The 72,089-nt window shown below is 43.9% G+C and overlaps 2 long non-coding RNA genes across 4 annotated transcripts; one reads left to right on the top strand and one right to left on the bottom strand.

Annotated features, from left to right (window-relative positions):
• Positions 1 to 31,519: 31,519 nt before the first annotated feature.
• LOC136521202 (uncharacterized) lies at positions 31,520 to 36,084 on the bottom strand. 2 transcript variants are annotated; one of them, XR_010775505.1, is made up of 5 exons: positions 35,411 to 36,084; positions 32,751 to 35,164; positions 32,294 to 32,355; positions 31,993 to 32,052; positions 31,520 to 31,717 (listed from the first exon to the last, which is right to left on the bottom strand). It is a non-coding gene; the product is annotated as an uncharacterized lncRNA (long non-coding RNA). The 2 variants fall into 2 exon arrangements; XR_010775506.1 differs by having other exon boundaries at positions 31,521 to 31,717; positions 32,751 to 34,233; positions 35,505 to 36,084.
• A 16,624-nt stretch (positions 36,085 to 52,708) lies between these two features.
• On the top strand, positions 52,709 to 57,324 carry LOC136522699 (uncharacterized). 2 transcript variants are annotated; one of them, XR_010775967.1, is made up of 7 exons: positions 52,709 to 53,126; positions 53,455 to 53,532; positions 53,602 to 53,675; positions 54,207 to 54,294; positions 56,350 to 56,470; positions 56,580 to 56,729; positions 56,860 to 57,324. It is a non-coding gene; the product is annotated as an uncharacterized lncRNA (long non-coding RNA). The 2 variants fall into 2 exon arrangements; XR_010775966.1 differs by lacking the exon at positions 54,207 to 54,294.
• Positions 57,325 to 72,089: the final 14,765 nt, after the last annotated feature.

Genomic DNA, 72,089 nt, shown 5'->3' with positions numbered 1-72,089 from the left:
CTCAAATCTAGTGCGAGGTGGAGAAAGGAAGCCTACATGCACGTGCTCGTCTCGCCTCCGCTTGTCGGGCCAGGCTGGACAAAGGGCACCTGCACGAATGGTCTACTGAAATCTGGCCTTTAAGTCTGCAGATAGAAGTCTTAAACCGCCTCGTCTTGTGGGGGCGCCGTCTCTTTTTGCTGATTTATTTTTTTGATTTCATGGCCTTTAAGTTTGCATATAGAAATCTTAAACGGTTTAGATCACAATCGCAAGACGAGATTTTGTTGGACAGGCCAATATAAACAGCCTATCGACTAATGCCAAAACACATCTAATCGAGCAAGGGTTTTGCCTCTTCTCGCCACTGCGCCGCCGCCGTAGCCTCTCCATCCCGAGCACCTACGTGCACCGACGATCGGGAGAGCAGATCTCTGGAACCCTTGTCCTTCCAATCGTGCACCAGGAAAGGACGAATAAGGTTTTGGGAAGTGCTCTTCGTGCGATTGCTCCCAACCTCCATGACGGGCCGTATTCCATCCAAGTCAGGCGGCGCTACGTCCCGTCGTATTCATCGTTAGCTACTCCGAGTTGTTCCTCCACCGCTCATCGATGGCTTCGTACCACCACCAGCAACAGCATCTCCACAACCAGCACCGCCGTCTCCCTCTGCAGACAAAAGATACACTCCCTGATCCAATCTGTTGTTATATTATGCCTGTTGTCTTGATCATGATGCTGTTCTACGTTGTTGTTCATGTTGTTCAATATAACTAGTATGTTAGGGCAGCTCATACTAATATCTGAGATCGTCATGATTTATGTTCTGACTTTAATGTGGAAATTGCCTAATTACTGAGCACATCATCCAACCGCCAATAACTTATCAAAACAAGATAGAGCAAGGCACATTTCGACTTGTTCTCTCACCACTGCTGCATAGTGCTGAATTATTTACGTAGTACGTCCTGCGCAATGCCTATGTGCGCCTAATGCTAGCTATAGTACCTCTTGCAGAGCTAACTGGCTGTCACCTGCAGCTGCAGGGCTAAATGACCAGTACGGTTCCATGCCAGCTTCCACCACCACCAGCACCCTATCATAGTTCAACATGGCCATAAAAAACTCAAACGCTTGGATTATAAATGCACGTAGGTGCCGGCTGCTCTAGTTCATCCTCTGCACATTCCACTAGCGAGTAGCGACTGCAGAAGATAGCAACACACAGCTCATCAGCCATGAAGCTCGTGCTGTGCTTCTGCATCTGCGTCGTTCTCGTCATCGCCTCATCGCCAGTCCAGCTCTCAGATAGCAGCCCGCCGCTGGGGCGACGCTGGCTGCGAGACGAAGTTATCATTGCCAACGGCCCAGAAGGGAACACGACGACCTCTGCCTCTGTGTGGTCGGAGGAGGCGCCGGGGATACCGTACGACGGGTCGAAGAGGCTCAGCCCCGGTGGTCCCAACCCGCAGCATCACTAATCGTCGTCTGATCTTGTTAACAAGTGCCACTACCGCCATCTTGCTACGGGAATTCTCAGTCCTAATTTCTAACAGTGGCAAAATGCCGGTCCAGAGGTCCATTTCGTGTCTGTGCTATACTTGGGTTGTGATCATATTTTTTTTCTGTCCTTTCTTTATATTCGGATGTCGATTTGTGCTTGGTCAAGGCCGTTTGATCAAGGAGTAACGCACATCAACTTATTGCCGCGGTATTTCTGAATGTTTGCAAGTCATGTGAGTGATAATAAGGAAATGCTGTCATTCAACTAAACTAAAGAGTCATTGCAGCGGTGCAGCCCTTCAAATTATCTTTTAACTTTTATTTTTGATATCAGTGTTTCCTGCTCTGCTAATATATAGTCGCCTTCAATTCTCTCTTAGTTTAAACACTTTCAAATGTATAAGTGATGCTTACGTTTACTTGATGGAGAGATCATGCGAATGTTTGGACTTTGGACCACCGATTCTGCATCCTTTGTTATGGCCTTGGGAGTATCTAATTTTTTTCGAAAGGCGGCAAAAGTTTTGCCGGATTTTTATTAGACGGGATGGGAGTATATCTAATTCTAATGTATGTTGCTGGTAAAGAAAAAAGGGCATATCCAACAGGAACACTTCTGAGAAATAGAATCAAAATGAATTATACTGCAACTGAACCAAAAATACTCCATCTCAGAGCACACAAAAGTGCTTAATTAGCAATTCCTTGGTTCTTCTGCTACAGGCAAGCTAAGCATTGTGAGAAGCAATACTCACAATTATTTGGCTGTAAAATTGGTGCATATCCCTTTCGTTACCTAGGTCTACCGATGCTATAGGATACTTAATAACAATGACTAAAAAGGAATTGAAGAAAGAATTGAAAACTAATTGTCCAGTTGGAAAGGAAAAATGCTTTCTTTAGGAGGGAGACTAGAGCGTTGATTAACTCGGTTCTGTCTAGTTTAACTTTGTTTATGTTGTCTTTTTTTTGAGATGCCTAGAGGTGTTCTCAAGAAAATTGATTACTATAGATCAAGGTTCTTCTGACAGTATGATCAACATAAAAAGAAATATAGGTTGACATAATGGTCTATTATTTTCCAACACAAAGAACAGGGAGGCCTAGGCATACAAAACCTTGATTTACAAACAAGTGTTTATTAAGTAAATGGTAATTTAAACTTTGTAATGAAGATGATTTGTTGCAACATATGCTAAGGAAAAATACTTCAAAGACAAGACTCTAATCTGTCAATGATGGGACGACACAATGCTGGCATGGTTGTGATGGATGCAGTTACCTAAAGACCGTCCAGTTGAATTGTAGTTTTCTTTTCTAGCATGATCTGTGTTGTGCTTGTTCTCGTTTTTCTTAATATAGTTCAGATAAAAGATGCCCTAGGGCATCTTTTTTTGTAGAAAAACATCCCTGTTAGAGATAGAACTCGGAAGATAGCTCATCCGAGCATGCTCTAAATACATTACATCAAAGTTTATGTTGCTATTTTTTATTTTGATAGTTTGTTTAGACTTCATTTAGAATTTCGCTCAAATCTCTAAATCCTCTGGGACGTCACTGGCCTCCATGGAAACTAAATCAGGCACTACATGCAACTATTAATTGCAATCGTTGTGCCGTTCATGTCTGTCGGTTTTTTTCCCTTGGAAACTTGTCACAAACAGTGAAGTATCCTGATGTGCGATCAGCTCATTTCATCAGTTAGTGGTACTTTGCAACGGATTGGAATTATCCAATCAGAAAGGGGCCGGATCAGTCAGGCCTTTCGTATTCATAATTCCTACTCCCTCCGTTCTAAATTATAAGTCGTTTTGACTTTTTAGATATATATCTATTTTGCTATATATCTAGATAAATAATATGTCTAGATACATAACTAAATAGATGAACAAAAAATATCAACGCGACATAATTTGGAACGGAGAGAGTAATAACAAAGCCCATAGAGGCATCTATGTTGATCCACTCAGCCGTGGCAGTGAAACAGAGAGCGTTCTGGCCCGGCGTCTTCAGGCAATGTGGGTAGAACACGGGCCTCAGCCCACCACGGAGACAAAACAAAGGCAACGGGAAGAGACAGGAAAACCAGATAGGAACAGTGGGCCAATATGGATTTGCTGCAGAAAAAAAGTGGCTTTTTCGAAACAGAAATCTGAACAAAATTCAGATTAAGTGATTTTTATGCATAAATCTATATTTTTATGAAAAGCAGTCTACTCATACAGAAAAGTAATATGAAGTAACATGAATGCATCAAACACGTAGATATCCTATGATTGAGTCATCATTTACTTAGAAAACGAAGTTTTCTCGTTTTAGAAAAATATGAAATTATCTAAAGAAGTTTAAGGCATTATAATTAAACTGCAAAAAAAACTGATTTTTAGGGTGTTACGTGTTACCATTTGATGTTACTTTCAAACTTAATTGAATCATAAACAAACATGATCAGAAAATAATGTTTAGAAATTGAACATAAAATGACTACTTCGTGACAATTTAATGGCATTTCTATCACCTTTTGTCACTATGCTATAGTGCTAAGAGCATCTCCAACAGTGATCCTAAACATGATTTCTATTCTATTTTTTGGTGCCAGAGCAAAAAAAAAAAAAACTTTATGCAACAGGGTCCAACTCAACTTCCTACTTTATGGAGGCTTTCAAATCTCCCCTCTCAACTCTATCTCTCAAGGGTGTGCAGGGGCACACCTACTTACTTCTTTCCAAGAAAACATTTTTCCGCACCAACTCACTTCCTCGTGTCTTTTTTGTCCCGACTCTCTCTGACAAACCGTCATCCTATTCCCCTCCCTCGACGTGGCTCCCCGGCTGAAAGACCCTAGTTTAGTTTTGGTAACAATTGAGGGACAACTACTGAAATAATTCCTTACTTGAGTTGATATATAAGCTAGGTTAGTCCACAAGATGGTGTTGAGCAAGGCTAGTGACGGACCAAGATCCTAAGGGTTCCCTATAGGGCTGACTACCAGGCAAGGAGATGGGCTAGTCTGCGGCCTGCCAGGAAGGCGCGGGACAAGGTGGCGTGACTTCCAGAGCATAGCAGACTGACCTAGTCAGACATAGGAAAGTCTATCTTTCTAAAAGGACTAAAACTCTTCTGACTAGGACTAGAATCATGCACCTACCCTTTAGACTATATAAAGAGAGGCAGGGCCACCCCCTTGTAAAAATTCATACAACACAATCCAACGCAAGGCAACACGCCACAAAGGACGTAGGGTATTGCGCTATTCAATGTCCTGAGCATGTCTAAATTGTTGTCTCACGTTAACCATCGAGTTTAGTTTACGCCGAAGCCCAGCCAATCGTTGCTCCAGGTAACCCTGTAGCAAGGTTGTCGGTAATCATACACACCAACAGCTAAGAGCATGGTGGAGATGGTGATGATACAAGATGCAAGTGCTCAACATGGATAAGAGAAGGAGGTTGAGATATATAATGGAAGTGGAGACAAGCTAGAAGGCAAAGGTATAACCTATACGGGTTTGTTTCACCGACCACGATGTAGTAAACAAGTGCATGGCCAGGTTTAGGATAGATAGACATACTATTAAGAGGGGATTTCTTAAGATAATATGTTGTCTAGTGCCACTAGGTGAGGACTAATAGTGCATATGTGTTAGACCAAGTGACATGGTGAGGAAGCAAGTGAAAACCTTTGAAAAATGTGTTGAAAATGTTAACTCAGTGCTAAAGGTGTTACTGTCCCGTGGGACACTCTTTGGAGCTAGCACATTTGAAAAAGGTTTGAGAGGGGGGCTTGGTGAGGTGGTTGAGCATTCATCGAATAAGTCTGGTGGTCACCGAAGAAGGACCATCGGATCTTAGGCGCCTCTGCTGCCACAGTTCGATCATTGCTCTATTTCATTGGCTTGTTGGCCATAAGAAAAGTCTGGTGTTCTAGTGGTTTAGGCACCAGAGCTTAGGCTCCTAGGGTGATAATAGTAGGTTTTACTATTTCATCTCAAGGGAGGACCTATTTTTGTGGTGCCACCGTCGAGAAGGGCATGGGAGAATAGCTAGACACGTGGTGACATTTTGTAGGTTTCAGAAGTGCACGGGAGATTCAAAGGCGTCAGCGAAAACTCCAATGGGATCACCAGGGAATCAGATGGCCTTAAAAAGTTTCTGGACAATATGTTATGCATCAAGAAACTCCAGTACAAGCATCGAGAGTTCACCGGAGGGTGGATCCAGAGAGTGTGTTTTATTTGAAAACTTGGTGCTGAGAGGCACTAGAAAAGGCGGTGTTGCTAGTTGAGTAGCATCAAAGTTTAGGCTATGGCAATGGCTAATTTCTAAGTTTAAAAGTAGCCAATAACTAGCCGTTGAGAAACCTCCGATGATACTCTCCAATGGTCACTGGAGTTTTTTTGGTGGATACGCAGAAGGTGTATTTAAGTGAGAAACAACTAGTTTTGTGTGTGAGGTTATAAATAGGTGGTGTACCTGAGCATTTACCACTCTTTGACCCTATCGACGAAATATGGTCGACAGTCTACCGAGGGATATGCCCACGGTAGTAGATGAATTGGTGGAGGTGTGCGTAATAGGAGCCGGATGGTGACACAAGTGCTGAGACAAGCGATAGATAGGTTCAGGCTGTCTGATCGACATAATAGCCTACATCATGTGCCTTTGGTGGATTGTATTGAATATGAGATGCATTCGAGGGGGTCCCTACCCACCTTATATAGTCTGGAGGGTAGGGTTATAGGTCAGTTTAGGTCTAGATCTATTCGGCTATATGGTAAGTATTTACAAGGAATACGATATCTATCATATCCGAACTGATCTTCCTTTATCGCCAATATGTCTTATGATTGTCGTGCGGTGCACGCCGACCAGAGCCGAGCACCATAGGCCTTGATCTTATGGGCTGGACCTCCCCTGGTGGTACGGCCCATGTCCATTGCCGTGGGTACCTGGGGTTATACCCCCCACAGCTAGTTCCCGAGCGCCTTGTATCCGCTGAGCAACGCCGTGTTGAGCAGGTCCGAGCAGTTTAACTTAGAGTGAGACAGTTAATCTGGCAATCCGACCAGTTTAACTGGTAATCTAATCAACAAAATGAAGTGTCGACTAGTTTGACTGGTAATCCGACCAGTTTAACTGGTAATCTGATCAACAAAATGAAGTGCCGACCAGTTTAACTGGTCAACAGGCCTCGAACATACTCAAGTAAGGCTTGCCAGAAGGATGTAAGAAGCTCAAGTTTAATGTTTAAAAAATTCTCCACCTTAGGTGAAGTGTACACACTTAGGCTTCGTTGGCGAAGTCAGATGATCATCATCCATGACTTAGTCAAAGAGGATGTTAGTATTGATACATGCGCCGCAAGGTGCAATGTATACATTGTAGTCCCCGAGCCTGACAGTAGGTGAAGAATACACTTGGTGTTAGGATCAAAGAAGTGCATCGATCAGTTAATCAGAATAACTGAGTCCTAGCTTAGCCGAGCACACAGCCAGTCCCTAGCTTAGCTAAAGATCAGTAAGAGGAAAAACAGTACACTCACTGCTAGGTGAAGTGTACACACTTAGTCCCCAAGACTGCTGTAAGATAGAGCAGCATCTTATAGCAGGATCAAAGAAACAAGTGAAAAGGATGAAATCCCCGTGCTTAGCACTAGACATTGGAGTAAAATTTGAAGAGTGCTGAGCACTTAAAAATGGAGAAAAATAGAGAGTGCTTAGCACTTTACTGTTGGAGAAAATTGCAGAGTGCTTAGCACTTAAACCATGGAGAAAATAGAGAGTGCTTAGCACTATACCGTAGAGAAATTGGAGAGTGCTTAGCACTTGACCGTGGTGAAATTTGGAGAGTGCTTAGCACTTGACCATGGCGAAATTTGGAGAGTGCTTAGCACTTGACCATAGGTGGTGTCTTCTTCACTTAGTCAAAACAACCAATTCCCTGCTTAGCCGAGCACACAGCTAGTCCCCAGCTTAGCTGAAAAACCAGTAAGAAGAAAAAACAGTACATTCACCGCAAGGTGAAGTGTACACACGTAGTCCCTGAGCCTGCTATAAGATAGAGAAACATCTTGTAGCAGGATAAAAGATTAAGTGTAAAGGACGAAGTCCCCGTACTTAGCAATGGGCATATGAAGTGAAACTTGATAATATCGAGCAGTAAAATGTGGAGAAAATGGAAAGTGCTTAGCACTGGATTGCTGCGATAGATATACTTATCAAAGCCCCTGACGTGCCGCCTAGGATCAGCACCCTAATCAAGTTAAGCCTCCACTCACATTTCATTAGTTGAGATTACATTCGGGGTGAGATAATTGGAGAGTGCATTTTGCATTAAGAGTTTGCATCTAGTGGCACTAATAACTTATTGAGGCTATGGATTTTATGTTACTCTTGGTGGTTGTTGCCACCTACACATCTTGGAGTAGTAGACACCATTGAGCACTACAAGGAGATTGTGCGGGGGCTCTGCTGGTGCAATTGTAACGGGCTCTTGTGCTCATCCCCGGGGGACATCGTGAAGAGAAACTCAGCTCTATTGGAATCAAATCTTATGGAGTGCCTTGTTGCTCAGTTGGCTCATAGGTAAGCGTTCACATCGGAGCCAAGCTTGAGGGTAGTTGCGCTTGAGGAGGAACGATGATCCCTAGGCTCCCCTCAACAGGTAGTAGGTTACTGGCAAGCAACCAAACCTCAGGACAAAAAAAATTGTGCCATCTTGTATCCCTTGTGGTTTGCCCCTACAACACATGCTTATTACATTGTGCATTCCTTTGCTTGTCTAGTCACTAGAGGAATCGAGTAGCTCTTGTACTTAATTCAAGTAGATTGTTTGTTATAGTTATGAATTGTTTCTTACTTTCCTAACTAGAATTGTGTAGGTGTCTTTGAGCTTGGGTTTTTTAGTTGGTCTAGTTGCTTCCTAGTTGTAGTCTTGTGTAGGGCTTGCTAGCTTAGGTGCAAGTAGTGCTTAATAGAGCTCACATTTGCTACTAATACTTGTACCAAGTTTTGCTTAATAGTCTTGTGTAGATTTTTTTAATAGGCAATTCACCCCACTCTAGCCACCAACTGATCATTTCACCGGCGAAGCCCCTCGGCTGATCATGGCTCGGTGGTGAAGCCCCTAGACCCGATGGGGCTCCCCTCCCAACAAAGCACTCTCCCCCGTGCCAGCTCCAGTGCTTGTCCACTCCTCTCCCGTGTCCATATAGGCAATAGCTCAGTCGATTAGAATGATATCTGGACGAATGATGAGTGGGTCATATATGCCAGTGTCTAGTGGAATGGATTTAGAGGTTCAAGTTCTTGTCTTGTTTAGGTCAGTACCAACCATATCCATCTCCGTTGCCATCACCACCAACATATACATCTCCACTACACCTTATTATATGTCTCTGTTGCAATCAATACTATCATATATGTCTTGATTGTACTCTATCCATCCCCACTACTTGAACAACCACGGAAAAATCTGTTTTGGTCACACAAAGAAAAATCCGAGTTACTAGTTCTATTTTTTACCCCATGAAAAAAGAAGTATATATTGTAAGTTGCTTTTCTGAAAACTATGTTGTCAAGCTTCAGCTTTGTGCTAGTTGTGCAAAAGTAAAAAAGAAGAGGACAAAAAACATAGAAAAAAGAAGAGATAAGAAAAACAAGGTGATAGCTGATGTTCTCGTGCCTTTTTCCCGTTGTACCATGACTTCATTTATGTCCAATTTGCATCCTTGGCATGGTCTAGCTTAGGACCAGCATGGTACCACTGTTGAAAAAGATTTCTCTGCTCACTTTTCTTAGTAATATGGTGCTAGTACTTGTGCATTATTTTTAGCTCTCCTACAACTCCACATATCCAACTTGTTTTATAGATTCAATTTTCTAAAAAAACTATTACAATAATACTCAGGAACATAAACGCCTCTAAGAGCAACTCCTTTTGTAAAATTGGATCGCTAAAGCAATGATTTAGCTATTCTCTAAAATAGAAACTCCCTTCCAAAAAATAGATAACACCAAGAGCCTTTCTAAAATAGATAACTCCATGCTATATTTAGCTGGCAGGGGGCCATGCGGCGGTGCTCCACGCACGCGGAAAGAGCCAAGCGCGCGCAGGGAAGCCGATGGCGAGCCGCGATGGCATGCATATTTAGCTAGCGGATCAACACCGGATAGAAGAGCTGATGGAGGACTGTTTTCTCTGAAAATATTGAAATATAGACTACATAGCACATATAGCTTCTCTCTTGAAGATGCTCTAAATTGTTTTTCATGTCTTCCCATGATAGAGGGGCTTTACCAAATCTACAAACATGTTTCCATTATGTTAAAGCACATTTAATAAAAAAAAATAGAAGCAACTCTATCCTTTTGTTTTTTAGATGTATCATACTTTTAAATTCACTGATTGCTCCTATTATTCAATACATGCATAATGATCAAAACGTCAAATAATTTGGAATGGTCGTATATCTCAACAAACAGTGAGGTACGCATTGGAAGTATCCAATCAGATAGAGATCGAATCAATTTGGCCTTTGGTATATTATTCATAAGTCCCACCAGGAGGGCAAAAGGCCATTTATGTTGATCCACACTGCCGCATCGACAGCATCTCGGCCTGGATAGGCTCAAGATAAACTAAACCTTTTCAGAAATCCGTCAAAGCTAAGGTGACGAGACGAGATAGCTCTTTCACGTCGTCTTATCAACATACCACGTAGACTTCGCCTCAGACATCCATGCGACAAAGCACTGCCTACCGGATTAACTCCACTAAAACCGAATCTGACGCGAACATAGATCAATATCTCAACCACACCACCCATGCAATCAATCTATATATTTATACTCCTCTATCCTAAATTATAAGTTATTTTAACATTTTTGAAAAAGTTTGACCAAATTTATATAATAAAATAATGACATTTATGATACCAAATAAGTATCATTAGACTTCATTAATTATATTTTTATAGTATATCTATTTGATGTCATAAATCTTTGTAATTCTCTCTATAATTTTAGTCAAACTTGAGATGTGTTGATTCTCCAATAAAGTTAGAATGACTTATAATTTAGAACGGATGGAGTACATCTATATCTGTACCTAATATTAAATCTATATTTGCACCTGATCTATCAGTATATAATAATAATATTAAACTGGGAAATTTTCTTTCTCCCATCTATTAGTCTATGTTGAAAACTCTAGTTTGGTTTTGGTGAATTGATGAAACCCTAAGTGCTAACCTAGTTTATCAAGTGATCATGACATAGGTAGCACATTCCAAGTGGCGAAGCAAATAAAGATCATGACATGATGATGGTGATGCTATGATGATGATCAAGTGCTTGGACTTGAAAAGAAGAAAGAAAAAAATAAAAGGCTCAAGGCAAATGTATAAATGATATGAGCCATTTTGTTTTGGTGATCAAGACACTTAGTGAGTGTGGTCACATTTAGGATCGATAGCCGTACTATTAAGAGGGGTGAAACTCGTATCGAAATGCGGTTATCAAAGTGCCACTAGATGCTCTAACTCATTGCATATGCATTTAGGATCTAAGTGGAGTGTTAACACCCTTGAAAATGTTTGTGAAAATATGCTAAGACATGTGCACAAGGTGATACACTTGGTGGTTGGCACATTTGAGCAAGGGTAGAAAACTTCACCGGTGGAGTGTCCGCCCGTATAGTGTAAACAGTCCGACGGTGCCACCGGCTCCCTGGACAGAAAAGATGAAGGTCACTGTAAGTGACCGGACGCTGGTTTCGGTAGGTCCGGCGCGTCTGGTCAGGTGAAGCATGAAGACGCTGGCATCGGTGTCTGATAGGACGCTGGGTCACTTAGTGACCGGAGGCTGGAGGGGTGCGTCCGGTCCTGCTAACGTGGCAGTGCACAGGGGAGTCATCGTGTGACCGGATGCTGGGTGTGTTCGGTCGAGCATGACCGGATGCGTCCGGTCGTGAAAAGTCATCTCTGGATGCTTATTGGAAACGACTGGATGCTGAGGCTCAGCGTCCGGTCACTTTGAGCTGCTGCGTCCGGTCGCCACTTGACCGTTGAGATCGGGCGATCAACATTTGAAGAGAGGGGGACACGTGGCACGCATCGCGTGACCGGACGCTGAGGTCCAGCGTCCGGTCAATCTGACCGAAGCGTCCGGTCGGCCCGTGTTCAGTGTAGTGAGGACCCAACGACTCTATTTCGTGGGGGCTTCTATTTAAGCCCCATGGCCGGCTCAAGCTCACTCTCTTGGCCATTTGCATTGACATAGCAACCTTATGAGCTTAGCCAAAGCCCTCCCACTTATCTCCATCATTGATTCATCATTTTTGTGAGATTGGGAGAGAATCCAAGTGCATTGCTTGAGTGTTTGTATCTAGAGGCACTTGGTGTTCGTGTTTTGTTGCGAGATTTGCTTGTTACTCTTGGTGGTTGCTGTCACCTAGACGGCTTGGAGCAGCGAGGATCGTCGAGCGGAGGTTGGTGATTGTCTTCGGCTCCGATCATGGTGATTGTGAGGGGTTCTTGACCTTTTCCCGACGGAGAGCCAAAAGGTACTCTAGTAGATTGCTCGTGGCTTGTGTGATCCTCATCTTGTGTTGGTTGTGCGGCACCCTATTGAGGGTTTGGCATGTGATGCCAATTAGCGTGTGAATCTTCAAGTGAGTGAATCGCCACAACGAGGAGTAGCTTGCCAGCAAGCAAGTGAACCTCGGTAAAAAATCATTGTGTTCATCATTTGATTCCGAGGTGATTGGTCTTCATTGATATTGATTCTTGTGATTGATTGGTTCACTCCTTGACACGGCGGTATAACTATCTTGCTCACTCTCTTTATATTACCATAAACTAGTTGTCAAGCTCTTTAGTATAGCTAGTTGTGAGAGCTTGTTAGTTTGGTTAGTGTGGCTCTTTAGTTAGCCTTTGAGAGCACACTAACTTAGTGTGGTGACATAGCTATTGTGTGAATAGAAACTATATAAACTAAAATTGTGGTAGGTGGCTTGCATTTTTAGTAGGCTAGCGCAACACTTGCTTCACCTCATAATTGTCTAACCAGTTTGTTAAGTATTGTTCTAGAAATTTTTAATAGGCTATTCACCCCTCCCCTCTAGCCATTAGGACCTTTCAAGTGGTATCAGAGCCGAGGTCACCGTGATTTGAGGCTTAACAACCTTTGGTGTAAAAATAGCTCAAATCAACAACACCAAGAAGCCACCCCAATTTGATGGCACAAATTATCCTTATTGGAAGTCAAAGATGACCACACATATCAAGTCAATTAATAGAAAGGTGTGGAAGGTGGTAGAAACCAAAATTAAGATTGAAGATCTGGAGAATCCCACCACGGACAAAGAAGTGCTTCTCCAAAACAATGACATTGCTCTAAATGCCATTCATGATGCAATTGATGAGAGAACATTTGAGCAAATCAAGAATATTGAGATGGCTCATGAGGATTGGAAGAAGTTGGAAGAATCATTTGAGGGCACTCAAGCCGTGAAGGGTGCAAAGGCATACATTCTCAAAGAGAAGTTTGCAAGCTTTAAGATGAAGGAGGATGAGAGTGTACCGGAGATGTTCCATAGGCTTCAAGTGCTTGTCAATGATCTCAAAGCACTTGGAGAAGAGGTGAAAGATAAGGACTTCTCCCATAAGTTCTTGAGATGTTTACCTTCAAGATTTGGCACATTGGTCACTATTCTAGTGAGGAGTGGTTTGGACACCATGACATCAAACCAAGTGTTGGGAGATATAATGACCGATGATACATATAGAGATGATAATGAGAAGGAAGAAAAGAAGGAGAAGAAAGATGAGAAGAAGAAGAGTGTGGCATTCAAGGCCACATCATCCAAGGGCAAGGCTAAGCAAGAAACATCAAGTGAAGATGATGGCTCATGGGATGATGATGATGATGATGATGATGATGATGAGAAGATGGCTCTCTTTATCAAGAAGTTTGGCAAGTTCATGATGAAGAAAGAGTACCATGATAGAAGAAAGAAGTCTTTATCCAAGAACAAAGAAGAGTCAAGAAGGTGCTTCAAGTGTGGAAGCAAAGATCATCTTGTTGATCAATGTCCATATAATAGCGACAATGATGATGACAACAAGAAGAGCAAGAAGAAGGACAAGAAGGAAAAGAAAGAGAAGAAGGACAAGATGACCTTCAAGAAGAAGAAGGGTGGTTCATATGTGGTCACTTGGGATAGTGATGCTTCCTCAAGTGATGATGATGATAGTGATGATGACAAGACCACCAAGAAGAAGGCACTTGCAAGCATTGCTATCAATGAGAAGCCTTCTCTCTTCGACACTCCATCATGCTTCATGGCTAAGGCCACTAAGGTACTAATTTGTGATGATGGAAGTGATGAGGAACATGATAATGAAAATGAAAATGAAAATGAAAGTGATAGTGATGATGATGAACCTACTAAGGATGAACTATTTGACATGCTAGAAGATGCTAAAGAACACTTTGATATCAAGAGAAGGGAATGCAAAAGCTTGCGTAAGGAACTAAAAGCCCTTAAGCAAGCCTTTGATGAGCTCAATGCATCTCATGAGAGGCTAGAGGAAGCCCATGAGAAGCTTGACAAGGCTCACAAAAAGCTTGAAAAGGCTCATTCCTCTTTGCTTGATGAGCAAAATAAAAAGAAGCATGTTGAAACTTGCAATGTAGGCTTACCTTGTGATATAATTGATGAATCATTATCTATGCCTATCATTGTTGCTCCCACTAACCCTTCTTGTAGTACTTCTACTTCCACCTCATCTAGTAGTGATGGTTTCACTTGTGATGCCTCACTAATGGTTGAAAATGAGAACCTCAAGAAGGAGGTCAATAAGCTCACTCACACCTTGGCTAAGGCCTATGGTGGTGATGACCGCTTGCTTATGTGCTTGGGTAGCCAAAGAGCTTCTCTCTACAAAGAGGGATTAGGCTATACCTCCAAGAAAGGCAAGGCGGCCTTTGCTCCTCACAAGACTAGTTTTGTGAAGAACAATGGTCGATTTTGCACTAGTTGCAAGCAAGTTGGTCATAAATAGCATGAATGCAAGAACCAAAGCAAAAATGCTAATGTATCCTCCATTAAGCTTGATTCTTTCTATATGCTCACCAAGGGTGCAAATGGTGTAAAGGCTAAGTTCATTGGTAAACCATGGATGGGCTCAAAGAAGAAAGCCATTTGAGTGCCAAAGAGCTTGGTCACTAACCTTCAAGAACCCAAGCAAGTTTGGGTACCTAAAAAGAATTGATCTTCTTTTGTAGGTAAATTACAAAGTTGGAGGAAGGCATTGGGTTCTTGATAGTGGGTGTACTCAACACATGATCGGTGATGCAAGAATGTTCAACTCAATCAACACCAATGGCAATGATGGTTATGATAGTATCATATTTGGTGACAATGGCAAAGGCAAGGTCAAAGGACTTGGTAAGATTGCAATATCCAATGACATGAGCATATATAATGTATTGCTAGTAGAGAGCTTGAACTTTAATTTGCTATCTGTGGCTCAATTGTGTGATCTTGGATTCAAATGCATATTTAGAGTAGATGATGAAGAGATCATAAGTGTAGATGGCTCTTATTTGATCTTCAAAGGCTTTAGATATGAGAATCTATACTTGGTTGATTTCAATGCTAGTGAAGCTAAATTATCTACATGCTTGTTCACTAAGTCAAGCATGTGTTGGTTATGGCATAGAAGGCTTGGTCATGTTGGAATAAAACAATTGAATAGATTGGTTAAGCATAACTTGGTTAGAGGCTTGAAAGATGTTGTGTTTGAGAAGAATAAGCTTTGTAGCTCTTGTCAAGCTAGCAAACAAGTTGGAAACACCCATCCTAAGAAAAGCATGATGAGCACTAGTAAAGCATTTGAGTTATTGCACATGGATTTGTTTGGGCCAACACAATACACTAGCATTGGTGGTAACAAATATGACTTTGTAATAGTGGATGATTACACTAGATACACATGGGTATTCTTTCTAGTGGACAAAAGTGATGTGTTTGCAACATTCAAATCATTTGTCAAAGGCATTCATAATGAGTTTGAAACAACCATCAAGAGAGTTAGAAGTGACAATGGTAGTGAGTTCAAGAACACTAGAATTGATGAGTTATGTGATGAATTTGGAATTAGACATCAATTCTCGGCCAAGTACACTCCACAATCAAATGGCCTTGTTGAGAGGAAGAATAGAACACTCATTGATATGGCAAGGTCTATGCTTAGTGAGTACAATGTGAGTCAATCTTTTTGGGCCAAAGCTATCAACATGGCTTGCTATTGTAGCAACCGTCTCTATTGTCACCCATTGAAAGAGAAGACACCATATGAGCTCTTGAATGGTAGAAAGCCCAACATTGCGTATTTTTGGGTCTTTGGTTGCAAATGCTATATCTTGAAGAAAGGCACTAGATTGGGTAAGTTTGACAAGAAATGTGATGAAGGATTCCTACTTGGTTATTCCACTACAAGCAAAACATATAGAGTTTGGAATTTGGATAGTGGTACTCTTGAGGAAGTTCATGATGTTGAATTTGATGAAACCAATGGTTCACAAGTAGAGAATGAGAACTTGGAAGATGTTAGAGGCATTCAACTTTCAAATGCCATGAAGAACATAGATATTGGTGAATTGAGGCCTAGGCAAGTAAATGATGATGAAGATGATCAAGTGCAAGTGCTCTCTAACTCAAATGTGCAAGATGATACTACTCAAGTTAGTACAAGTGGCTCTCATGATAATGAACAAGATCAAGTGGCTAGTACATCATCTCAACCCAATGATCAAGCAAGTGCAAGCAATCAAGTTCCAATCCTCCAACCAACCAATGTTGCAAGGGATCATCCATTGGACACTATAATTGGTGATATTTTTAGAGGTGTATAAACAAGATCAAGATTGGCATCATTTTGTGAGCATTTCTCATTTGTGTCATTTATTGAACCAAAGAAGATAGATGAAGCATTGAAGGATGTTGATTGGGTGAATGCTATGCATGAAGAATTGAATAACTTCATAAGAAATCAAGTATGGGAATTAGTAGAGAGACCAAAGGGACACAATGTGATTGGAACCAAATGGGTCTTTAGAAACAAGCAAGATCAAGATGGGATAGTAGTAAGGAACAAAACAAGATTGGTAGCACAAGACTATACACAAGTTGAAGGTCTTGACTTTGGAGAAACATATGCTCCGGTTGCTAGATTGGAAGCAATTAGAATCTTGCTAGCCTATGCTAGTGCCCACAACATCAAGCTCTATCAAATGGATGTTAAGAGTGCATTTCTCAATGGTTACATTAATGAAGAAGTATATGTTGAGCAACCTCCTGGTTTTGAAGATGACAAGAAGCCCGACCATATGTACAAGTTGAAGAAGGCATTGTATGGCTTGAAGCAAGCACCTAGAGCATGGTATGAGAGATTGAGGGACTTCCTACTCTATAAAGGGTTCACGATGGGCATGGTTGACACCACTCTTTTCATCAAGAAGATTGGAAAAGATTTGTTTGTATTGCAAATCTATATTGATGACATCATATTTGGATCAACCAATCAAGACTTTTATGATGAGTTTGGAAAGATGATGGCTAATGAATTTGAGATGTCTATGATTGGAGAGTTAAGTTACTTCCTTGGTCTTTAAATCAAGCAATTGAAGCATGGTACATTTATGAGTCAAGGCAAGTACATCAAGGACATGATCAAGAAGTTTGGCATGAGTGATAGCAAAGCCATTAGCACACCAATGGGAATAAATGGCAACTTGGATAGTGATGCAAGTGGAAATATGGTGGATCAAAAATTATATCGGTCTATAATTGGAAGCCTACTCTATGTGATCGCATCAAGGTTGGATGTCATGTTTAGTGTATACATGTGTGCAAGATTTCAAGCCTCACTAAGAAAAAGTTATTTGAAGGCTACAAAGAGAATATTGAGGTACTTGAAGCATACACCAAATATTGGTTTGTGGTATCCCAAATGAGCAAAGTTTGAGCTAGTTGGTTACTCCGACCCGGATTATGCGGGATGCAAGGTTGAAAGAAAGAGCACATCGGGCACATGTCAATTGTTGGGAAGATCACTTGTTTCATGGTCATCAAAGAAGCAAAATAGTGTTGTATTATCAACTGCCGAAGCCAAATACATATCCGTCGGTAGTTGTTGTGCACAAATACTTTGGATGAAGGCCACTTTGAGTGATTTTGGAATCAAGTTCAAGAAAGTGCCATTGCTATATGACAATGAGAGTGCAATCAAGTTAACCAATAATCTGGTTCAACATGCAAGAACAAAGCATATTGATGTCCGTCACCATTTCATAAGAGATCACCAACAAAAAGGGAACATTTACATTGAGAGTGTAGGCACCGAAGATCATCTTGCCGATATATTCACCAAGTCATTGGATGAGAAAAGATTTTGCAAGCTAAGGAATGAGTTGAACATATTGGATTTCTCAAATATGTATTGATGCAACCCCCACTTATATGACATGCCTCTCCTTCAAGCAATCCAAGGTAAAAGTTGATTGGCATGGCATACATCCTTGCTAAGGACATGTTTAGTGCATCTAGACATCTTTCATACTCAATAGGCTCATTCATGAAAATCAAGTGAATTTGATGATTGTATGGTACCACTATTGCTTCTATGCTTATTTTGGTCTAGTGGTAGCATATGATATGTTTGTGGGCTTGTAAACCTAGTGTTTGATCTAGAAAATGAGCTCTAAGTGTTTAACTCAACATGGTACAAGATAACCCTTATTTGGAGGTGTGAAGAAGCTTGTCCTTGGATCAAACCGAGTTAATTATCTTTGGCAAGTATTTTAGATTGAACCAAATTTGGGAAAATAATCCTCACCCCATTGATTGACATTGATAATCTCAACCTATCTACATTTTAAACCTTTGTGGTCATTGATGACAAAGGGGGAGAGAAACAAAGATATTAGTACATAGGGAGAAAAACAAAGATATTAGTGTACTAAGATAGTGAAAAGACAACCGGATGCTGAGGCTCAGCGTCCGGTCACTTTGAGCTACTGCGTCCGGTCGTCACTTTACCGTTGAGATCGGGCGATCAACATTTGAAGAGAGGGGATACGTGGCACGCATCGTGTGACCGGACGTTGAGGTCCAGCGTCCGGTCAATCTGTCCGGAGCGTCCGGTCGGCCCATGTTCAGTGTAGCAAGGACCCAATGGCTCTATTTTGTGGGGGCTTCTATTTAAGCCCCATGGCCAGCTCAAGCTCACTCTCTCGTCCATTTGCATTGATATAGCAACCTTGTGAGCTTAGCCAAAGCCCTCCCACTCATCTCCATCATTGATTCATCATCTTTGTGAGATTGGGAGAGAATCCAACTGCATTGCTTGAGTGTTTGCATCTAGAGGCACTTGGTGTTCGTGTTTCACTGTGGGATTCGCTTGTTACTCTTGGTGGTTGCCGCCACCTAGACGGCTTGGAGCAGCGAGGATCGTCAAGCGGAGGTTGGTGATTGTCTCCGGCTCCGATCGTGGTGATTGTGAGGGGTTCTTGACCTTTCTTCGGCGGAGAGCCAAAAGGTACTCTAGTGGATTGCTCATGGCTTGTGTGATCCCCATCTTGTGTTGGTTGTGCGGCACCCTATTGAGGGTTTGATGTGTGATGCCAATTAGCGCGTGAATCTTCAAGTGAGTGAATCGCCACAACGAGGAGTAGCTTGCCGGCAAGCAAGTGAACCTCGGTAAAAAATCATTGTGTTCATCATTTGATTCCGAGGTGATTGGTCTTCATTGATATTGATTCTTGTGATTGATTGGTTCACTCCTCGACACGGCGGTATAACTATCTTGCTCACTCTCTTTACATTACCATAAACTAGTTGTCAAGCTCTTTAGTGTAGCTAGTTGTGAGAGCTTGTTAGTTTGGTTAGTGTGGCTCTTTAGTTAGCCTTTGAGAGCACACTAACTTAGTGTGGTGACATAGCTATTGTGTGAATAGAAACTATATAAACTAGAATTGTGGTAGGTGGCTTACATTTTTAGTAGGCTAGCGCAACACTTGCTTCGCCTCATAATTGTCTAACCGGTTTGTTAAGTGTTGTTCTAGAAATTTTTAATAGGCTATTCACCCCCCCCCCCTCTAGCCATTAGGACCTTTCATCTGTCCATCCCTCACTCTTACGTCCCTTGCACAACGTTCTCTCTCACCTTTCTTATTTTTAGAGAGTGTTTGATAAGGATCTAGATTCTCGTAGAAACATTCTGTATTCAGATTCACTCAAGAAATGTTTTAAATGATGAATCAAAATCAGTTTGTGAGATCGTTTGGCCACAAGAAAATATATATATTCTTAAAAAATCATATGAATAAAAATGTATTTCAAAAAAATCAAACTTTTCGTGGGATTACAACTGAAGAGAACTGATTCTCTGCAAAACCAGCCTTTTATCATTTCAATCCAGTAGGGTAAAAACCAGAGACGTCTCACTGTTATTCTTGGAGAAGTTTCTCAAACTCCACCGTTTGGAAGTGGTTCTTGTGTTTTAGGCTGGAGACCGAAACGCTCCGGCATACCAAACGCACCCTTAGTTTGGAACTATAAAACCTTTGTTAGTGATGCATCATCACACTTCTTACATCCTTTGGCCCAGTCTCCCTAACCCTCACATTTCTCGCTTTTGGTTTGGAATTGCAAAACCTACATTTGGTACTACATCACTCATGTCATGGCCTCGCCAACTAAGCCCATTCGCGTCGAGATGCATGTAGAGGCTTGTGGATCACAATTGGCGAACACAATAGCCACATATTCAAATTGAGTCAGTTTTCTATCAATTTTACATATGAGACTAATCCTTTATTGCACTAGCATTTATTATGGACATTGAATTTATTTGATTTTAAGCTGGGCCAAGCCCAATTAAATCTAACATAAACAACTTGCTCATTATCATTGGCACGAGCACTATGCAACACGAAGGCATATTTGCTAGTAATAATAATAACAATATTAAAGTACAAAAAATTCTCTCCTCTGTCCCTCGATCTATTGTCCATCACTCCCATTGCTTTTCTTTTGTCACTCACTCCAACCCTTGTTGCTCCTGCCCCCACTAATTTTCTTCCTTCTCTTGGTTCATGATCTACTCAAACATAGTTTGGAGTGCAAAATCTTATTGGCATCACGTGTGGCTAGCCTCCAATTTTTTTAACCTCATAACAGATGTAGAAACAGTCACCTATTTAATAAGATGCGTCAATTTCCGATCAATTACCCACACATGATTAATCCTTTATAGCAACTACCATTTATTACGCCTTATGATTTCGATGAAATCCAACAAGATCCAATAAGATACCTAACTAATTATGAGCTTTAAGACCACATATTACTACATATATATATATATCATATCTGCCAACCTTTACATACTGGCAAACATGTTCATGTGTTGCAAGGAATCCAATACGTTTTAGAATCAGACTGTATGAGCACAGGTCGTGAGCCCAAATCACATATGAGGCACGACGACACGATAGCGTTTCAAAAGGTTAAAAAAAAAGGATGGATCACTCGTTAATATTAGGTAGGTATAAATATAGATAAGTATCGATCAGCCATAAATTAAATGTATTCTCCAATGGCCCTGTAAGCTATATATACATTTTTTAAGCAAAACTGTGGCCGAAACTTATGATTGTAAGTACAGCAAAACCTATAGCAACCACAAGCATATCTGATCTCCAAATAACAAGATCCGGTCTGTGGCATGCGCATGCATGCAGTCAAATGTAGTGTGCAGTGCATTAGTGCACGTACACTATCAGAGTTCAATCTAGGTATTTAGGAGTAGTTTCGTCATACTATATAGTGTGATCGCACCTCCTCTTACAATTACAACCAAAGTTGTCCTCTTGACTTCCATGAGCGAACCAGGATTCGACAGGATAACGAGGGACGCTACACTAGTTACACTAAACTAATGCTTCAGGGTGCCCACGATTAACTGCCAGCCCTGGACGGACTCGTCTGCAAGTGGCCATGCATGCTTATCGTTGCGATTCCGAAGCGACCCCCACTATACCTTTCCGCAATCGGATCTCATCCCTCCAAAAAGGCCATGGCATTTTCGATCCAGCCTGCTGCAGCTTTACTTGAGTAATTTAGGCTAGTTTTAGTGGAAGTATCTTTAGAGTTTTATTTGTAATGATGAATAAGTTGCTGCATAAACGCTTTTAATGTTGTGGTAATATTTTTAAGAGGAGAGAAGAATTGAATTTTATGGAGATAAAACTCACTTGGCACGATTAAGAACTATCAATGAGTCATAAATTAAATGTATATGAGACCATAGAATGAAACTTCCTATTGAAAGTGTGTGTTTCGTACATGTTTCATTTCAATTTACTCCATGTCCCAAATTATAAGTCATTCCAACTTTGTTAGAGAGTCAAAGCATTTTAAGTTTGGCCAAATTTATATAATAAAATAATAACATTTATAATATCGAATAAGTATCATTAGATTCTTCATTAATTATATTTTTATAGTATATATATTTGATGTCATAAATTTTTATATTCTCTCTATAATTTTGATCAAAGCTAAGATGTTTTGATTCTCTAAGAAAGTTAGAATGACTTATAATTTAGAACGAAGGGAATATATGACATGGCAGTTTTGAAATAACGTCATGAAACGCTCATAATTTGGAACGAAGGGAGTATATGACATGGCAGTTTTGGAATAATGTCATGAAACTCTCGAATGAGACTGCCTTGTTAGTACCAATACTAAACTAACCATCGGTTAGTTAAAATGATTCTTCCTTGCTGCTTCCACGCCTGGCTTTGAAGTGGGGTGTGTGTATGTGTATATATATGGGCCTTGGGCTTCATGTGTTTGACCACATCGATCGATCACCATCTGTATGTAGACAACAAATATATATTGTTGTTTCTGCATGCTATAGATCCTTTGTTACTCGATCACTCATATTATATAATATATATAACTTGATCGTCTTAGCTTGCTTGGTGATCGATACGATGGCGTCAAGGATGGCAACGATGGCGATGGCTGCCTTCCTGTTCTGCGCTCTCTTTGCTTCTTGGACGACGACGTCGGAAGCGGCACGCATGGGGCGGCAGACGACGGGTGATGAGGTTGCTGTTGCCGCCGCTGTCAATGGAGGTGGCGGAGGAAGTGGCAATGTGGCCTACTGGGAGAGGCAGCAGCGCGGCCTCGTCGTCGGCCGTCGGCCGAGGCTCGCGTCATTCACGCCGCGTGACGACGGTGCTGGCGGCAACAAGAGAGAGGTACCCTCCGGCCCGGACCCCAAACACCACGGCGATTCGCCGCCCACGTCGGCTGCTCCGACGAGCCCATAGAGGGAAATTAAGACGAGAGAGTAATGACGTGGACATGTGCATGCAGGCGTTGTAGAAGTCGTAGTAATGTACGCGCGCGTACGTACGTGTTTGGTCCTTGTTTGTCGCATTGGGTTGTACTGCGTGTAGTGTGTTAACATATGTATATGCGGATATGCTCTAGAGGGTTGGTTAGGCGTGTTACTTGTCTTGTAATCTAAGTGGATTAGTTTGTCATGGGTGTATCTCTATCTTGTTGTACTTGATTGTTGTACAAGCCACACCAGGGGCTGTTCCTGGTATATAGTGAGGCAACTCGTTATATACCCATTCTCATCTATTCTCGAATGGTAATCAGAGCCAAATTCCTAACAGAAATCACCAATGGCGTCCCCATCGTCCTCCGCTGCGTCTACGTCTCCCTCTCACGGTTTTCCTTGACCGAGAAGCTCGCCCACAACAATCATCAGATGTGGCGTGCCCAAGTCCTTTCGGCGCTGAGGGGATCGGAGCACAGCTCGTCGGCTTCATCAGCGCATCGGCGCAACCCCCGGCGGCATTTCTTCCTCAGCCCAAGGACAGCAAGAACAAGGACGTGGCACCACTACCGAATCCAGAATATGAAACCTGGATCGCCAAGGACCAGCAGGTCCTAAAGTACTTGCTGTCGTCGATGTCGCGAGAGATCCTCTCGCAAATATCTACGGCGGAAACCGCCGCCGCAGCATGGGCCACGATCTAGGGCATGTTTGCCTCTCAGTCCTAAGCGCGTGTGATCAGCTAGCACACGGATGGCGCTCATGACGGCGTCCAAGGGGGTGTCCTCCATGAACGCATATTTCACCAAGATGAAGGCCCTTGCAAATGAGATGGCATCTGTTGGGAATCTTGAAGACGAAGAGCTGGCGGTGTCCTAAATCCTCACGGGACTCGACCTCAAGTTCAATCCGGTGGTGAATGCCGTCGCCGCTCGGGTCGAACTAATTTTGGTCAGTGAGTTGTATACCTAGCTCATTAGTTTTGAACATAGAATGGAGCTCCACAGTGGCGGTCATCAATCCTCCGTCAACATGACGGCCAAGGGCGGTCGCGGTGTGGTGGAGGCAATACGTGCGGTCGTGGTGCAGTCCGTGGTGGTTTTGCACGTGGTGGCCAAAAGGGAGGACGCGGCGATGGGCGCGGCCAGGGTGGCACGCCATCCAGTATCACTTGCCAACTCTGCGGCAAGGACGGGCACACGGTCAATCGTTGCTTCAAGCAGTTCGACGCGTCCTTCACCAGACCACTGCAAAAGAGTGTGGCCTCGGCGACTACATCCTACGAAGTCGACACCAACCGGTACATGGACTCTGACGCCACCGACCATGTTACCGGTGAGCTCAAGATGGTACCGGTACATGGACTCTGGCGCCACCGACCATGTTACCGGTGAGCTCAAGAAGCTGACCATCTGCGACAAGTACACCGGCAATGAACATGTGCACACTGCCAAAGGAGCAGGTATGGAGATCGGTCATGTTGGTCATAGCGTTTTGCATTACCCCACTTTGCTAGCAAAATTCATCTCAACAACATTCTTCATGTTCCATCAGCCAATAAAACTTGATCTTTGTTCATCACCTAACACGTGACAATAATGCCTTTCTTAAATTTCATCCTAATCAACTTTTACATTAAGGAATAGGGGACGAAGGGGACCCTGCTCAGGGGAAGATGTCACTACCCTAGATCTTGACATCACTGTCGGTTCAAAAACCTCCTTCACTTTCAGATTTTGAACTGTCAGTGGTATACCGGTAGTGATGTGGGATTGACATCACTGCCGGTTCTTATGAACCGACAGTGATGTGAACCGGCAGTGATGTGGTTTCTAGGAAAGCCAAAAAATTCATTAAAAAATAGGGAATTTTCTTTAATACCAGGAGAGGCCCCACTAGATAGCTATGCGTCGCAAGTCACAAGTCAAGCGATTTTTCGCCCGAAAAACGCGAGCTCCGTGGCCACCGGCGCTCGATCCCCTGTCATCCTGCTTCGTGTCTTCGGCCCCTAACCACTCCACCTACAAGTTGTTTCTGTCCAAATGAGATTTTTGTCCTAGCCATTTTATGTTCATCTGATTTTAAAATGAATATTTGGGACCCTAAACGAATTCAAATGAAAAAGTTGTTAAGTACAAAGTTTTATAATTTTTCGAGATCTACAACTTTCATTTTGGTAGTTTCTCCATCTGAGGTCGTTTACAAAATTTAAATTTAAAATTTTAGAAATTTAAACGTAATTTTCCTTGACAAGATGATTTCAAATCAAAAAGTTATCAACTATAGAGTTTCATAACTTTTCGAGATCTACAACTTTTATTTTAGTCATTTGATCATTTATTCATCGAACATAGTGGTTGTAACATTGTTCACAAATGTTACATATCCCTCTTATTGTTTATGAAACTATAAGAGAGATATAAATTTTGTGAATAATGTTATTACCACTTTATCGGATGAAGAAATAACCAAAATAAAAGTTGTAGATCTGGATAAGTTCTACAACTTCTATGTTCATGATTTTTTCAGCTGAAAATATTTAGTGTTCCAAAATAACGTTTGAAGTTGTCATTTTTCTAAATTCAAATAGATAAAACACAGTCACATGAAAATATGGATAAAATAATAGCGGTAAGAACACAATAAATTAATAGAGCATGATTTTAGAAATTTTTAGAAAAAAAAAATATCAAATTTGAAGTTGGTATGAGGGAGGAAGACTAGTTACAAGTTTTAGCCAGAGATTAAAAAGAGAAATTAGAGTTCTTCAATAATTTCAAATTTTAATTTCAAATAGCATTTTCAAGTAGTAAATGATCTCAAATAAAAAAGTTTTCAACTATAAATTTGCATAACTTTTCGAGATCTACAACTTTTGTTTTGGGCGTTTCTCCATCAGAGGCCATTTAAAAAATTCAAATTTTAAATTTTAGAAATCAAACGTAATTTTCATTAGATAGATTATTTCAAATGAAAATATTTGGATATCCAAACGATCTCCAATTAAAAAGTTTGAACTATAAAGATGTAGATCTCGTCGAGTACTATAACTTTGATATAAAGTTCGTCTTCATCGGACATCATATGAGAAACTTATGAAGTTTTCTTGCAGCATATCACTATCGGTTCAAGCCACGAACCGATAGTGATAGTATCAGTGTCGGTTCTTGGCTAAAACCGGCAGTGATGACCCAATATCATTGTCGGTTCTTGGCTAAAACCGACAGTGATATGAACCGATAGTAAATACCCGAATATCAGTGTCGGTTGATCCTATCACTGCCGATTTTAGCCAAAAACCGACAGTGATGGTCTATCACTATAGATTTTTTAAAATCCGGCAGTGATGAAGCCGACAGTGATGTCCAATTCTGTAGTAGTGTGTGAAGATGGTCTCTATCCTTTGAGTTGACACCAAATAACACAAGTGCTTAGCGTCACTTCGCCATCTGCGTCCTTGTGGCATTCTAGACTAGGCCTTGCTTCCACTCCCGTACTCTAGCAGGTTCTAAGTCGCAACAAGCTTCCTTTTGTTAAGAGTTCAAATAAAGATGCAATTTGTGATGCATGTCAAAAGGGCAAGAGTCATCAGTTGCCCTATCCTAGGTCTACTAGTCCTTTGGATCTTGTTTTTTCAGTGTATGGGGACCTGCTCCAACTTTGGTTGGGCCCAATAATTATTTTGCCAATTTTATTGATGACCATAGCAAATTTGTTTGCAACTATCTTTTGCGCCATAAATATGAAGTTTTCCATGCTTCCGTGATTTTCATAATCTAGTAGAACATCAATTTGATCGTAAAATTTTGGCTAAGCAAACAGGTTGGGGAGGTGAATACCAATCCTTAAATTCCTTTTTCAAAAGAATAGGAATCAATCATCATGTTTCTTGTCCCCATGCACATCAACAAAACGGGTTAGTAAAACACAAACATAGACACATCATCGAAGTAGGGTATCCTTGCTCGCCCATGCCTCAATGCCTCTCAAATTCTAGGATGAGGCTTTTGTCATGGCAGTCTTCCTTATTAATGGCCTCCCTTCTAGGGTTATTGATAATGAGACACCTCTTGAATGCTTTTCTAGACACAAACCAAATTATACTTTCCTAAGGAACTTTTCGTGCGCTTGCTGGCCTAATCTCTTAGACCTTATAACTCTTGAAAACTTCAATTTCGCTCTCGCATATGTGTTTTTCTTGGGTATAGCAATTCTGATAAAGGGTTCAAGTGTCTAGATCCTACAGAAGGGCGTGTCTATATTTCTCGGGATATGGTGTTCGATGAGCACATTTTTCCTTTCTCACAACTCCATCTGAACTCTAGAGCTCGTTTGAAAGCCGAACTATCTCTTTTCTTGATACTTTGCTCAATCCCTCTTCTAGCTTCAGGGATGCAATTTTGCATGATCATCATGTTCCTAACTCTGTATCTGCTAATGGTATGTCGAGTTCTAGCGCTTGTGGTTTTGCTGCGGAGAAACATAGATCAATTCTAGGGCCGGTGTGTAGCCAAACACCCCGTGATCGCATGTGCTTCCTAGGCGGGAGCAGGATGGGTACGGGATTCGGTGCTGATCCACCTGCCAATACTCGCACCGAGACGGATCCGGCTCAAGATTTTTGCCGTTAGCGCCTTCACGCGGAGAATCCTTGGGGTCTGGATCGTCTGCAGCCGGCTCTCCCTTACCTCCGCCTAACGACCGCATTGTGGCTGCGTAGGGTGATCCAGGAGCGGGGGTACATCTATGCTACCGCCAGCCCCACCTGCTCCTGTCACCTCGCTTGTGTCCCAGGAGGATACGACGCCGGGCATCTCCTCACCCGGATCCTCTGTGTCTGCTGCACCTGTGCACTCCCTGGCGCCCAGTCCTCGTCGCTCGACAACACAGCTTCAACAAGGTATAAGCAAGCCAAAAAAATATACCAATGGTACTATACGCTAGTGTATGACAGCTACTGCTCCTGAGGGACCTGCCATAGTGTCTGAAGTACTACATGATCCAAAGTGAGTGGCGGCCATGGACAATGAATATAAGGCCTTGTTACGCAACAAGACTTGGCACATTGGTTCCTCCTCAGAAGGGCAAGAACACCATTGATATATTGCAAATGGGTCTATAAGGTGAAGAGAAAAGCATGTGGCATAGTTGACAGGTACAAGGCTCTTCTTGTTGCAAAGGGCTATAAACAATGGTATGGAATTGATTATTAGGACACTTTTAGTCCTGTTGTCAAGGTGGCCACTATTCATCTTATCTTATCTATAGCAGTTTCTAAAAGATGGTCACTTCGTCAACTTGATGTTCAGAATGCTTTCTTGCATGGAGTGCTTGAAGAGGAAGTATGTATGTGCCAGCCACCTGGGTATGCTGATATGGCGAAGAAGAACTATGTGTGCAAGCTGGACAAAGCTCTATATGGACTGAAGCAAGCGCCACATGCTTGGTATGCATGGCTCTGTGGTAAATTAGAGGCTCTCAGATTTGTGCCCTCCAAGGCAGACACGTCTCTATTTTATTATAGAAGAGGAAAGCTTGTTATGTTTGTCCTGGTGTATGTTGATGATATCATTGTGGCAATCTCCTCTCATGAAGCAACGAGCGCCTTGCTTGAAGACTTGGAGCAAGAGTTTGCATTGAAAGATCTTGGGGACCTCCACTATTTTTTGGGTATTGAAATGCAAAGATCTAGAGATGGCTTGAAGATATATCTTACAAGGGCGATATGCTGCAGATATATCTTACAGCGAGCTAGCATGAGCAAATGCAGGGCTATTAATACACCTCTGTCCAAAAATGAAAGACTTAGTGCAACCGACGGGGCAAGCTTGGACCAGAGGACTCCACGAAGTATAGAACCATAGTGGGGGCATTGCAATACCTTACAATTACTTGTTCGGATATCTCTTTATCTATGAATAAAGTTTGTCGGTTTCTTCATGAGCTAGCCAACCACAGTTCGTTGGGGGGCTGTTAAGAGAATACTCAGATATGTGCAAGGTTCTCTCACTACTACAGAAAGCTAATCACCGCTGGCTCTAGAACCCCCATTACCGACAGTTTTGGTCCCCGTTGGTGTAAGTCGGCGGTGATCGGCGACCTTTATCTCCGCTGGCTGCGCAACGGCGGTGATGGTATTTTACCACCGTCGGTCCGACGTACCATCCGGTGGTGACGGTATGTTACCACCACCGTCCTAGCATACCATCTGGCAGTGACGATGCGTCCATCGACGCTGGTCCAACGTACCATCCAGCGGTGATGATGCGTCCATCGACGCTGGCCCGACGTACCATCCGGCAGTGATGATTGTTGGCATTTTTTAGCGTCACTACCAAGTTTGGAGGTAGAGTCCATCCCAGGCAACGGCACCAGAAATGCTTGTTGGCATTTCTTAGCGTCACTACCAAGTTTGGAGATAGAGTCCATCCCTGGCAATGGCGCCAAAAATGTCCATTGGCATTTCTTAGCGCCATCACTAAGATTTAGTAAACCTTAGTGACGCCGCCAAGAAACACCAACTACGATAGTTCTTAACGATCACAAAAAATATCTATAAGCGCACGGATCTATCGTTGTGGCATTTCACCTGGAAGTATTCAGGGTATCGTTATTTATAATTTCCCAAAGGAAGGCAAGGTGTAAGAGTCTAGCATGGATATGAACAAGATTACATACTTGCATAGTAAACCAATAGTCTATGACACGGGTAAAAATGGTAATTCAAGGATAGCGGACACACATCAGGGCCATCCTCAAGGATAAAAGAAAAACAAAGAATAAAAGAATGTCCCTAAGTGGAGCAGGCATGTTCTAATATAGTTGTGCCAAGAACAGTTGATAAACATACAAATTACATGGTTAGAACTAGAACTATGTGTAAGATGGACGGGAGATCTCCGGGCACTGGTCTGCCAGCAAGCCAGGGAGACTTTAAGACTCCTACACAATACCCAAACGTGGGGGATTACAAGGGACGGACATGGCTGTCATCACCTGTCGCCTACCCCTCAACCAGGGAGTACCGTCATATCCGAAGGTTCCCATGCACCCAGGCACCACGCCTATGTAGTAAATTAGGAAACTACCCTATACCGCCTCAGCATGCCGCCATGCAACCACCTGCAAAGGATGGGCCCGGAAGGCGGTGGTGGGGGTGCGGGCGCACCCTGGCTGGCCCCGCTGGCCACCGTCTTGCTCCGATGGGCTGCTGGTTGGGCCTGGGTTGCTTCCTCGTGGTGCTCGACCTAGTTTTGACGTGTAGGTGGGCTTTTGCTTGGCCCCTTTATGCTTTTCTGCTTTACGCTTCCTGTGTTGTGCCTTTTTATCATATTCCCATGTATTTCATATGTATGTCCTACAAAACACTAAGTATCCAATACGTGTGGAAATATGTCAATAGTAAAAGCATATGTGTCAAAAGTTTGTTTATTTCTCCTAGTTTGGATATTATTTGGCGGTCGGATATTGTCGTTAAGGACCACCAACAATGATGCATCCATCGACGTTGGCCTGGTGTATCGTCCGGCGATGATGACGCCTCCATCGACGCCGGGACAACGTTCCGTCCGGCGGTGATGATGCAAGCATTGACACCGGGCCGGCGTACCATCCGATGGTGATGTTGCAGCCACCAACGCCGGGCCGGCGTACCATCCGGTGGTGATGACGCAGCCATCGACACCGGGCTGGCATGCCATCCGGCGGTGACGATGTACCTATCATCACCGGGTCAGCGTACCAACCGGTGGCACTACTAAATTTTGATCCTGTCTCAACGCCCAAAAAATGTTGCAATAGGCCCGAAATAGTTGCAATAACAGAAATAGCAACACTTTTTTCGTTGGAAGGCGTTGCAGGCGCTTGCGTGGGTAAAGCTTTGGACAACGCTTTTCTAGGAAGCGTTGCAAAATGCGTTTTGGATTTGCAACACCTAGGCGTTGCAACATAAGGTTTTGCTACGGTTGTAGGCGTGGCAACAACAACTAATGCAATGCCTTAGGCGTTGCTAGACCTTGTAATGGCAACTTGCCCATACCGTAGCAAATGGTGCACTAGCAATGACGAACGTGTGTTGCAAGACAATGTATTGCCACGCTTAACGTGTGTGGCAATAAGGATTATGTCACAACACCAAGAAGTTGTGGCAACATGTGCAATTGCCACGCCCAAGGTTTGGTTGCTATATGGTGTAGTCGCTATTGCTACGCATAACGAGTGTGGCAATTGAGATTATGTCGCAACACCAAGAAGTGGTGGCAACATGTTCAATTGCCACGCCCAAGATTTGGTTGCTTAAGGTGCAGTCGCTATTGCTACGCGAATTGTTCATTGCTATACTCTTTATTGCGACGAAGGTTCTTATTGCTATAGCACGATGGTTGGCATTGCTAAATCACCTATTACAACAGCAAGTTTGGGTGGCTATAGCTTCTATTGCCATGCTCATTGTGTGTTGCTACATAATATATTGCCACAGTAAATATGGTTGCCAATAGTCACTTTTACAACACTTCAAATTTGATAGCATCAAGGAATATTGCCACGCCATTATTGTTGGTCACAACAGGAACCTGTGATTAGGAACTATTGCATCACAAATATTATATCAAAATAGAATATTGCTATACATCTCTGAAATTAAACAATCATTGTTTGCAACAATTTATATATTATTATTATATTTACAAGCATCATGGAATCCCCCTAGCTAAAACTACATTGAATCTTGGTTAAGCATTGTTGAATAGCTTCTATTGACCGTTCCATGACTTGAGCGCTCCAGCCAAAATGTATCTTCCTCCTGAATAAAAGCATTGACATGGGCATATGCATCAACAAACATTCTGACTAACACGTTTATACAAAAATTCACTTCTAGCCAACAATTGTTTCTTGACATGCAACATTCTATTTTCTCTAGTTACTAGGTCCTAGGAGAATCAACATGGAATACGGCCATATATTAGATAGTGTACTAGAAAACCGGTGGATCACCAACCATGCTACAAAGAGAGTAGCAGCTCATGTTTGATCTCTATGGCGATGGTTTGACAAAGGACCACATATATTACCTACCTGATGTGAAGATACTTGATATTTCTCTGAAATTTTCAACTGTGAACTCTTGTTTCAGTACTGCAAGGTGAGAATCAATCAGAATGTTAAGGTTTGATTTGACAAAGATATTTGTTAATGTTATCAATAAAATTTCTAGAGTAGTGCTTGCTATAAATGCTACTTATGTGAGTTCATCATAATAGGTATCCACACTTGTTACTTAAATTAGGCATCTTCACCTATGTATAACAGAACATTAAACAACTCACCACTATAATTAATTTAAAGAGCTGAAGCATTTCATGAAAATCATTCTTACAGGATTCAGTGGCATTGCTCGGTAAACTGGTTCAGGGTTAACCTTGCCCAGGCATACATACCCTATAAAACAAAAATAGATCGTCAATGACTTAAGTTCATAAGTGCTCAATGACTTCAAAATTGAACAGATAGAGGTTCCAAAATACAAACATATATCCTAGATAAAAATCATTTTGCATGGCATATAACATTCAAGAATGTTGCCCTGTGCAAGTACTTAGCCAACGTGTTAATTCAGGATGTTATACAGTTGGTACAATGTATTGCTTTATCAAGGATGTCAGCGACAAAAGCCCAAGTGCAAGTACTTAAGCCAATGTGTTAATTCAGGTGAACGAGAGTGCACATAATAGCTTCTACTCAACATAATTTTATTCAAAAATAACTTAGCAATAATAGACACGTGAATCTGAACAATGCAGAAACCAGAGAGGGGTCAGTCCCCCTGCACAAACCTGCAGGCTTGCCATCGATTTTGATATCCAAAATCATGGTTGTAACCTATAGGGCACCGCAGATCCACGTCAGACATACAGTGAAAAGAGCACCAAAAATAATTTATGCAAAGTTTGACATACAATGAGATCATCTACAATTCAGAATAGAAAATTCATAATCTATAAATGGCAGAGCTAGCAGTTCATCAAGCATCTTGTATAGTGTCATATTTAACCTGAATAGATCAATCTAAACTCACATAAACTATAAATGGCAGAGCAAATTAAATCCAAGGCATGAAGTTGTGCGCTAAGCTCATTATTTATAATCCCCAGCCCCCATGTACTTTGGGTTTGATAACGATGCACTTAGCCAAATTTTAGTAAGCTAGTGGAAATGCAGTAAGAAGACATAAAAGATCTACAGAAAGAACTAGGGATAACTACAATCGTACCCAATCGGTCTGACTACAATCTTACACAACCACTTGAAAATGCAGTAAGCAACAGGTACAAACATCCAGGGAGAGAGATTGCAGTAAACAACAAACTTATTTCTAGGTTGCACTACCAGAGATTCTCCATTAATCAATTACTGCAGTTGTGATAGATGAGAAAGCAAACACTCAGAATTGCAGCAGCTGCTGTCGATGACCAAACAGCCAGGGTTGTCGATGACCAAACAGCCAGGGGACAGAATAGACATTTGATGCTGCTTTGCTGAAAAAATTCACAGGTGAAAATCTGAAAACCAGAGAAGAAAACTTCTAACCAACCAAAGAAAAACAGTCGAGCTGGACAGCCTGCCCCAAGCTGCAGAAATAAACCAACGAGCAGAATTGCTCCTGAAGAAGTGAACAGCAGAACAAAAATAGCTAAGCTGCTCTTAAAGAACTGAAACTCTGAAGAAATAAAGTAGTTGATTTTCTGCTGCTGCCGAGATGACCGGTTTTGTTCACTGAAGCAAACAGAACACAGGAAAGTGAAAGTTACAGCAACAAATCAAAATTTGATTCAATAAAAAACGGCATGGTGTCTGAGGTTTATTTGCAAGCTGCTGAAGCCGAACAGAATCTCTGAAATAATTTAGCTATTTGATTACAACTATTATATTTACCTTTCATTTTTTTCATTAGACAAGTTCAGAGTAAGATACTTCCACTCAGTAAAAAATTTAGTGTACAGACAAGTAACAATTCAGTATACAGATGAATAACAATTTCATTTAGTCATCCTAACTTTAGAATTCTATTGAATATCCAAATAACCACATCGACCAATCACTTAAGTATTGTATTTTATAAGCGTGGATAATTATAGACAGCACATGTAGTATACAGATAATTAATATTAAGTAAGAGGTGTCTGCAAGGGGGAGAGATAAACTACCAATTTGGAAACTGAAAGAGTAGGTTGATAACCTTATGGCTGTCGTGCTTGATCTGGTCAGAGAGCTGAAAGGGGAGCCAAGATCCAAGTATAGATGGCTTGCTCCAGGATCCTACAACAGCCATGGTTTCTTAGGAACAAAATATTTCAACAAACATTTTTTGATATAGAAAAAATAACATTGTGGTCAAAGAAATTCAATGGCAAAATTGATGGGTGGTGGTGTGGGCCTAGCATTATGCTATGCTCTGAGAGTACCTTCCACACTACCAAGGCAAGCCCAAGGATTGACCCATATAGCCAAAGGAAAGTTTCATAACAGGAAAACACATTACAAAATAATATCAACTACAGTATGAAAATTAAGGTCTATTACGTGACACATTCACAGCTATCATCATTGAAGCTATGCCCACCAATCAACAATTGTTAGTACTGTAATTATCCCTAGTCTTTTACAAAGCACCATCAGAACTTAAGCAGTGGAAGAATTTGACATGAAGGGTGTTGGTGCTGCACTGCTGCCTAAAAACAGTAAAAATACATTGTAAAAGCAGCAGGCCGAAATCCACTCTCAGCATACTGAACTTTTGTGCATTTTAAATTCAGACAAAGCTTTACTGAACTAGAGTAAGACAAATTAGTCAAGAAAGTATCTATTAACATCTAAGTAACACCTCCGACTGAAAACCACTGCTGCAATATTCGTACATCTTCATTGACAATTCATACAATAAGGTGATGAAGAAAATCATTTCATGAAACTTCTGCTCTTTGTTGCTGAATTAGAGCAAGGCACTCTAAAATTTCAAAAGGCACTCCAACTCAAATACGTATTCATTTCCCAAAAACACTGATGCAGCCAAAATCATGTATTTACTGAATCTGAGTTTTCAATCATTTTTTAAAGATACTGTAAGGTTCAATCTGAATGATTAAAATGACAAAAATTGTTTGACATTCTGAAATCAGAGTACAATTCTCTGATGATGACATCAAGATTATATCATGTGTCTAGATAAAAACAAAATTCAGGCTATTGACTAAGGGCCAGTTTGGTTGCCAAAAAATTTGGCAAAATGCTATTGTAGCATTTTCGTTGTTATTTAGCAATTAGTGTTCAATCATAGTCTAATTAGGCTTAAAAGATTCGTCTCGTGGATTTCGTCTAAACTGTGTAATTAGTTTTATTTTTTATTTATATTTAATGCTTCGTGCATGCGTCCAAAGATTCGATGTGACGGGGAATCTTGAAAAATTTGGCATTTTGGGAGGGAACTAAACAGGGCCTAATAGGCTAAGAGTGCATATATCCTGAACTTTAAATATTTCACCGAAATTTTAAGAAATGGCTATTGCTAGTTGATAAATGGAACCAATCACCTTGGTGTGCAAGATCAAAGCCTACGATATCATCAGCATCAGGGCAGAAGCAGAAGGGTCTTCCTTCTTCCTTTCGTTGGTTTTCCTGATTTGGATCGAGGCGCTTGAGGACCAAGTCAAGTCGGCGAACTCCTGACGATGCTGGCGTCGGAGCCTCGGAGGAGTGCAGGAGCTCGAGTACGATTCCATCGCCCGCCTGCTCTGATCCATGGCTGCCCCAATCGGATGGAGACCGAACCCAGGGTCACGGCCGGATCTAGCGTGGACCGGGTCCGCTCGTCGACGAGGAGAGGAGTGGAGGATTGGGGGTTAGCGGCACGTGACGTGTCGTACCGCCGGAGGGAGGCAAGGAGGAGGAGTTGGATCCGCAGGATTAGGGAGGCCGCCCCGGCGTGGATTCAGCAGGGTCTCTGGAGGAGCTTGTGTCGGCGATGTCAGCACGGCGGCGCCCGGCGGATGGCCATTGGGGAGGGGCTCTGGACGTGACGTGGATGCCGGAGGTAGACCGTGGCCACTGGGAGGTCTCGGGCTCTCGGGGGTTGGGGTGGGGAGAAGGCGGCGGTGCAGGAGAGGGCCGAGGGGAGCGGTGTGTGTGGAGAATGGAGAGAGAGAAGGCCATGTGTATGTCTTTTGATTTGAATTTTTCGCTGTCAGGGGCGGGAGTCATCCCGCCAGTTTAGTTTTTTAAGTAAATTATATTTCCGCAAAGTAGAGACATATATTAAAATTATATAAAAGTGTAGTATTATTTTACATAATACATAGGCAAACGCGTTTACTCATTTATAGGAGTTTCTCTATGTAAAATGTTTGGTACATATTTACAGACCAAAATCTATGTAAAAAAATCAATGCGACTTATAATTTAAAATGTAGGGGGTATTTGTTTATCATATAGTAATTACAAGAATAAACAAAAATGTGGTAAAATCAATTCTTAATCATAAGGATGTATTTTAGGTTTTTGTTTGAGCATACATGTGGAATCACTAACTAGCCAACTATAGAGTGACTAAGAAATCTAGATGGTAAACCCAGATATTTCAATTATCTCTAGTTTTTTCTTAGGATTTTGAAGATGTACAAATATACTGATATGTAGTAATCTTTATCTACACGACATGTAATTCTTACGAATTACTTTCAGTGGCGGAGCCATGAAGTTGCTTTTTTTAATGTTAGGGGGGCCAAGTGTAACCACTTACATCCAAAACTGCTTATTTGGTCCAGCTCCCACCACCTCGAACGGGCCTACATACGTATAGCACCTCTGGTTAGTGTTTTGAACAAACACCAATTAGTAAATTTATATTGTTGCGCGTTAGGCTCGGATGGTGTACTAAAGGACACAAGGTTTATACTGGTTCGGGTAAAATGTCCCTATGTCCAGTTTGCTGCTACTCGTGTTATTAGTACCAAAAAAGGTTCGTAGTAGGGGGTACAAACGGTCGAGAGAGGGACAGGTCCCAAGTCTCTGATGGAAAGGTCGAAAGGACGCCAAGAGTTCAGTTGTTGATTGGTTTGTGTGTTGTGTGTGGAATTGATCCGTCCCCTTAGTTGGGTGTCCTGCCCTCCCTTTTATAGACCAAGGGGGGCAAGGGTTACAGATGGAAGAAAGAGAAAAAAACCAAATGTAGAGAGGGTCCTTCGAAGGTGCCGGGTCTTCCTTTTTCCTTGAGCCTGCCCTGCTGTCATGGCAGACCACTCTAGGGATAACATATTTCGCTGATCCTGATAGGGCGGGGCTCTAGCTTTGTTCCAGCGAGTGGTCATGTCCCATCCTGCCTCGGCAAACGGTGCGGTGTGTTAGGGCGCCGAGCCATGACTCTGCGGGGAGTAGACGGGAAAATGACTATACGCCTGTACTGTAGATGATATGAGTTCTTCCTTGGATTGTAGTGGTTGTCGTATGCTTGTGTCAGGATCCACACCCGAGGGCTGATGGCGGCGCCTACAACACTGTAGGATAAAAGTCGGCGCCTACAACACTATTCAGGCTCTATTAGGTCGGAAAGGGCTTAAAGCGTCCGTCCTATCGTATCCTGATGGTACCTTCCTGCAGGCGTGCAGGCCATGGTCCTCGGTATTGTGGTTGACTCGAATGTTCTGTCGTACCCTGTGCTCGTCATTATGAAGGAGCAGGGTGCAGTTGTCGGGCGAGGCGGAGCCTGTCCTCAGCCATCGGGCGAGGCGGAGCCCGCCCTCAGACGTTGGGTGAGATGGAGCCAGCCCTCAGCCGTCGGGCGAGGCGGAGCCTATACTCAGCCATCGGGCAAGGCGGGGCCTACCCTCCGATGTCGGGCGAGGCGGAGCCTACCCTCAGACGTCGGGCGAGGTGGAGCCAGCCCTCAGCCGTTCGACGAGGCAGAGCTTGCCCTCAGCCGTCGGGCGAGGCGGGGCCTACCCTCAGACGTCGGACGAGGCGGAGCCAGCCCTCAGCCGTCGGGCGAGGCAGAGCCAGCCCTTAGACGTCGGGCGAGGCGGAGCCAATCTTTAGTCCTCTGGGCAAGAAGTGTAGCTACGTTCTTGTCTGTTCGGGAGTATCAACGTTTGATGGTTATCAGTTCCACCTCATTGGGTACTCTAGTATTAGGTCCTCGACAGTAGGCCCCAAGCCCCCGGGTGATTCGAATAGAATCGCCTGGGGGTGATTTGACTTGGGGTGCGCGCAAGGTGCCGGGGGAGGGGGCGGCTCCGTTATCGTGCCCCACGAGCTGATGGGGGGTAGGCGGATCTGCCGCCATGCGTGAGGTGCCGGTGGAGGGGGGTGGCTCCGCTACCGTGCCCCACGAACTGATGGGGGTGGGTGGATCTACCGCCACGCTCGAGGTGCCGATGGAGGGGGGCGGCTCTGCTACCACGCCCTACAAGCTGATGGGGTGGGCAGATCTGTCGCCGTGCCTGAGGTACCGATAGAGAGGGGTGGCTCCGCCGCCACGCCCTCGGAGACAAGGGAGACGAGCCCATCTACCTGGGAGTAGGGGGTAGGCTCAGAACGGTCTCACCCAGATGAGTTGGAACAGGAATCTAGGGGTTCGTCCCCAAAACATTCCTACCGCCCAACAACGCTAGCGTAAGTCACCGATTCCTCTATTTTTCCTATTTTTCTGCCTTTCTGTTTTTCTGTGTGACCTGTGCCTTTTAACTCTTGCAGAGTCTTGAGATGGGGCCATTCTTTAGCGCTGGCGCCCAAGAAGAGCATTGCTCTTTAGGTGGGATGGGCGTTGTCGCCTGACGTTGCTCCTATTTCAAGCAGGAGCGGAGCTGATGTTGTGGCCTCGTCGGTCGGTCAGGCGCCGCCTGTGGTTTCGCCCATGCCCTTGGTGGATCAATCAGGCACCGGGGCTAAAGAAGCAATCTTGAGGGTCGCCGAGCGCACGGCGGCAGAGGTGATTCCGCCACCTATGTCGGAGCGGACAGAGCCGCCGCTCGCGCTTGTGGCACCTTCCATGGTGGGCGCAGCGCTGGCTGCGCTGCAAGCCGAGGCCCTGGCGTCGCAAGTGGAGGTGGCCACGACCATGACAAGCCAGGCGCTGTCAGACACAACCACGGTGGTGTTCGAAGGAGCGGCGCAATCCGTGCTACCGGTGGCCTAGGCGACGGCGCTCGAGGCGGACCGGATGGAGGGGGATATGGCCGGAGGGTCCCCGAGCATCGTGGCGATGGTGGAGAGGATCGAGGGGGGTCACCCTCGGCCCTAATGTTAGGGGCAACCACTCGCCCGCACGGGGTGAGCCGCTGCTCTAGTGGATGGCTCCTCAAGACCCAATGTTGGCTCTCTTCTCGGTCGACGATGCTATCGCGAGCATAGAGCGAGAGAGTATCGATGTTGGGTTCTCAACTATGATGGATGCCTTGAGCTAGGCCAGGGGCTTCCTGCATGACATCATCGTTTCCACTGGCCGAGTATCCGCTTGATCTTCCCTCTCGCTTTGTTCTTTCTTCATGTATTTTTGTATTTTCGTATTTTTGATACTGGTCTTCTTTTCAGTCCCTCATTGCTTGTAGCCTAGAGAAATCCTGGTTCCTCCGTGAGTAGGTGGAAGGGACTGCCTCACCGAGGAGGCCCAGCTATGCAGAGATGTGAGCACCTAGCTTGTTGTCGCCCAACAGCGAGAAGCTAAGGTGCGTCGGGACGCGGAGGAGATCCATGGGATGTTCTAAGATCTATCAGCGAGGGTGCAGCAGGACGAGGAGGCAGCCACCAGGGTCCAAAAGGAGCGGGATGAGCTGCTCTAGAAGGACGCTGAGGCCAGCCAATGGGCCATCGAGCTCCTGGAAGAGCTAGAGAGGGAGCGGGACCTCAAGCTGGAAGCTGAGGAAAGGTCCACGGCCATGCAGCAGAAGGCGAATCTGGATGTCGAGGTGATCGCCCGGCTGCGTAGGGAGCGAGATGAGCTATGGTAGACTGCAGAAAGACTCCACTCGGAGCATGGCATGGCCCACAAGGAGCGCGACCAAGCTGTCCAAGAGCGCGACCAAGTGCGTCAGGGGTCAGCTCCCTCTGGGTAGATCTTAGAGCCACGGTGGCTCGAAGGCTGGAGGCCAAGAGCATCTCTGCCAGGCTAGGCATGGAGCTTGCCGAGGTGCGGGGGATTCTTTAGGCTGAGAGTGATGAGCATGATCTTCTGTGCACCGCCATCAGGGTGGTCTTCGATGACCTGGGGGTGGCGTGACCGGAAGAAACCGGCTCACTTGCGGCCCATGCCGTGGATATCATGGCACGGATGCGCCAGCTTGAGGAGAACACCTTTCATGTTGGGATCACCCAAGCCTTTGTTGTTGCCCGCTCTCATTATGATCAGGAAGTTAACTTGGAGGCAATGAGCCTTGGCTTCGCGCCTGGCTACGAAAACTCTATGCTGGATGATATTGAGAAGGCGGTGACTCCTATTGCACGGAACCTGGCGAACAAGCTAAAAGACAAAGTTCTCCCTCCGAGGAAGTAGTTAGTCGAATGAGTTTGATAAACATTTATCTGTAATCTGTGGACAAGTTTTGGTACTTTTGTGTTCGAAAATAGTTTTGTAATTTCATTTTGTAATTTTGTTCCGTTTGTTTTATCTTACTTTCTTCCCTTTTGTATTCAAGAAAAAAGGTTTATGTGATCCAACCCTTTCGTTCATTAAGACCATGGGACCCGAGGTGCATAAGGGGGAAATTCCAATTTTGCTGGTGAGCAAATTTACCCTAGCCGTCGGGGCATGGGTTTTTTTGCAGTCTTACCAGGCATGCTCGTTTATCTGTTCCCATAAACCTTGCCATCAACCTTACGCGAGGAAGAGGTCTGATGCAATGACTATTTCAAAAAAGGAGGTATTTATACCTTTATCAGCCCTGAGTGAGATCCGACCCCTTGCGGTCGCTAGGGCTGGATGTTACTAGAGACCGAAACGAGGGTAGCAAACTTACTCTTGTACTCTTGTATCCGACCCCTTACTTAGGATTTTAACGATCGTTCCATGACCATGCGTTTGGTCTCATCGGTGGCCTGGCCTTCCTCGAGCCCCCGCGCATGGTGGGGATTCGGTCAAGGGTTGGCTCATTTTGTGATTGTCGCTCCATCCGTGGTTTCCACAACTAGAGGGATTGAGGTGACGTCACTTGCCTCAACGACTCGAGTGACGTGCTTGATGAGCTCGCTAATGGGGATGTTCGAATGGAATTCGATCCTATTGCTTTGCGATAGGGTCAGCAAAGCCCCCGGGTGGTGTTTCGTTGCTCCTTGACCCACCTTCCAATAGATTCCCCCTCAATGGGGATTCTATGGGCTTGGCTAGAGGCTAGATTGAACTAGAAGGTTGAGATGACCCTATCCGCCTCAATGTGGGTTGGGCAAAGGCCGCTGAGGCTCATCTGTGTTTTCTCCCCTGGCTCTTGTTTGACACGAGGCAGCCTCAGACCCTTTGCAGGCCAACCTTCGAACCTCAGTCTCTCGATCTCGGATCGAGCGGCTCAAGCCCTCGATCCCCTTGGGGTCTGATAGGGGTCGGCCATGTTTCACGCATCACCCCATCCTTGGTTTTCACAATCAGAGGGGTTGAGCTGATGACACTTGCCTTGATAGCTCAAGTGCTGCGCTCAATGAGCTCGCTAACGGGTATGTTCATGTGGAATCTGGGTCCGTCATTAGCTGACGGGGTCGGTAGAGCCCTCATGTGGCATTCCACTACTTCTTAACCTGCCTCCCGATAGATGCCTGAGCCGTTCGATAGGCTCAGGTGGCCCGTTGGCCTCTTCTCAATGGAGATTCTATGGGTTTGGCTTGAGGCTAGAATTGAACGAGAAAGGTCGAGATGTCCCTATCCGCTTCTGAGCGGGGTCGGGCAAGGCCGCTGGGGCTCATCTCAGTTTTTCTCCATTAGCTCTATTTGACACGAGGTGGACTAAAGCCCTTTGCGGGCTAGCCTTCGAACCTTGGTCAGTTTCCTCTCATATCGAATGAGGCGGGTGCCGCTTCGTGGCATGACACGAAGCGTTTGATATGCAACGATTGCACATGCAATGTTTGGATGTATGGGATTAATGTACGATTTAATTGAAACAAAAGCGGGGGTTGGTAATGTTACCTTCATGGTATGAGCGACGAGAAGCTCTTACCAGACATGTTCATGTGGGGTTTGGGTCTAACGTTTGCGATGGGGCCGGTGTGACCTACACGAGCATCACAAAATTTCGTTTCTGTCTCTCGACGGCGATTCGAGCCGTTTGATCAATTTTAGGCGACCTAACAGCTTCTCCTTGAAGGAGATTCTGTAGGAGGACCCCTCCGAACCCTTCCCGAGCTGTCTGATCGACCTAGGAGGCCCGATGGGCTCCCCTAATAGGGGTTTCATCATCGGGTCTTTCTAGGTCCTACCTAGGGAAGCGGAGAGTCGCCTGCATGCGGGTGCGCCCTGATTCTCACGGCTGGCGTGCGGTAGTGGTGGGCCATGCCTAGGCAACGTCCTTTTGACTAGGCAATGTCTTGTTGACCATAGCACATCCTGTTGGTCTAGGCGCATCCCCTCAAATTCTTGTCAGCATCGATTTCCCATCTGCATTGAATAGGGGAAGGGAGAAAGTTTTTCATCCCAACCTTTCACCTTTCCTCAGCTACTACGCCTCTTCCTTAAATAGGGAGGGGGAGGGGAGTTCTCGTCCCATTCCTTTGCCTGTTCCTGAGCTGCTACCTCTCCTCCTTTCTCCTTGTCGCCGAGCGTGTTCATATGTCGCGGTGGTTCCTAAGTGAGAGAGGATAATGTGAAGGAGAGGAGAACTCACAGATCTGTTTGTGAATCAGGAGTGCGATGTTGAGCTAGAGGTCATCCAAAGTAGATGAGATGGTGCTGGCCGCCTTTGTCGAGAAGGGGCCGCTTCTACCGAAGGAGGAGGCGCACTGGAGGGTGCTGAGCGTCGTCGGCTTTGTCATTTTCCGCGAGGCCTTCGTCAGAATAGAGCCGTATGGGGACTTCTTCCGACGAAGCTTCTTCAGGCGAGCCTTGTTGGTGGGGAAGCCACCCAGGACTGCATCGATAGGGGGTTGCACCCTTGCTACTGCTCAGATTGGCCAGTTCATGAAGCTTGATGAGATGTCAGAGACATCCATCAACCATGGCGGCCTTTCTTTGGTGGGGAACGCCCCCCGTCTAGGCGTCGTTGTCAGGGTTACGACTGATCATGATGGCGTAGTCCCTGGATGCCCTGGTAAAGGCACCATAGTCATCGACGTGGTGCTCAATGTTGCAGACGATGGCACCCTTGAGGGTCCCATGGAGCGATAGGACGTCGCCCATGGAGAGCGTGGCGCGACGACCGTAGTAGTACTCATAGTAGAACTGGTCAGAAATTGTAATTGAATAAGTTGTGGGGGAGCCCTCGAGTGAACAGTCTTTTGTATTTATGAATACATCAGTCCTTTTCGTGATGAAATCACTTTGTAAGTGATGAATTTGTGTGAAAAATGAATAAGTTTTCAACTTTTGTTATGGCAAACAGTTTTTTCAGCTCTTCTCCCTCTTTTTGTAAAAGAGGTTTCATGCCTTCTGACCCTTCCCATAGTTAAGGTCACAAAAAAGTCAGAGTGCGAGTGAGCCAATTCTGATCACGCTGGTGAGCAAGGAGGCCATAGCCGCAGATTTTGTTCCCAAAATCCTAGCCCTTAGGATTTGCCATGAGAAAAGAGAGAAAACACATAGAATGTTTGCGAAGATAACACATAGAGTATTTGCAAGATAAATGTACTTATATCAGCCCCCGAGTGAGGTCCGCCCCTCACATTTTGCAGGGGTAGGATGTCCCTAAAGATCGAGGATTTTTATGACAAAAACTGACAAGAGAAGGTATGCGTTTATTTAAGGGTAAAAACGACATAGCTACTCAATGTTCCAGGCATTAGTGAAGACCTCACCGTTGATGGTTTTCAACTTATAGGCACCTGGCTGGAGTACTTCTGTGATGATGTATGGCCCCTCCCAGGGTGGGAAGAGCTTGTGATGGTCCTTGTTGCTTTGCACGAGGTGGAGAACCAGGTCTCCGATGTTGAAGGCTCGGTCCCACACCCATCGGCTATGGTACCGATGCAGTGCTTGCTGGTACTTGGGTGAATAGAGGAGGGCGATGTTGCGGGCTTCGTCTAGCTAGTCCATGGCGTCTTTGTGGGATGCCTCAGCTCCCTGTTCATCGTATGCTCCAATCCTTGGTGCTCCATAGTCGAGGTTGGTTGGGAGGATGGCCTCGAAACCATAGACCATGAAGAAAGGTGTGTAGGCGGTGGCCCGGCTAGGAGTCGTCCTTAGGCTTCAGAGCACCATAGGGAGCTCGGTGACCCAGCGTGCACCAAATTTGTTCAACCGGTTGAAGATCCTAGGCTTGAGGCCTTGTAGGAGCATGTCGTTTGCGTGCTCAACGTGCCCGTTCATTCGGGGGTGCATGACGATAGCTCAATCTACCCGGATGTGTTGTTCATCATAGAATCGAAGGAATTTCTTGCCGGCGAACTGTGTGCCATTGTCCGTGATGATGGAGTCCAATACTCCAAAGCGATGGATGATATCGAGGAAGAACAACATAGCTTGCTCAGACTTGATCACGGAGATCGGCTAAGCTTCGATCCATTTTGTGAATTTGTCTATGGTGACAAGCAAGTGGGTGTAGCCCCCAGACGCCTTCTTGAGAGGTCCAACTAGATCAAGCCCCTAGACTATGAAGGGCCATGTGATGGGCATCATCTAGAGTGCCTGGGTCGAGAGGTGAGTTTGCTGAGCGTAGTACTAGCACCCTTCATAGGTGCGTATGATCTACTCGGCGTCGGCTACTATAGTGGGCCAGTAGAAGCCCTGTCAGAATGCGTTCCCAACCAAGGTTCTAGGCATGGCATGGTGATCACAGACCCTACCATGGATATTGCTCAGCAGAAGCTTCCCCTGTTCAACGAGGATACAGAGCTACAAGATCCCGGTGTGGCTTCGTTTTTAGAGTTCGCCCTCTACAAGAACGAAGGACTTGGCACGACGTGCGAGCCGTCAAGCTTCCGTCTTGTCCGTCGGTAGCGTGTCACGAAGGAGGTAGTCGAGGTAGAGTGTTCTCCAGTCGTCCAGAGGGTCAGGCTCTATCGCTGGATCCTCTTCAAGCTCCTTGACCTCAGAGCCAGACCAAATCGTCGGTTGGTTAGCCCCTGGGGCTAGATTAGATGGACCGTCGTCAGCCCATTTTGACCCTTCATAGTGTACCGAGGGCTTGTGTTGGTCGCTGGTGAAGACACCCGTTGGCATCGATTCTTAGTCGGACGCTGCTTTTGCAAGCGCATTGACCGCCTCATTGAGGTGCCTTGGGATGGCCGCCTCATTGAGGTGCCTTGGGATATGATTGAGTTTGAGGCCATCGAATTTGTCCCCTAGCCATCAGACTTCTTGGCAATACACAACCATCTTGGCATCGTGACAGCTCGACTCCTTCATGACTTGGTTGATGACCAGTTGGGAGTCGCCCCGAATGTCAAGGCGTCAGATGCCCAACTCAATGGCGATGCGTAGGCCATTGACGAGTGCTTCATACTTGGGCACATTATTGGATGAGGGGAAATGGAGATGAACCATGTACCTCATGTGGACCCCGAGGGGTGATACGAAGACTAGCCCCACGTCGGCGCCCTTCTTCATTAGGGATCCATCGAAGTACATAATCCAATACTCTTAATCGACGACCGCTGGTGGTGTTTGGACCTCGGTCCATTCCGCGATGAAGTTAGCCAACACTTGGGATTTGATCGTCATTCGAGAGGCATACGTGATGTGTTGATCCATCAACTCGAGTGCCCACTTTGCGGTTCTTCCTATGGCGTCCTAGCTCTAGACGACCTTGCCGAGGGGGAATGATGTCACGACCATCACGGGGTGTGACTTGAAGTAGTGGCGTAGCTTCCTTTTGGTGATGAGGATGATGCATAGGAGTTTCTAGATTTGGGAGTAGCGGGTCTTAGAGTTGGATAGTACCTCGCTGATGAAGTACACATGGCGCTGCACCTTGAGGGCGTGCCCCTCTTCCTCCCGCTCTACTACCAGGGCGGCGCTGACCACTTGTGTGGTGGCCGCTATGTATAGCAGGAGGGATTCTCCGTCGCTTGGAGGAACTAGGATCAGGGGCCTTGTCAGAAGCAGTTTGACCATGTCAAGTGCCTCCTGGGCCTCGGATGTCCACTCAAAGCGGTCGGCTTTCTTCAAGAGTTAATAAAGGGGGAGACCTCATTCGCCGAGGCACGAGATGAATCAGCTGAGGGCGGCGAGGCACCCTATGATTCGCTGAACCCCCTTTATGTTCTAAATCAAGCCCATCCTTGTGATGGCTGAGATCTTCTCCGGGTTGGCTTTGATGCCACGCTCAGAGATGTTGAAGCCGAGCAGCATGCCCCTCGGGACCCCAAAAATACATTTCTCGGGATTGAGTTTGATGCCATTTGCTCAGATTTTTGCAAAGGTTTGCTTAAGATCAGCAACAAGGTGGTCGACCCATTTGGACCTAACCACGATGTCATCAACATAGGCCTCAACGGTCCACCTGATGAGGTCCCCAAAGCATTTGAGCATACAGCGCTGGTACGTAGTCCCAATGTTCTTTAGTCCGAACAACATTGAGACATAACAGAATGATTCGAAGAGGGTGATGAAGGATGTCGCAAGCTGGTCGGACTCTTTCATCGTGATTTAATGGTAGCCAGAGTACGCATCAAGGAAGTAGAGGGTTTCACACCCCAAGGTAGAGTCGACTATTTGGTCTATGCGTGGCAAAGGGAACGGATCCTTTGGACATGCCTTATTGAGGCCTGTATAGTCAATACACATCCTCCATTTCCCGCTCTTCTTTCGTACAAGAATGGGATTAGCTAACCACTCTAGGTGGTATACTTCCCTGATGAATCCGGCCGCCGAGAGTTTGGCTATCTCTTCGCCTATGGCCCTGTGTTTCTCCTCATCAAAGCAACGCAGGCATTGCTTCACTAGTCTGGAGCCTGGATGGATCTTCAAGGTATGCTCGGCGACCTCCCTCAGAATGCCTGGCATATCTAAGGGTTTCTATGCAAAGATGTCTTTGTTTCCACGAAGGAAGTCGATGAGCGCGCTTTCCTATTCGGAGGAAAGCGTGGTACCAATACGTACCGTTTTACCCTCGGAGCTGCTGGGATCTACGAGGACCCCCTTGGAGCCCTCTGCTAATTTGAACAACCCGGTCGACTTCTTCACGTCGGGCGCTTCTTCGGTGACCTCCTCCTTGAGGGCGGCGAGTTCCCTGGAGGCGACGATTGTCGTGGTGTGGCCACAACACTCGACCTCACACTCGTAGGCGCGCTGGAAGGAGATGTCGACGATGATGACCCTGTGGGGGCCCGACATCTTTAGCTTGAGGTATGTATAGTTGGGGATGGCCATGAACTTCGTGTAGCATGGATGTCCCAGGATGGCGTGGAAGGTTCTAGGGAACCCAACCACCTCAAAGGTGAGGGTCTCAGTCCTGTAATTGAACTAATCCCCAAAGGTAACGGTAGATCGATCCACTCGAGTGGCATGGCCTGCTTCTTGGGCACGATGCCATGGAAAAGTTCTCAGGTTGGGTGGAGGCGTATCTGGTCAGCGCCCATCTCATTAAGCGTCTTGGCGTACATGATGTTGAGGCCGCTGCCCCCGTCCATCTGCACTTTGGTGAGCCGCTTTGGGCCAATGATTGGGTCGACTACAAGCGAATATCTCCCTGGGTGGGGGACGGTATCTGGATGGTCGGTCCGATTGAAGGTTATGGCGGACTCCAACCACTGGAGGAAAGGAGGTGTGGCTGGTTGGGCCATGTAGACTTTGTGGCGCACGACCTTCTGACGGCGTTTGGAGTCATAGGCCGCTGATCCTCTAAAGATCGGCAGCCATTTGGCGTTGGAAAGCCATCGTCCTTCTCCTCGATGTCATCCATAGTGGGGGAGGGTCTTTTCCCTGCTCCCCTTTGTTGGAGCCTCCCGACAAGAACCGCTGCATGAGGCTGCAGTCCTTGAGCAGATGCTGAATAGGAAAGGCGTGGTTTGGGCATGGCCCCTCAAGTAGTTTTTTGAAATGGTTTGGAGTGCCCTCTGTGGGTTTCCACCCACCCTTGCGGTCAGCCATGGCCACGAGCGAGTCCTCGTGCCGTTGCTTCTTATTCTTCCTTTTGGCGGAACGATTGGAGGTGCCTTCGTCGGCACCCTCATCCTGCCTTGCCTTGCCCTCGAGGCAATCGAAGATCTCTCCGACCGCCTTTTCTCTTGAGGCATGGCTGGTGGCGATGTCCAAGAGTTCCTTGGTGGTTCACGGGCCCTTGCATCCTAGCTTATGAAACAGGGACTCACAGGTCATCCCGGACAGGAAGACTCCTATCACGTCGGCATTGGCGACGTTAGGGAGCTCATTGCATTATCGGGAGAAGCACCGAATGTACCTATGGAGGGTCTCTCCAACCTTCTGACGATAGTTCTTGAGGTCCCATGGGTTCCCGAGGCACTTTCATGTGCCCTAGAAGTTTCCCACAAAGATCTCCTTTAGATCCGTCAAACTCTGGATTGCATTGGACGGCAGGTGTTCCAACCACGCTTGTGCCGAATCGGCCAAGAACAGTGGAAGGTTGCGGATAATGAAGTCATAATTATCCGCACCACCAGCTTGACAGGCAAGCCGATAGTCTTCGAGCCAAAGTCTGGGGTTTATCTCCCCAGAGTACTTAGGGATATTGGTAGGTAGTCGGTACCTTGGTGGGAAAGCAGCGTTGAGGATGTGTCGGCTAAAGGCCTAAGGGCCTAGTAGGCCAGGGCTCGGGCTCCGATCCTCACTGCTATCGTAGCGTCTGCCGCGACGAGGATGATAGCCATGGTGGGCTCCTTCTCTCGAGTCGCTGTAGGTGCGTCTGCGGGCGTCAAGAGTGCTGCGTGCGTCGCGGTTGCGTCTGAGACGTTGATGTATCGGGATCGCAACACACTGCTTGCCGCCTTGTGGTGCCTAGTGGATTGATATGTCCTTGGTGGGGTGCACTGAGGGTTTGTGTTGGCTGGTGTTGAGCTCATGTCATTGAGATAACAAGCTCTCTGCCTGCTGTGCCGCCACACGCTCAAGCAGCGTGCGAATTTCACGATGGGCTCGATGATCCTTGGGCGTTGCAGCCTCTGGAAGGCCATGGAGCAAGGCCATTGTAGCGGCGATGTTCTGGCTTGCCCGAGCGAAGTGAGGAAGGGTTTCATCATCGGTGATGATCCTTCGGTTTACGTCATGAGCCACGGCGCGTGCGCGCCCACCGTCTCCATGGCGTTCAATCTCCCTATCAACCTCTGCGTATTCCCACACAAGCTATTGTCCGGTTTCATCGACCTCCCGCTTTCGGGCTCTCAGCTGCTCCACCCCTACGCGAGGTGGGGTCATTGTCTCCCCTTCGGTTTCACCACCGAAGTTGCTTGCCAGGGTAGCCTCCTCCACGAAGACGCTTTCGACATGTCCCTCTGGGGGTACCCACCATGAAACATTCCTGGGAGGGGTGATGGCCCCCCCTGCTGGAGTTAGAGCCAGAGTCTGACCCGGCTCCTCCGCGAGGAGGTCGTGGAGGGATTCTGTGATACTTTCGATCATCCCCATGAACTCGTTGTTCATGGGCAATGGGATCATGCGCTGTGCCACTAGGTGGCTAATGGTCGTCGTGGCATTGCGGAAACCAAATAGAAGCGTCACCAGGGCGCTCCGTGTGGAGTGTTCCGGAGAGAGGGTGAGGCGGCGCGGGTCCTCCCTAGACGGCCAGGGTCTAAGGGAGATGTCGGGCTGGCGCTCAAGCCTCCCGTAGTCGAAGCCGATGGAGGGGAGAGATTAGATGGCGGCGTGGGCCAATGCCAACTCTCCTCCCACCGTGATGATGAAGTCCAAGTCACCGAAACACACGTGTGCGCTCAGAACCCAGCTGATTGCATGGCTAGCCATCCGAGGCCTGATTTGGAACGCGCAAAGGCCCCTATCTGGTGCGCCAACTGTCGGTGTTTCAAACAAACACCAACTAGTAAATTTATATTATTGCGTGTTAGGCTCAGATGGTGTACTAAAGAACACAAGGTTTAGACTGGTTCGGGTGGAATATCCCTACGTCCAGTTTGCTGCTGCTCATATTATTAGTACCGAAAAAAGGTTCGTAGTAGGGGGTACAAACGGTCGAGAGAGGGATATGTCCCAAGTCTCTGATGAAAAGGTCGAAAGGACGCTAAGAGCTCGGTTGCTGCTTGGCTATGTGTTGTGTGTGGAATTGATCCGTCCCCTTAGTGGGGTGCCCTGTCCTCCCTTTTATAGACCAAGGGGGGAGCAGGGGTTATAGATGGGAGAAAGAGGAAAAAACCAAAGATAGAGAAGGTCCTTCGAAGGTGCTAGGTCTTCCTTTTCCCTTGAGCCTGCCCTACTGTCATGGTAGACCACGCCAGGGATAGCATGTTTCGCTGATCTTGATAGGGCCGGGCTCTGGCTTTGTTTTAGCGAGTGGTCATGTCTCATCCTCCCCCGGCGGACGGTGCGGTGTGTCAGGGCACCGAGCCATGACTCTGTGGGGAGTAGACGGAGAAATAACTATACGCTTGTACTGTAGATGATGTGAGTTCTTCCTTGGATTGTAGTGGTTGTCGTATGCTTGTGTCAGGATCCACGCCTGAGGGCTGATGGCGGTGCCTACAACACTGTAGGACAAAAGTCGGCGCCTATAACACTATTCGGGCTTTGTTAGGTCGAAATGGGAATAAAGTGCCTGTCCTGTCGTATCCTGATGGTACCTTCCTGTAGGCGTGTAGGGCATGGTCCTCGGTACTGCGGTTGATTCGAATATCCTGTCGTACCCTGTGCTCATCATTATGAAGGAGCAGGGTGCAGTCATCGGGCGAGACGGAGCCAGCCCTCAGCCATCGGGCGAGGCGAAGCCTGCCCTCAGCCGTCGGGCGAGGCGGGGCCTGCCCTCAAACGTCGGGCGAGGCGGAGCCAGCCCTCAGCCATCGGGCGAGGCAGAGCCTGCCCTCAGACATTGGGCGAGGCAGAGCCAACCCTCAGCTGTCGGACGAGGTGGAGCCAGCCCTCAGCCGCCGGGCAAGGCGGGGCCTGCCCTCAGACGTCGGGCGAGGCGGAGCCAGCCCTCAGCCGTCGAGCGAGGCGGAGCCTGCCCTCAGATGTTGGGCACGGCGGAGCTAGCCCTCAGCCATCGGACGAGGCGAAGCCAATCTTCAGTCCTCTGGGCAAGAAGTGTAGTTGCGTTCTTGTCTGTTCGGGAGTATCAACGTTTGATGGTTATCAGTTCTACCTCATTGGGTACCCCAGTATTAGGTCCCTGACACATCTCTTACACTTTCATCCTCGCTTCATGTAAAAGAGTTAACCCGGAAGTGCTACGTTTAGAACGAAGGATTATAAGCTGGCCCTTACCCTCCTAAACTTTCAGGCGGTACAAAATCCACCAACTACAACCACACGTAAGACACTTGGACCATATGGGCCAACTTCACAACTACTACAGGCTACTAATGGGCTATGGTGTTACATACACCAAGAGTGTTAATTTTTCAAAATTTATTTGAATTTCAAAAAAATAAGTGAAAATTTCACATTCATAGGGGGGTCCTGGATCTAGAATAGGTGCAGGGTGGTTTAGTCTTGTGTAAAGTCTACGAGCATGTATAGATACAGCTCCAGGGGTCCTTGTAAAGAATGATGAATGTTGAAACTAGTTGTCCACTGCCTCGCTTCGGCATTCTCCTTTCGTCATACTTTCGCTACACTCCATATGTGGGCCTTCATTAACTCAACAACCACTCGGTGTTTGAAGGCTTAGGCCGAGAACAACATCCCTCATGGTCTATTTTCCATTATACTTCTCCGTTGGTATTAAAATGCTTGTACACTTCAGTATCTAGTTTTATTTTTTATATTTAATAATCCCCAAAATTTTCATTAATAATGACCAAAATTTCTCATTTACTAATGCTTTGTTTCTTTTTCAAAGGTTCGTCTCTTTAACCTTCCCTTCCCTTCATGGTAGAAATTAATTTAGGTGAATCAAGTGTTAAGACTAGAGAAACTTTGAACTAAATGCCAAAGATCATGAATCATCAGAGGCCAAGTACACAATAATCACATTGATCCTATTTATTGGCATCTATGCCTAAATCTAGTTTTTTTACTCCTAATCTCCCCTCTTACTAGCAAGATTCAAGTTGATTTAACAAGCTAAAATTGCCATACTTATATGAAAACTTAATTATACCTTTTATTTCATATGTTTGCCCATGTGGATAATGTTCTAATTATCTATTAGAAAAAGTTTCATAATCTTTTAATAAACCAACTAAAATACGACTGAACAAAAGCATTTATTAAAGTTTCAAAACCTTTTAATCAGCCAATTATTTTGTACTACCTCGGCTTCAAATTATAAGTATTTTAGTTTTTGAAATACATCATTTTTATTATGTATCTAGATATGACCTATATCTAAATACATAGGAAAAACTATGCACTACCTAGAATAAGTATCCTGTGACCGGTAACTCTCACTGAGTAGATAAAAAAAATTAAGGATTAGCCTGGGGCTCAAATATTTTTTTTATACGTGGCAGCTAGAGAAGAGAACGTGAGGGTCGAGAGCCACCCGAAATTTGGGCGGTCAGAACTGGCGCCATCGAAACCCAAACGCAAGCCCGCAAAAGACAGCACGCGTCGCGCGTGACTTCTTTCCCGGTCGCCACTTCCCATCCGCTCGCGCCGCCATTTTTCCCAGCGCCCGCACGCAGATAGGGTCCCTCGCCCGCTAACGGAGCCGCAGCCCAGCCCTTGCGCTCGATCCCCGCCCGTGAGAATCGGACCCGACGGCGCGAGACCCCCACCCACCGTGAGTCCCCGGCCCTCGGGACCTCCCCCGGCGACGCCTGCGACTACCTGGCCGGCGCGAGTCTCCGGCCCTACGCATCCCGCACCCCCGGCAGCGCAAGACATTGTTGCGGTATCACCACCCACCGTAAGCACTTCGTTCCAGGCAGCCACGCGGTCCCGCGCTTTCCTGGCAGTCGTGACTTCCCCAGTCCCCACCGCCAGCTGACCGGCGAGCTGACGATGGTACTCTCTACAGCAGGTACAAGGCACGCCCTGTTGTTCTTGTTTGCTTGTTCTTAAACAGTAGTGCGGGTACAAGGCATGCCCAATTTTGCACGGAATTGAGGAAAATCACCCTAAAAAGCTTTCAGTCTGTTACTCCACACACACTAGTTTGAGATTTTGGACTGAATTCTCAGATCTAACTGAACTGTAATCAGTAGTGTTCCTTCCTCTAGGGGCAGTTGAGAGAATCCTGGGACTATGCATTATCTGAAATTTATGCATGGAGATATCATATCTTATTGACATATTGAGAAGCTTGATAAGCTGTTTTTGACTGAACGAGTGCATTGTTTTGGCTACAGAGTGCCAGAAGTTTCAAGGCTTATTTGGTTCCTATCACTGGAAATGAGCAACCTAGTGGAGTGCCATACCAGGAACATGTAAGAATTGGTTTTATTAAGTGCATCAATTCATTAAGAATTTGGACTGACACATGTCTTTGATTTCAGTTGCTAGAAACTCAAAATGCATATGCCAGCAATCCAGGTCCCAGCAGACGCAGCCACGCACGAGCCACAAATAGGTATAGTGGGGAACCGTGTCCAAAGTCTCCTGCTGTTCTAACTGAGTGCATATAACTGAACTAACTGAGTGCATATAAATGAACTTTAGCCTCATGGTTCTTTACTGGGATCAACAGATATCCCTCAGTTCTGAACTGCTGCTACCAACTGATGGTGGCTGTTTTTCCAGTTCGATAACTTTGTTTACTTTCATATACAAATGCACAGGTTAATGAAAAGTTAAGACAAAGCGAATAACTGATCAGTGGCTCCTTGATTAAGCAATCAAATCAAAAGGCCAAAATAATGTAATAACTCAGTAACTGATTGTTGTCACTACCTTTCTTTGTTGTACACATAGGTGTTCCTGCTTGCTCGGTTTAGTTAACATCATGCTGCCCATCAATTCAAAACTTGAGAACCAGTATAAGCTTCTGCTAACCAATCATGATCCTGCTAGTTTGTTCGAATTGTGTTTTTCCAACTATATATTGCCTGCCAACTGTATTATAACATGCTTACTAAAATGGATAGAAATTTATCTTTTTCAGGCAATAAAAACAAGAATCATGACATGTGTGTACTACTCAGAAAGATGTGTGCTCTCTGTTTGCAGAGAATGAACTCAGTGGTTTTGTAGTAAGAGCTCGAATTATGCTAACATATGGATGCTTTGATTGGTAGTGTGCAAATAGTGAATTCTCCGACTCATAGCTTATTGATCTTTGATATTGACTTGCTACTTGCCATCTGTATTCTGAAATTTAGTTGTCAATTTCAATAGTAAATTATACTATATATATATATAGAGAGAGAGAGTAAAGTGCACCAGCGGTCCCTAAACTTGTACCGTTGTATCATCTCGGTCCCTAAACTCGCAAATCGACCGTTTAGGTCCTCAAACTTGTTCATCTGTGTCATCTCGGTCTCTAAACTTATTCGGCTGTGTCATCCCGGTCCTTAAACTTGTAAATCGACCGTTTAGGCCCTCAAACTTGTTCAGTTGTGTCATCCTGGTCCCTAAACTTGGTTTTGAGTCCCATCTGGGTTAAAACAGGGTGATCTAAAAACTTTATATCAAAAAATAATTCATAACGTTTTCATATGAACTCAAATGAAGATAAACTTTATATTAAAATTGAAGCCCTCGATGCGATCTACGACTTTGTAGTTGAATTTTTTTTGAATTAAAACTGTTTAGGGTCCCAAAATATTATTGTATGTTTATAGATTTTGAAATTTAAAATTAAATTTTGGGACACTAAATGACTTCAAACAAAAAACTTTTCAACTACAAAGTTGTAGATCGTATTGAGAACTATAACTTTCATATAGACCATATCAATATCCAAGATTTCTTGGATTTTGAAATTTGAAATTTAAAATTATCAAACAATCTTGGATATTGATATGATCTATATGAAAGTTATAGTTCTCAATACGATCTACAACTTTGTAGTTAAAAAGTTTTTTGTTTGAAGTTATTTAGTGTCCCAAAATTTAATTTTAAATTTCAAAATCTATAAACATACAATAATATTTTGGGACCCTAAACAGTTTTAATTCAAAAACGTTTCAACTACAAAGCCGTAGATCGCGTCGAGGGCTTCAATTTTGATATAAAGTTTGTCTTAATTCGAGTTCATATGAAAAAGTTTTGAATTATTTTTTTATATAAAGTTTTTAGATCACCTTGTTTTGACCCAGATGGGACTCAAAACCAAGTTTAGGGACCGGGATGACACAACTGAACAAGTTTGAGGACCTAAACGATCGATTTGCAAGTTTAGGGACCGGGATGACACAGCCGAACAAGTTTAGGGACCGAGATGACACGGATGAACAAGTTTGAGGACCTAAATGGTCGATTTGCGAGTTTAGGGACCGGGATGACACAGCGGTACAAGTTTAAGGACCGCTGATGCACTTTACTCATATATATATATATATATATATGTCTTGAATTATATTTTTTCTTTGGCATATAAACAATTATTTATCAAAAATTAAAAGAGACAACTAAACTAAGAATTGAATTTTGCACCCGACACTAAGCAATCAATGGCCTAACCACTAGATCACAACCTTATTTATAAAAATCCTAGTGTCAAATGTGTAATAATTAATTCCTAACCATAGTTACCTGACTGAGGAAGACAATATTACACACATGAGACATACTGAAAAAGGAAAATTTATTACAAATACAATAATATAGTAACCTTTGAGCAACATAATTATTTCAAAATGTTGAAACCTGTCACCACATAAATTGGGCAGCCGGCGCCAAAGACTTGGGCAGCTGGCGTGCTATGAAATTTTCACGTGCGCGTGACAGCACTGGCAAAAGGTTCAACCCGCAGTTTTTCTTTGACCTGCCTAAACTCTAGAAGGCGGCAAGCAAAAAAACGAACGAAAGAAACAAAACCCACCCGAGCATGGCACTCATTTATTGGGTTCTTCATTTTCTTAGGAATATGCTTTCTTATTGTTCTGCTTGCTTGTTCAATGTGTATAGGTGAATGTTGCTGAGTTTACTTTGAGTATGCAACTGATATATATTTTTAAACAAACGGGCAGCAAAGAAACAATCTTTTATATTTTTTTTGTATCAGCTATTTGAAATGGATATGTTACTCACCTATGCTCTAATACAATAAGACTAATTTGGATATTTTTTCTTGTATTGTGCAGAACATGCAGAACATTTTGGCAACGAACACCAGGAATACTGCCGGAACAAGAGGCCCAAAGAGAGTCTCCATGCCACCTGTTGGCCAAGACTGGTTTTGGTGAGCCTGTGAAGGAAGCAGTTGTAAGTACATGTCTAGGTTTTGTTTTTTGCTATGGTTGATAAGCATGATCAAAATTAAATGGACTGTTCTAGACTTGAAGCTATTTTGTTGTTTCATTTCTTGTTCCAGGTGTACATCTATGTTCCTTACTGATTTGTTTGTACAAGACCAGAATTTTCTATATGAAACAAAAGTTGTGGAACTTGATGGGCCAAACAGTAATACCCCGTTTGGATGTCGATATTGGAGCCTAGACATTGGAATTGGAATTAGAATCAGGTTTCCTCAATAACGATATTGTCAATATGCTGCGGCCATGTGTTATGCTTTTCTTATAAGTCAGCCATTGCTTGAAATTTTTGAACATTTGCATATATACTAATGCAAACTATTTTTCTTACCATGTTAGGCTCAAATGGATGCCGCCATGGCTCAGCCTACACCAAAAGGGGAACAACTAGTGACTCCTGCTGAAGCTGTTGCCATCAGGTAAATTTCTTGGAAATGTTGGCCTTGAGCCAGTAGCCCCAAAGAGAAGCGCTACTGCTGTTGCACGTGTACAGGAGTTGGAGGTTCAAGTTGTGGCAGAGAACCTGGTCATCTTTTGTAGTGGTTGGTAATTAGTTTGTCGCTTGTATGAACCGCGATGTATATGTGTATATATGACCTACATAGTTGGCATGGAAGCACTATATGTGTTGGTAGTTGGTTTGTACTACCTCTGTCCACAAAAGAATGCAATTGTAGGAACCGTGCCGGTCAAGCTAGTTCATGTTTGATCAACTTTATAGTAAATAATATTATCATTTATGTCTCTAAATAACTTTATTATAAAAATATATTCTATACATAATTTAATGATACTTATTTTATATCACCAATGTCAGTACTTTTTTATACAAATTTAGTTAAAGTTTTCTTGAAAAACGAGAATTGCATTCTTTTGTGGACCGATGGATTGAACTAATGTTAGTTTGTGGCTATGTCAGGAACCACAAGATATATGTATGTATGACCTGGTAGTTGGTATGAACTAATGTAAATTTTGTGATTATGTTTGCCTCCAAAATTTTTACTAAATACATACTAGTATACTTAAGCAGATAATTATTAGTCCGAGAATAAGAATACCCTAGTAAGCTAATAACATGAATTAAATTAGAATTGCATAAGTCTGCAGCATGGAACACTATGTGTCTATGCGATCGCCGGGCAAGATGAATCAGGTTGCAAGCATTGTCAATGCAGACCGCAAATATCAATTGACTGGATCAGGAAAAGATGCAAACATCAATAGCCGATTAGTTCAACAACTAAGACATGATCAAACTAAAGTAGATATAGCCGGTGTGGCCATGCACTTGTTGCTCACCGCGTGCTCGTCGTCAAGAGCTAGCAGTGATGAGGCCGAGGCACTTTCCCTTCTCTCGTCGGAGGATTGAGGAGCCTCTTGATTCCTTGATCAATCGATGGGCACCGCGCCGTGTGCCGTTGTGTTGTTTTCCACGGCGATAGACGTCGGGAGTTGAGGAGGGTGACAACAGTTCTCGTAAGCCGCTGGTTGAGATGAGATGACTCATTTGCAGGCATGGGCCCTTTTGCTATACCGAAAGCGTACTAAGTAGAGGTGTTTCCTACAACAGCATATTACAACGACACTAGGATTTATAGCAACCAAACCGATATGTAGCAATAGCAACATACTATTGCCTCGCTTTAGATATTTAGTTGCAATAAACAATTACCTATTGCAATGGTCGTGATAAATATTACAACCAAACCAAACTGTGGCAATAGCAACATATTATTGCATCGTCTTAGAAATTTAGTTACAATACACAGTCTACCTATTGCAATGGTCGTGAGAAATATTACCACCCAACAATATTGTGGCAATAATTTCAAGCAATAGCAACAATGTTCTATTTGGTTGCAAGAGCACCAGGCAGTTGCAACGCCAATCAATACTAATGCAACTAAATGTCATCATGGCAAATTATTAACCAATAGCAACACTTTTCAAAATGGGTTGCTATAGGTCTCACCTCTTGCAACACCAAATGTAAAAATTGCAATGCACTATTTTTGTGGCAACACAGTCCCCTATTGCCACGTTTTTGGATAAATGTTGCAAAACACACCCCTACTACAACACAATTTGTGGTGATGTAAATGGCGTTAAGTGACAATAGGGTCGAAATCTTGTAGTACAGTGATATGATGGACCTATCGACGTCAGACCTGCGTACTACCCGGCTATGACGAGGAGAACTTCAACACCGGACCAGAGTACCATCCGGTTGTGATGACGAGAACATCAACACCGGTCCGAGCGTACCATCCGCCGGTGATGTAGGTGCTAGCGCATGCGGTCGGTGTTCCCTCCGGCGGTAAAGAGGGGTAGCGTCACCACCGCCATTGTGTTTGTTTCGGCAGTAATGTTTTGTCCATTACTGCCGGTGTTACCACTATGCATCATTATTGTTCACAATACATTATAACACCAACAATGCAGAAATTAAATTTCATGGCTTACGCATCGCCAGCAACATATATATTTTTTAGAACACCACCGAGATAAATATCCATACAAAATGACAGCAACATACATAGTTTTCAACCACAGCAACATAACGTCCAAATCCAACCATAATGAATATATAGTTTTTAGAACACAAACAGACGTCAGAAATGAAACCAACATTCCAAGGTCAGGAACCGTAGCACCTTGATTAGATAAGGTAATGGTCTCCATAATGAAACCGTCAAGATCTTCTTGCAGCCCAGATATCTCCAAAATGGTCAGCTCCACTAAAGATGACACTACTGTCTGCAACACAAGAAAAAAAGGTGAAACACAGTTAAGACAAGCTTTGGTGCACAGTCTAAGTAGGTCGCTAGGTTGTCAATTGACTGAAGGGCTTCAAGGGCCAACCTCTGAGCCAGAGGATAGATCATAGATGAGGTTCTTCTCATCCTTCTTCTCATCTTTCTTCTTCTTCTTTTCTTCGTTCTCATAATCATCTCTATAGGTGTCATCGGTCATCATATCTCCCAACACTTGGTTTGGTGTCATGGTGTCCAAACCACTCCTCACTAAAATATTGACCAATATGCCAAATCTTCAGGGCAAGCATCTCAAGAACTTGTGGGAGAAGTCCTTGTCCTTCATCTCTTCTCCAAGTGCTTTGAGATCATTGACAAGCACTTGAAGCCTATGAAACATCTTTGGCACACTCTCATCTTCCTTCATCTTAAAGCTTGCAAACTTCTCCTTGAGAATGTATGCCTTTGCACCCTTCACGGCTTGAGTGCTCTCAAATGATTTCTCCAACTTCTTCCATGCCTCATGAGCCCTCTCAATATTATTGATTTGCTCAAATGTTCTCTCGTCCAAAGCACCATGAATGACACTAAGAGCAATGTCATTGTTCTAGAGTAGCACTTCTTCGGCGACGGTGGGAGCCTCTTCATTGGCAATCTCAATCTTGGTCTCCACTACCTTCCACACCTTTCTATTGATTGACTTGATGTAGGTGGTCATCTTTGCCTTCCAATAAGGATAAATTTGAGCTATCAAATTGGGGTGGCTTCTTGGTGTTGTTGATTTGAGCAATTTTGATACCGAAGGTTGTTAAGCCTCAAATCACGGTGACCACGGCTCCGATACCACTAGAAAGGTCCTAATGGCTAGAGGGGGGGATGAATAGCCTATTGAAAATTTCTACAACAACACTTAGCAAAGATGTTAGACAATTAAATGACGAAGCGAGTGTTGCCCTAGCTTACTAAAAATGCAAGCCACCTACCACAATTCTAGTGACTATGATCTCTAAGCATACAAAGGCTATGTCACTACACTAAGTTAGTGTGCTCTCAAAGACTAACTAAAGAGCCACACTAACCACTAGATCCAACGCAAGCTAGCTCTCAAAACTAATTACACTAAAGAGATTAGCTTACACACTAGGAATGTAATACAAGAGGGGATGGTGATGATTATACCGACGTGTCGGGAGTGTGCCAATCACCAGATGGAGCCAATCAATCAATCACAAGATAACCAATGAAATCCTCGGGACAATGATGACACAATGATTTTTTTATCGAGGTTCACTTGCTTGCTAGCAAGCTAGTCCTTGTTGTGATGATTCACTCACTTGGAGGTTCACGCGCTAATTGGCATCACACGCCAAACCCGCAATTGGGTGCCGCACAACCAACACAAGATGAGGATCACACAAGCTACGAGCAATCCACTAGAGTACCTTTTGGCTCTCCGCCAGGGAAAGGTCAAGAACCCCTCATAATCACCATGATCAGAGCTAGAGACAATCACCAACCACCGCTCGATGATCCTTGCTGCTCTAAGCCATCTAGGTGGCAGCAACCACCAAGAGTAACAAGCGAATCCTGTAGTGAAACATGAAATCCAAGTGCCACTAGATGCAATCACTCAAGCAATACACTTAGATTCACTCTCAATCTCACAAAGATGATGAATCAATGATGAAGATGAGTGGGAGGGCTTTGGATAAGCTCACAAGGTTGCTATGTCAATGCAAATGGCCAAGAGAGTGAGCTTAAGCTAGCCATGGGGCATAAATAGAGAGCTCCCACGAATAGAGCCATTGGCTCACTGCTGCCTGCATTCCCGACGTGACCGGACATGCACCACCCTGTGTCTAGTCATGGGATTGCAACCACGTGTCACACTGATTCAACCGCGATCATTGATCACCAATGGTTGGCTGAGTTCCTCGCGTGTGTTAAATTGTGATCAAACGCGCGACCAAGACAATCGGATGTGCCGATGCCTCATTAGACCAGGCACACACCCGCGCCATCACTCTACGACCGGACGCGTCGGTGCCCGCGGTACCCCAGTGTTAGGTCGACTCCAGAGATGTACTAGAGCTACCCAAACACGATCGGACATGTCCACTTCCCCATGAACGACCGGATGCGCCTCCATCGTGTTAGGTCACCACTTGCCCAGCGTCTAGTCAGAGATGGACGCCGTGTCCTTCTCTGCACAGTTGACCGGACGTGTAGGTCTAGAGTCTGGTCCTACGTCCGGTCACACCAGTGACCCTCTCGACTTCACAAACTTTGCCACAACTTCATCACCCTTGAACAAATGTGCCAACCACCAAGTGTATCACCTTGTGCATGTGTGTTAGCATTTTTTCACAAACATTTTCAAGGGTGTTAGCACTCCACTAGATCTCAATGCATATGCAAAGTGTTAGAGCATCTAGTGGCACTTTGATAATGGCATTTTGATACGAGTTTCACCCCTCTTAATAGTACGACTATCAATCCTAAATGTGATCACACTCGCTTAGTGTCTCGATCACCAAACCAAAAAGCTCTTATCAAAATTCACCTTTGCCTTAAGCTTTTTGTTTTTCTCTTTCTTCTTTTCCAAGTCCAAGCACTTGATCATCACCATGGTCACACAATCATCATGATCTTCACCATTGCTCCACCACTTGGAATAGTGTTACCTATCTCATGACCACTTTGATAAACTAGGTCAGCACTTAGGGTTTCATAAATTCACCAAAACCAAACTAGAGCTTTCACTCGGGAACCACAACCAGGCCGGTGTGGCCTCACCGTGGGTCGCCTCAGGAATAGAGCTGCTTTGTTTTGGGATGAGTCATCCACATCGTGTGCAACGTCCAAGATCAAGTACCATAGTGCAATTCATGGCTAGATGATACACCTCCCACTAGATAACCGTACCATATCGTATGCCTATCCTTCTATAAAAGCCAAGGCTAAGAAGAGGAATCAAGTATGATTCCTTTCTAAACTCGTTACAGTTACCTTCCTTCTCATTATCTTCTAATTCATTCACTCCATCGAGACACCCCATCTTCCAAATCTCTAATGGCAGAGCGGCAGAAGCACCCAAGGGAAGACTCGATGAAGGAGCAGGTGTTCGAAGGTCCTCCCCTCCTTCATGACATGATGCGATGAGAGTACGGTTAAGTATGGATCTTGCCTTTCATCTTACTGTGGTGGTCTTGATGCTTCCTCTTTGTACAATGCTATCTCCATGGTGCATCCGGTACCATGCTTCCCCACTGATGGGGTAGGCACCTCAGCGTCACCACAACCGGCGCCCTAATCTGCCCTCGGGGAGGAGAGCCAGGAGGCAGACCAGCTATAGCTGTGCCTCAATGCCATGGAGAAGACACTTTTCACGTTGGAACGTGAAACAGCTGCAACAGAGGCTATGGCCACCAAGGCCCTTACATGTCTCGCTGGTAAGGCATTGCCATGATCTTGCTCTTTCACTTCGTGCGATGTAGTGTGATTAGCTGTAGGGTTTTCTTATCACTTTTTTTAGGCGTCGAGGAGTAGCTGAACGCCATGTAAGCCGAGGCAATGGAGTTGCATTGGGCCAATGATGACCTGGTTCGATAGATGATGAAGTTGCATTGGGCTAATGATGACCTTGTCCGACAGACGACAGAGGCAACCCTCCTTCGCCGGGATGTCGACGATAATGCCTGTGTCGTCGCCTAGTTGTCGGTGGAAAACAGGCACCGCTTCAACGCCCTTAACGATGCAGTAGTCGCCACTGTCCACGTGGTGGCACCTGCGAGGGCGACCATGAAGCAGTGTCTTCGTGCCTTGCTGGCATGGGTCACGGAGGTGACCAATGTTGACATTTCTTAGCGTTGCTACTAAGAACGAAGTTTAAATCCTAAACCCTAGCAATAGCCCAAAAATGCTTATTGGTATTTATTAACATGTCACTTGGTTGAAGTACTTAACCACCTATTATAAACCTACATCTCCTAACTTTACTAGGTTGTCATCCCTAGTGATGATGCCAGAGATATGTGTTGGTACTACATAGTATTACTACTAGAATAACACTAAGGAGATCTTCATTAAATTATGTGACTATATAAATCTATGAATAAAGAGTATCCGCAATCGCACAGATAATATACCCTTGTAGCATTTTACCCGAGAGTATTCCAGGTATTGTTATTTATATTTTTACCACTGGGAAGGTCTAGCATGGACATGCATTGATAACTTATATTATTGAAGGAGAAGTAAACCATAACAAATACTCTACTCACAACAGGGATAAGTCACAAGATAAGATATGTATATATGATAAGTAATGATAATGATAAATCACTCAAAGCACTCCTTTCTATGGCATTAGCATGGTTAGGTAGAATATTAGAGGAATAATTCCTAAGTCATTCTTAATTATAAGTCAAAGCATACATTTGATTAGTGCAATTACACCTAGTAATCATGGCTAAGATCATCATCATATCTACATAGTAGGGATATTACTAAGGAAGATTGAGGGCAGAGCTCGTTCTACCTTCGTAATCGGACCCTATGTGCGCCTATATTCGGGGAGTGGACTACAAAGGACTCAATGAGAGTGTCACATCCATGATCTACCACATGACTCAGAATATAGGGTGTATCCATAGGTAAACAATATATAAGCACCACACTTACACAATGTCGACCACCCACCCATGGTACCTTGGAGTGAGCATTGTTGGTATATTTGACGCACATAGAAAAATCCACAAGCGCACGGATACCGCTGTAACTTTCACCCGGAAGTATTCCAAGTATCGTATCCACAGGAAACATGTGAGACTAACTATGGTCTAACTTAACAAGGGGTAATGATTAGGTTAAGGGTTAATTTTAACTAGGAGTAGCAACAAGGTTAAGATAAATAGGAGCGTAGAGAGGATAACTGAGGTTCTCTAGTTCGGACATGGGTAAGCCTATGTCTTCTACTATTTAGCTGGGAACATTACTTAAGGAAATACACCAGCAGAGGATGCTTTCCTTAGTAACTGGGTCCTACGTGTGCCTACAGACGAGAGGTGGACTACAAAGGATCAACGATGCTATATAGTATGATGCTATATAGTACTGATGTCACACATGCGATCTACCATCAATCCAGAATGTAGGGGGCATCCATGATTAACCTAAGTCTAAGCACCATACTTACACTCATGATTAATACTCTACTCCCCCCTAGGAAGAGAATAAAGCACTCGAAAGAGAGTCATGATCCTGAAGAACAATATAAACAAGATACTTACTTGAATCAGAAGTTGATTACTAGAGATATCTTGAAGACAAGCTCAAGTAGAACTTGGATATGCCAAGGTACAAGCCATAGCGAGAGCACCGATAGGCCGACATCTCCTCCAAACTCTTCCCTCACTCTCTATCTCACTATTTCTATTTATAAGACTAGATCCTATGGAGGACTAATCTTCTCTTGATAGCTAGCTCTGATCCACATGAGGAGAATATGAATTAGGGTTTCAGGATATGAGGATCTCTGAGAATCTGATGAGGGAGGGGGGGGTAGGGGCTGCTATATAAGGCCAGAGGTAGAGTAGCGGCCAAGGAATCGAGGTGGAGTAAGGGGCAAGGACTCTAGGAGGAGTAGGGGCAAGGAATTGCCACATCATTGATCCGCATCAACTCTCCTGACCACCGTTGGATGAACCGATATAAAATCACCTTAAAATCAATGGTGTAGATTGTAGGAAGGACTACGCGGTGGTGGAGGGTGATGGGCCACCCTCATGGGCCAAGCGGCCTCCCTAGTGGGCCAGCTAGCTCACTATGGTGCCAGGTGGGCTCCTCCTTCCGGTGGTGAGGCTTAGGCTCCGTCTTGAGTCGACTTTCGTAGGTGTCACTAGTAGAATAACTTGTTATCGTTGATTTGCTCATTTGGAGTGTATGATAGTGCTCTCAGGAGCTATTTTCTAGATAAATCCTCCTACAATCATAAAATCACCAAAGCTCATGGAATTCATTAGTTTAAACCTCTAAACCTTCATCGGTGATTACATTTATGCCCTTATATATATTTAATTGATGGTTTATAATGGTTGTTAACTACCATCAACAACTCCCCCAAGCTTAACCTTTGCTAGTCCCTTAGCAAAGCTAAACTCAGTAATGGATCTAGAGTTGCTACAATATTTTCACGCCTCAAAAGTACACAGGTGTTCAATCAAAAATTCTCCTTCGGATTAGAATAAACTAATCTGACTTTCAGATTTACCCGTATTACCTTCAACCATGGGACATCTCAGCCTTCACTTGGGTCTTGAGCAATTGAAAGATAGAACGACCAAGTCAAGCACTATGTCTCAAGTTTGTTGTTCCACCTTTATTCTAGAGTTTTTATAAGTTTTCAAAATAAAACTCAGAGATTCCATTGTATGACACTCAAGTCTCTCAATATATGTGGTATTTGTGGATCCTCACCAAGGCAACAATGATGTTATGCCTTCTTCTCTTCCTACTACTAAGGCTTTATATGGAGTTCATAGGTAGGAAGAAAGCTAGGGCATACTTGCAATGCATATATTGTAAAGTCAAACAATGGATCCAAAGAGAGTTGAGTCATACAATCAAATCAAGATGTGCATGTGTGTGGAATATATGGTGGCTAACCTAATTCTATTATGCTCCTTAAAAACTTATCTCTCTTTTGAAACTTAGAAACACTTGCTAGAGAGCAAGGGCTATCTTATTCATCTTTTTTCAGGCAGGCATCTAAGTACCCATTGTTTTAAATATCTCGGACACTTTTGTGCCCATTTTTTCTCATCTCTTTTTTCTTCTTCTCTCTTTTTTATGAATAACTTTTGCATAGCCCCATGTCTCTTTTCTGCAACAAAACTTTGAGAGATAGCAACAAGAACTTGAAGCATTTATTTGGTGAATGGAAAACCTAACAAGCATATTTTTGGGTTCACTCCTAGTGTAGGAGTAGAACATTTTTGGGTGGATCTAAATGGAAGGCATGTTCTTGCGCCTACCCCCAGTGTAGGAGTAGTGCATATGTGGGTGGTGTGTACATGATCTTGATTTTAAGAGTATGACAAATCTCTCATAAGGGTCAACAAAGCTTGACAAAACTCAATGCAAAAGCAAGCAACATATATGTGAAAGTTTTTCTAGCCTAAATAACATGTGTGGCTCTGGTGGGAATTCAAGCTTTGTCATAAAGGAACTCATCATGTAGATTTTTTTTGTTTTTCTAAACATAAATCTCTACAACTTTAGTGTTACTAGGAACAAGATAAACAGCAACTCAGACCTTCTCATATCATATCCATCAAATACCTAGACTTAGATCAAGCATTCGCTACCCACGAGTTTCAAGTTTAGGGTAAATCTTTATATGAAATCAATCTTATCCAAAACTTGGGAGAATTCGGGGCTGAAAACTAGGCACTTGAAAGGAATTACAACAGAGCAACTATTTGTCATTAACTTTTAAGAGATTATTCTGAGTCCTCTTTATTTTATTCAACTTCTAAAAATGAATTAAAGCAAACTAGGCACACCTTTATTTTGTTTTCAATTTTACTAGATCACACATTATTACTATAACTATATATTTATTATATAGATAACTTTTTATTTTGTTTTTAGTTATTCATTTTTTCTTAACTATTTAAAATAAACTAAAGCTAGAACAAAGAGAAAGCATACTTACCTAGATACACGAGAGCGCTTCTCCCCCAAGCTAGCTCTTTCGGTGAGGGTTCGATGTTGTAAGTCCTTTGAACCGGACTTCTCCTTGTAAAGTTCATTGATCAACTACCTCAATTCACTCTGAAGATGAGGATTCTTGTGATGATGCCTCTAATGGTGATGTCACCTTCTTCTGCCAAACCTATCTTTATTTTGAGTTTTGATTTTGGGTTGACAGGTTCAAAACTTTTACTTGTAGAAATTAGAGAATCAACTGACTCTCCCACACTTTGCTTGAAGCGTGTCCTACTCATAAGACAGGGTAGAGATCAAGTGCATGGGCTCTGTTTGTGGAAAAACACCAATAGAACCAAAACTTTATTTATCATTCTTTATCCTTAGGCACATTGAACAAGATGAAGTTGATGTTATGTGCTTTGTTCATTTATAAGATGGGTAATAAGATAGAAGATTGAGCATGAATGTAACATTTAAGTACATTTGGCAGAAAAGATTGAGTTGCTTAACCTATGGAAGGATCGTCTATCTTTACATAATGTATCGAACTTTACATGATTATGACTATCATCTTCCATAGATAGGATGCACACTTTTTAATTCATTTGGTTAAGACTATGAGATAAAAAAAGTGGTGCTAGGAACAAGCTTAAATAACTAAACATGTTGAGTTAATCAGATTGGATCAAGTAAATTTGTAACTCAAACATGTTTGTTTCTTATTTATGTGCCTACCCAAATTAAGGAAAAGCTTTTTAAATAATGACCATTTACCTTAGGATGTTACCTTTGTCATTGGGGCGTGGTAGCACCATATGATGAAGTGTAGATGACTCTTGATGGTCCTTTTCTTTTTGCTTGAGGTTTTCCTTGTTCGGCTAGCCTCGTAGCTTGAGCTGTTCATGAGCTTCTTGTCTCGTAGGTTGCACTCCTTTCTTTCTCATCCGTCTGTCATGCCATCTTTCTGCTCTTTGATTTTTTACACCTTGTTAGATCTCATTGTTTTATGCTTGCAAAGGATTAGTGGACAACACATACCCGAAGGAATATAACAAATTTGAACTATGGGTTGTTGTCCAGAATTTTGTAATTTCCATCTATGCTAATGAAAAGATATTGTTAGAATTATTTTAGCATAGTTTTCGTTTATCATATTCTATAGAAACATGGCTCAAGGCAAAGGTAACTTGCAGCAGAAGACAAAGTGAATGACTTTTGATACTTATAGTTCTTTCATTCATAATAAATGAGTTGTGTCTTCTTTGTGCAAAGTTATTGGAGTTTACCATGTGCCTTGCTTCATCTTTGATTTGAATTCATCTCTTGACTTACCCAAATTGAATTAAGAGTTTCCTGCAGGGGTTAGTCTAGCAAAATGACCAGTATCTACTATAGCATATTCTTGGTTCAAAAATTAAACTAGACACATTGTCTAATTTATTCTAGGAAAGCATTTTAACCTAAGCACCACGCTTAATTTAAAAAGCCTTCTGAAGTAGGATCATCACTCCTAAACTAAGCACCATGCTTAAATTAAAAAATGTATGAACATACTCCAAACCTTAAACATACTATCACAAACAAACGTAGCAAGAAAACATTATAGAGTTTTAATCAAATAGAGATGAAGAGCATGATTCTTGTTTAGTAAACTGAGCGTGGTTTAAAGATAGAGACAACCAAGATAAATTTAGCAACATGGCAAGAGATTTTTCAGAGAAGTCCATCCCCCATGCTTGAATTTTGCAAATGCAAAATCAAGTTTGGATGGATGTGATTAAATGTTGCATGATAATGGGTTGGACATACCTTGCATCGTCATCCTTCATTTTTTTTACTTCAGACCTAGAATGGTTAGTGGCAAAAATACCTGAAGGAATATTTTTCAGAATTATATTTCTATGCTCATTTCACAAGGGCATTATAGCAAAAGATGAAAACTCATGTTGTCTCCCTGAAAGTGCTTGCTTTAGGGCAAAAGCTCATTCTTGGGAAACCTTCGAATTGTGTTTCAAGTTGGTGAAGTGGTTTCCCCTCCAACACCAACCTTTGTGCCTATCTCAAGATTCACACAACAAGATCTACAATATTTATGATAATCATATGCACCTACAACCACCCTTTCAAAGTTTTTATGAATAGGAAGTACGAGGGGGTTGAAGATCTCATGTGTGGCAAAGTTGGAGAGACCAATTGATTTAGGAGATTTCTCATATGAGCATGGATTTGATGAGGTGTTCATGAAATAACTTCCATGCTCATCTATGTCATCTTCCTTTTTAATCTCCAAGAGTGTTTCTTCATGAATGTCTATAGGAGGAAACATTTTCTCCATCATTCCATGCCTATGACATTCATTGGACGTTTTATTGTCCAAGTTTTCCCATGGATCGGTGACTCTCGGGTTGATCTCATCTAAAGCCTCATCCATCCATTCAATGGCAACGACACATATGTTCTTAATATCCTCTAGCCATTGTTGTTGCTCTTCTTGGTCTTCCTTGTGGCCTTCATGACTCCAATGCTTTGGGAGTCTTGGTGGATTTCTAGGGTCATCATGAGACTTAGGAGAAAGAGCATAAGAGGGATCATCGGGGTCAAGGATGGGTTGAGAGATGGGTTTAGATAAGACATCTAATGTGGGCATAGAAGGGGAGAGAATCGGAATGGGTTCTAGATAGCTTGGCTCTTCTTCTATGGTTTCACTAGACATGCCACCCTTGTGTTCTTCCCAATGTCCTATATGGGAATAAGGACGCTTTCCAAGAGATCTTTTCTTGAGAGGATTTGAATTATATTTGCTCAAAGGTCTCTTGTGAAGATGAGAATTTAATGTCCTCCCAAAATCAGCACCAAAGAGGTCATCCTTAATTTCAATAGGAATTTCCAAAGGTGGAATTCCTTCCACTCCTGGAGGATTTTGGGGTATTGGTGGTTCAGGATTGATAGCAAAATCTCGGGATTGAAGTGGTTGTGATTTGGCTATCAAAACTTCCTCTTCTTGTTCTGGAGGTGATTCATTCTCTTTCGCGAGGAGTTCATTATGAATGCTAGTGCAGGGAGTGATTCCACTAATTCTATTAAGCATAGACTTGATTCACTAGCAAACAAATGATGAAAAGCTCCTCTAGAGGCTACATCAAGGGATTCCCTAGAATCCTTGCTAAGACCCATGTAAAAATGTTAAAGAAGTACAAGGTCTTGAATGGCAAGGTCTGGGCCAGCGAAGATGAGTTCATTAAAATGATCCCATGATGTACCAAGAGATTCTTCTTCTAGTTGTCTAAAATTTAGAACCTCTTTCTGAAGGCTAACCACTTTAGAGATGGGAAATAAACATAAATAAAATTTAGAGCATAATGTTTCCCAATCTCCTTGCATACTTCCTACGGTTTGACTATACCAATGGTTAGCTCTTCCCATCAAAGAGAATGGAAACAACTTCCATCTTAAGGTCTTGTCAGACATGCCAGCAATATGCAAGCATGCACATGTCTGCTCAAACTCTCATAGGTGTGAGTATGGGTTTTCATCACCTTCTCCCGAGAAGGATTTATCCTGAATCAATTTTATTAAACACAGGCGCAACTCATAACTAGGTGTTATGATAGGTTCTGAGGATTCTAGTGGCTTTAGGCTTGCGCTCGTGGGTTTAACATATTGATAGATAGGAGTGGAATCCATGCTAAAAGAAAAATTAAAACAAAAGAAAGAATAAAAGATAAAAGGTTAAGCTAGGCTTGTAGTTAATTCAGCAACTGTTTCCCCAGCAACGGGGCCAGAAAGCTTGTTGGTATATTTAACGCACACAGATAAATCCACAAGTGTACGGATACCATTGTAGCTTTCACCCAGAAGTATTCCAAGTATCGTATCCACAGGGAAACATGTGAGACTAACTACAGTCTAACTTAACAAGGGGTAATGATTAGGTTAAGGGTTAATTTTAACTAGGAGTAGCAACAAGGTTAGGATAAATAGGAGCGTAGAGAGGATAACTGAGGTTCTCTAGTTCTGACTTGGGTAAGCCTATGTCTTCTACAGTTCAACTAGGAACATTACTTAAGGAATGACACCAGCAGAGGATGCTTTCCTTAGTAACCGGGTCCTACGTGTGCCTATAGACGAGAGGTAGACTACAAAGGATCAACGATGCTATATAGTATGATGCTATATAGTACTGATGTCACACATGCGATCTACCACCGATCCAAAATGCAGGGGGCATCCATGATTAACCTAAGTCTAAGCACCATGCTTACACTCATAATTAATACTCTACTCCCCTAGAAAGAGAATAAAGCACTCAAAAGAGAGTCATGAACCTGAAGAACAATATAAACAAGATGCTTACTTGAATCAGAAGTTGATTACTAGAGATATCTCGAAGACAAGCTTAAGTAGAACATGGATCCACCAAGGTACAAGCTGTAGAGAGAGCACTGATAGGCCAGCATGTCCTCCAAACTCTTCCATCACTCTCTATCTCACTGTTTCTATTTATAAGACTAGATCCTATGGAGGACTAATCTTCTCTTGATAGCTAGCTCTGATCCTCATGAGGAGAATATGAATTAGGGTTTTAGGATTCGAGGATATCTGAGGATCTAATGAGGGAGGGGGGTATGGGCTGCTATATATAGGCCAGAGGAAGAGTAGCGGCCAAGGAATTGAGGTGGAGTAAGGGGCAAGGACTCTAGGAGGAGTAGGGGGCAAGAAATTGCCACGTCATTGATCCGTGTCATCTCACCCAACCATCGTTGGATGAACTGACCTAAAACTACCTTAAAATCAATAGTGTAGATCATAGGAAGGAGTATGTGGTGGCGGAGGGTTATGGGCCACCCTCATGGGCCGAGCGGCGTCCCTAGTGGGCCGGCTGACCCACTATGGTCTTAGGTCGGCTTCTCCTTCTGGTACGGGATAGTGTATGATAGTTTACCATGAAGGAGGCTGATATGTTTGCTGAAAAAATGGATCTGCTATTGAAAAGACTAGATGAGCGGGCCCATGAAAAAGAAGCCATGAAGGCCACAGTCTAGGCCATGGACTCACATATGACTTGCGAAGTCTGTGGTGAAGTCGGACACTCGGGGAACG

This window comes from Miscanthus floridulus, chromosome 18 (genome assembly GCF_019320115.1).
Source record: "Miscanthus floridulus cultivar M001 chromosome 18, ASM1932011v1, whole genome shotgun sequence".
Taxonomy (NCBI): domain Eukaryota; kingdom Viridiplantae; phylum Streptophyta; class Magnoliopsida; order Poales; family Poaceae; genus Miscanthus; species Miscanthus floridulus.
This window is presented reverse-complemented; position numbering and strand designations above follow the sequence as displayed.